This window comes from Xenopus tropicalis, chromosome 3 (genome assembly GCF_000004195.4).
Source record: "Xenopus tropicalis strain Nigerian chromosome 3, UCB_Xtro_10.0, whole genome shotgun sequence".
NCBI classification, from domain to species: domain Eukaryota; kingdom Metazoa; phylum Chordata; class Amphibia; order Anura; family Pipidae; genus Xenopus; species Xenopus tropicalis.
Window position 1 is genome coordinate 69,556,874 of NC_030679.2, and position 72,089 is coordinate 69,628,962.

Sequence of the window (72,089 nt, forward strand, 5' to 3'; positions counted from 1 at the left end):
TGTTGGATTACCCAGAGGTTGAAACATGTCGGAGAGCAGTGATTTTACCACTTTTGATTAAGCTTGAAGTAAGTGTACCACTGCAGGAAAAGACTGTGAAACCTCATCCTCCCAGTCACTGTCCGCTTACTGTAAGATACCCTCCTCAGAGGATGGGTCAGGGAGGTCCCCTTGTGCTGTCTGAGGTGGAGCAGAGATAGGAACTGCGTTTAGTATACTCACTCTGTCTTGAGAGTGGTGTGCTGTCTGGATGGCAGCCAGTTTTTCAAAAGAGGCCCTAATGCCTACAATAGTGGATTGAAAATCTGGCATCTGTGGGAGTGGGTTGCTTTGGAGTGAGTAAGGTACTGTGGTAGCGCAACAGCATACTCATATGTACCAGCTATCTGACCGTAGCTTATAAGGCAGTCTTGGAAGGGCTAAGGCACACACAAGTCGAGGGGTCCCCAACCTTTTTTTTTTACCAGGGAACCACATTCAAATTAAAAAAAGACTTGGGGAGCAACACAAGCATAAAACATGTTCCTGGGGGTGCCAAATAAGGACTGTTACTGGCTGTTATTTGGTAGCCTCTATACGGGCTGGCAGCCTACAGAAGGTTCTGCTTGGCAGTACATCTGGTTTTTATGTTCTGGATAGCCATCCTGCCTCCAAGAGGGAAGCAAACGTTAACTCTTCTGGCCCTGTGCTGCCTAGGAACTTCCTGAGAAATTGTGCTTTTTTTACACCATAATGTAGCAACAAGAAAAGATGTGTTCGTGCACTTAGACAACACACAGCCCCTAGTATATTTGTTATACTACCTTGAGGTTAATGGGTAGTATGGTCTATAGGCACAACATGTTACAATAGTGGCTGCTTTCAGTACAGGTGCATGCTGGACTGCTGGCCGCACAACCACTCTGGCATACAATCCTGCTAAATTACCTTAAGCAACCCCCCATCTTTTAAAACATAAGATACTAACAATTACATTTTGACCACAGAAGATCCACAGAGACACATAAAATACATTTAAATAGATTTATTCTTGGGTATCTAAACATTAAGAGTGGATGTATACTAAAGAAAGCGCTCAAGACAAAAAATAGACAAGTCAGTTACATTGTCATGTTCAGAAAAAGCAACTTGTGTATTTAAAAAACTTGTTCTCATGGAAAATACAATTTTATTTGCATTCCTGGTTACCTATACAAACATTTCCCATACCTGCAGAAACTGCAGTAAAGGCAGCATGCAGCTCTGCAACTAATTCTTGTGTCCTTACAGAAGGGTGGCCAGTATCATGTACAAAATTCAATTTGTGCAAAATAAATCAGAACCAATTTGCAAAATCCAATAAAAATGAATGATATTTTGATATTTTCTCTCACACTATATAAGTACTTCTTAGCTTATTTAAGAATTTTTTTTGCAAGAGCATTGTAAAATATGCACCATCCAGTTTCAGGTTTTTCTACAAAACTGTAGCTATCATTGCTGCTGCTGCAAAACAGATCACTGCAAAGTTCTTAGATTTTAAGTTTTTTATTTCAAAATGTAGGGTATATTAAAGAAAACTATCATACAAATTCTTTGTTATTTTTATTCCCACAAAGTTCTTTTTGTTTTTGACTAGCTTTATAGCTTATACAAATGTTTGCTTTGTTTTTTAATTTTATGCGCTTCCATCAACGTTATCATGTACATATCATGCAGTGTACAGCAGAATTTTAGAAGTGGTAAGTTACATTATGCATATAGTATATGGTTCAAAAAAAGGGCCGGTGGCTATCAGGGGTCAAAGTTCAAGCTAAAAACATTGATACTATTACTTAAAGGGCCAGTATGCACACTTTTTAACATGACCTTAATGAGTAGGACTTGTGCTGTAAATAATTCTTAATAAAAACAGGCAAAATATGTTTGTTATTTCTGGCACTAAACATAAAAATGAAACCAGTTTTAATTTCTACCAGTATTTCCTGGTCCTAGTCAGCACAGGTGAAGCAAGTAAAGCTAATTTCCAGTCCACTGAGAATCCCTCTGATAATGAGCTGCTCAAAGGATTAAGCTTTGGGAAGGGACAATTCATACTTTCATTTAAACATTACATTACAATTCATTTGCAAATGCAGGAAAGAACATGAGCATAGCTTCCTTTGTGTGCAAACAATTATATGCTGCATGTTTCCATATAATTATATAAACACACACACACACATATATATATATATTATACATACAAAATGCATATATGTGAGTGGCACCTGCCAGATCTCTCAGAAGAAAATGATTATTTCATTCTATGCAGATGGCCTATACAAACACAAGTATGTTTTCATACAAGTACTCATACATGTAGCATGTTAGGGCTCTGGCACACGGGGAGATTAGTCGCCCGCGATTTGCCGAAATCGCCTGCGCAGCGTGTGCCATCCCACCGGCGACTTACATTTTCGCCGGTGGGATGGTAGTTCGGGGAGATTAGTTGCCCGTGACAAGGGAGATTTTGTCGCGGGCGACTAATCTCCCCGTGTGCCAGAGCCCTTAAGGGAAAACCCCAGTACAATCAAAAGCATTCAAATGCTAATCATCACCAGATTATTTTGTCTGTCCATAACTGGGCCACATTACAATTGTAGGGAATATTTAAGATAAAGAACATTTCATTTGTGTACATTACATCAAAGATCCACTCTCCATATCTGCCCAACCCTCTAATTAACAGATAATCAATGCTTACAGTTAGGGGCATATTTATCATCCAATGTTAGCTTTAAGCAGTTCCTTGCTTTCATTTTTCCTGATCCAATTTTGCAAAACCCTTGAGTATTTTTTTTCCCATGAAGGTGTTTTTGCAAAAAAATAAAAAGTGTGTCACCTAGTACCCAACAAGCTTTAATTGCCAAAACCTGTCCATGGAAAACAAAATACTCTCTGCAGAGCTAGCATGTAAACATTGGCACAGCACAGATCTTTTCTTTTCTTATGTGGGTGCTGACGGTGTTAAAAGGGTTGAAAAAAATTATATGTTTTTCTGCTTGGCAGGTTTTTTGCATAAAAAATAAATTATTTTTACAAGTGAAGAGAAAAATGCTATATTAAGTGAAATTAATATATTTTATTTTTGGTGTTACTGGTCCTTTATTTAAATTAAATTTAATGCATTTTTCCATAATGGCAAATATTTACATCTAAGTATTCAATAGTATGTCACATTTAGAACTAAAGAATATTGTCTAAAGAGGAGATTTTTTATTAAAAAATCTTCCAAGCATAGTTAGAAATAGCAATCAATTCAGTCTTTATCACAAATAACCTAACCTAGGGATGATAACATGTGGGTCCCCCTGACTGGCACGGAGCTATAAGTCATATACAAGTTGCACATCTCGGACATAGAAAATAAGTGACATAACTGATTCGCTATAATACAGCTGCTAGCATATTACAACATTGCATTTTCATTATGAAATAAACATTATCAGTGCTAGTCCAAATGAAGCATTTCAGCAGCAAGTAAACTATATGCGGGGGGGGGGTGAAAGTTTTTGCTTGAAGTGGCTACTAATATAAGGCGTTGCACTTCTCTATATCTTCAGTATCCTCTGCCTAATACCAGATCCCATATAGTTAGGCCATCCGCTGGTGCAGTGTAGTAAAGAAGAGCCACAGGTTCACTTGGTAATATAAAACAGTCATGGAAATGTATATTATATATACAAACAATTCTGAAAAACATTACAATGGTGTACTGAAAATATTCCATATATTACAGGTATAAGACCGGTTATTCAGAATGTTCAGGAACTGGGGTTTTCCGGATAAGGGGTCTTTCTGTAATTTGGATACCTTAAGTCTGCTAAAAAAATGATTTAAACTTTGAATAAACCCAATAGGATTGTTTTGATTCCAATAAGGATTAATTATATCTTAGTTAGAATCAAGTACAATGTACTGTTTTATTATTACAGAGAAAAAGGAAATTTTTTTTAAATGTGATTTCCTTAAAATGGAGTCTATGGTAGATGGCCTTCCTGTAATTTGGAACTTTCTGGATGACGGGTTTCCGCATAACAGGTCCCATACCCAATAACACATACAAGAAGATTTTTGTGCAAGACTGCAAAAAAGCATAATTCGAAGTAATTGCCATTAAAAAGTACTCCTCGTCAAAAAAAAAAAAAAAAAAGGTTAAACCCAAAAAGGACACTTGAAATTCTAAATCTAGCTATCCACCAAGATAAAGTAATCAAGATCTCTTAACCTATGTCAATAATGCCACTGATTTATTTTTATATATTGCATATATTTTTTAAATCAAACAATCTACCCCTAAAATGGCAGATAGTCAAGACAAATGTTCCCACACTTACATATGTCATACAACTAGTTACCAAAGAAAACTACAAGGGATAATTAGTTTCTAAGTCTTTGGTGGAATTCAGTTCATTGCAAAGAATAAGCCCTAAAGTGGAGAGCATGTATTAACGGCGGAACAGACTATGTAACACCTTTGCAATAGCACAACTCCTTCTGCTATACAGTTTGTTAATGGATAAAGCCTATTATATTTTAAAAGCTTTAGTCCTGCAAAGGAAGATTCATTAGTTTCAAAGTCTTTATACAAAAATATTTTTATGTTAACAATAAATAAATCCCTTAATCATGCTCACAATGACAGATGATCCAGTTCAAAATATTTACACTTTTTTACAAAAACTAGACCAATGGTTTATATACTTTCCCTTATTCCGTCAGCAGTGCATTTGAGTGCATATTGAGCTGTCCATACTAAGACACAAAGTAGTAGCTCAATGATCAGTCATCTCTTAATTTATGTACGTTCTTGGGAGGACTGTAAGGGAATGTTAGATTTGAAAACAACTTGTGATAGATCTATTTTGACATCCTTTATTTTCAAGCTTTATGAAATGGTCACTCATTAATTTTCTGAGGAATACAGCCTTCCATTTCCACAACTTCTGGCCAGCCTTCATATTTGTTTGTGTCCTTATTATTCTTTATGTGCTAGAAATATGGAAATAGAAATATATTTTAACACATGAAAAATATAAATTTTTTAAAAAATATACATTTAAAAAAAAAAAAATTATACATATTAAAATATAAATTTTTATACATGAAAAATATACATTCATGGAATCTTTGATACTATCCTTCACAGATCTGAAGTAAATGTTTCAACACTTACAGAGGATTATTTAGTTGGGGGCTTGCATGCTATATGTGCCAAGGCTATAATGTGATTTTCCCATGACAGTATTCCTTTAATTCATATGCTTTACCCCAACAATTGCTGCAATTATCAGATGCAAAATATAGTCAGGTGGTTAGCCACACAAAGGGGAGGGAAGGTCCTGTGGGATGACAACTCATAGAGACTACCTAGCTCTGGAAATGTTTAAGTGAATTCAGAGGTATATTGCTATATATCTCACAGCAAAATCTAAACCCATATTAAAAAATAGCTGTTATGGAGGCACAGGTGTGATAAATACATGAATAAATAAAAACACACAGCACTTGATTTGGAAATTATTTTTATTAACACATTTCACTACAAAAAAAAAAAAAACCTTTAGGAGACTTGAGTTTTACAACTCTTACAAATGACACTTGGGTATCGTAGTTATTAAGTAAATACTTTTGTACGTACCTGTTCAAATGGACTTTTTGTTTTTATTCCCTTTCCACCAACAAAAACCCAGTTGTCTCTAAAAGCTAAGACACTGATTAATGAACTCCCAAGCTCAGCTATCCGTTTCCGTGCATCATCATTAAGCCTAGAATGTAAAAGAGGTTATTAAAGGACAATGAAAGGTTAATATAAATTAAAAGTAAGTCTAAAGGCATTCTTTTTAAGTACTTACTGCATATCTAAATTCCCAGATCCCTGCTTGCTTCTCTGAGATATGGTGCTGGCAGCCTACAGCAATGTGAAGACTACAGTGACATCACTGAAATCTCTGTCCTTCCTGTAGGCTGCCAGCGGCAGCCTTCCTATTCTCTGAGCATGTGTGTAACTTGATCCTGTCTCCTTTTCTGAGCTACACATACCCACCAGCCAATCAGAAGCGGATCTGCCAGAGGGGAGGGGGGAAGGGAATGAAACACATGTGCAGTATGAAGCAAGGAGGGAAAGGAAGGGAGAATACCTTTTTAGAGATGGCTGCCTGTTCTAGAAAATGTGAAGTAAGTGTGACTGAGTAAATATTTGATTAGGTGAGCCAAAAGTGTGGCATTTTTACTAAACAATAGGAGGACCATTGGGCAGTATGCTTTTTACATTTTGACTTGCATTCTCCTTTAAAATATTGTAATATTAGGGAAGAAATCAATAAAAAGTACATTTTATACTTACTTTGTTGCTCCATCATCATACGTTGCCATTAAAACTATAGTTCCATCTGGAATCTTCTTAAGAAATTCAATAAATGGGCCAACCTCTGGAAAATAAAGCCACTGATTTTGTTGATGTGTGAGAGAGTATCCTTTTGAGTGCTTCTGTCGTATAAAGCTAAAACATCTAGGTAGTTAGCCTGCTACATATACCATTAGGGAGCAGATGTAATGTTTATAGCTATTATATGTGATCCTAAACCTTTAATGAAAATTATTTTATATATTATGTGGCTAAATCTCAACTGACAACTGAACATGACAATTTTCTGCTTATAACTGATGCAATGTAAACATTTTTACGGTTTGCATTTGCTTCGGTATTTGGCCAAAATTAGTTTGACAGGAAGATTAGGAAAACACAATTTTCCAAAAGTAAACCAATATTTATTTACTCTACCTGTATATCCCTACTGATTTAAGAACATAAAAAGTGCATTCAGAGGAATTTAGTCAACTTAAACAACATTTTTGTTTTATTCACATTATACTTAATTAGGGGGATTTATTCACCATTCTCCGAGAGTCAGGAAGTAAAAAACAAATAAAAATAATAAATGTGACAATAAAACAAATTTAAATGCACTATGAACATGACTGTTATTTAGGAGAAATATTACAACAATTTCTCACTATAGCGGTACTACAGTACAAATATTCTTATAAAGGTCACCTTTGCAAAAAAAACAAAAAATATTTACAACTACTTAGGTCTGCAGTAACAATTATCAGTATGAGCTGCTTTTTTTTTTTTTCTTAATACTTTTACAGGTACAAAAAAAGCGCTGGAGTGTCAGTTTTTATATTCCTGGTCTATAAAGTTTACAGTGTACCAGCAAGGCCATTTATATACACATTATTACCTCTAAACTTTTGTTTATAAAACTATAATCCTTCACAATGGTAAAGTTCACTTCACTAAGTGCAGGATATCTGGTTCCAAAAAAATCATCCTTACACTTACCTCCACCCCAAAGGTCATGATATGTTGTCTCTATCAATGCACCTGTTTTTCCTGGAAGAAAAAAATATACTAGCAAATTCTACATATCGTATGTAATGATCTTGACTAATGTACCACAATGTTAACTGGCATTATATAGTAATGATGTAATGATATTACATGCCGATTAGGCAGTTCATTAGGCTATGTATGAAGCCAAATAGAAGACAACCAGAACTTTTTTTTTTTTTTTTGCACAAGGCTGGCGCAGAAAGCAGAGTTACGAAAAACACTGGATTACACTACCAGCAGCTGTTAGAAGAGGGATGCATCCATGGTCTGATCCTCTCTGTGCTCCCCCTCTGGAATTTTTTGGTTGCAAATACAGGTCAATACAATCCATATCAAGTAGTTAGGCAATTTTTTAAGAACTCAGAGGCAAAGACTGAAGCTACTGTCACATGCCACTTAAATGTGATGCACTGTGTGTGTGCTGTGACAGGACTGTAATCAGTGTGCAGATTTAAGACATAAAATTCACACAATATCTACTGTGTGTGAGGTGACAGGAAGATTACCTAATGCATGCATTTTAGTAGAGTGTGTACAAATCTGAGTTTTTACACCAGCAGAGAAATAGTAGCCTTAAACCAAGGGTTGGTAGTCAAGTAGGCAGCAAGCAAGGGTGTAACACTATATCCCTCTCACCGACTTGCACCTGACCATTTTAACTTACCATTTACCAGTGCAGTGTTGATCCCACGGCCAACATTATTCTTGACACCACTCATTAAACTGTGCAAAATAAAATAAAAAGTAAACACTAATGCACTGATGCTTGGATTTGAAGTACAATCCAAATTATTTACACACATTATGCCAACAAACTTCACATAGTTTTACAATATCCAAGATTTAAAGTTCAAGTTCTAATTTAATTTTTTTTAGTTTAATACTTAAAAGGGTTGTTCACCTATAAATTAACTTTTAGTATGATGTATTGATATTCTAAGACAATTTGCAATTGGTCTTCATTTGGTATGTTTCTTCAGTTATTTACCTTTTAGTTCAGCAGCTCTCTAGTATAGGTATTTTACCAGTTATCTAGTTAAAAGGGTCTTATCTACCCTAGCAATAAAATTGTAACCTCACAGAGCAAAAGGTAATGGCTGCTGGGGTCAATGACCCTCATTTGAAAACTGGAAAGAGTCAGAAGAGGAAGGCAACCAATTCAAAAACTATAAAAAATAAATAACAAATACTAATTGTAATGTTGCTTGATATAGGCCATTCTATAATATATAAAAATATATAAAAGTTACTTATAGGTGAACAACCTCTTTAAAGGACAAGGAAAGGTTAATTCACTGGGGGGTACCAATGTTAGGCACCACTCACTGAACAACTAAGTTTTTTTCCCAGGCAGGTGTATCCCTAGTGCAGTAGAGTAACATCTGAACCTTTTACTCTACTGGGCAAGTGTGAGCTAAATGGGTTACACTAGAAAGATGGTAGAGATTTAACTTACTAGTGGGGTGCTTAACAAATTGGCATTTTCCCAATGAATTTGCCTTTGCTTGTCTTTAAAATCTTTTAACCCTTTAAGTGCCAGCAGAATTTGACATTTTGGTTCCCCTCAGTGCCAGACGTTTTATAAACATTCTGTGCTCTCTCAATTTACTGGGAGATGGGTTAAGTTTAGGTAGGCAAACTATATATTGTTTTTTTCAGGAGAACCTGAGCTTTCCAAATCTGCCAGAGTTTTTGTGTATTTCCACTTTTGGAACAAGATTTAGAGCTCGAAATACAAAAAAAAAAAAAAAAAGAAAAATGTATATTTTTCATGATATAGGGATTTATACCAGAAACATATTTTGTTTTATGGACAAAAATTTAACTGATTTGGAAAGCCTCATGTCTCCCAAACGTGCCAATACCTGATATGTATAGTTTTATGGATATTTCTGACTTCTATAGATCAAAAACTCCCAGCAGTAAATTACCAAATTTTCAAAGCATTACAGCAGAATACAGCATACTTTAGATTTCAAAGCCAAAAATCCTGGAACATTAGGTTTACACCAGGAAACCATATATTTTTGAAAAGTACACATTCTGCCGAATCCGAAATGGATAACTATGTCTTCCAACTCCTAAGTGCCAAACGGCAATGCTTTCCTGAATTTAAAAGTTTCTATAAAAAAATTATGAAAATTCAAAAAAATCACCTCAAAGTTTCCATTTTCAAGCACCTTATCTCCCACATAACATTAGGTACCAAGAAAACACATGCTAAATATGAAAGCCAAGGGTCCACTGAACAGTTTGATGCCCATTGTGCATAGGATCACCAACGTATCTGGCATGTAGACACCCCAAAAGGAAGTTAGTACATACAAATTGTCCCTGAGATCTCTTTAGCTACTGAAAATTCAACATGTTTACTGCATTTTCTGTGGGATAAAAACACAAAACACACATTGACCCCCCCCAAAACCATATATTTTCGATAAGTACACATTTGGGTAAATTCAAAATGGGTATCCATGTCTTTCTAATTCAAACTACAGAGTCACAATGCTTTCCCAAAATTGCTGGTTTTGATGAAATACCTGAAAATCGCATCAAACCTTCCACTTTCAAGCACCTTACCACCCACATAACATTAGTAACCCAGAAAACACATTCTAAATATGAAAGCCAAGGGTCCACTGAACAGTTTGATACCCACTGTACATAGGATCACCAATGTATCTGGCATTTAGAGACCCCAAAAGGAAGTTAGTGCACAAAGTGAATACGCTGCAATATAAGCTACCGGCATGTGTATCATGTGCCATAAGACCCCCTAACAGTACGGAGACCCTAGAAAACCATAAAAATGCACCAAAATCACAGAAAATGTAATAAAAAAACAAAATAATACACAAAAGGTATTGCACAGTGCGGTTAGCGAATACGCTATCCGCAATGGCAATAAAACATTTTTTTCCAGGCATGAATAAAAACGATGCGATAAAAAAATACAAAATTACATAAGTGTGTATGTACACTAGGTAAAATGTGTTTTGTATGTGTGTGTGCAAGTAAGTGCTGTATGTGCCCGACTTTTCCTATGGGGCCCCTGGGCGATCGCGCCCCATGGGGCAGTCGTTCCCCGCCTCTGCTCGTTGTCTAGGGGCTGGGGAACGAACCGCTCCGCCGCTCCCAAACCCGGAAGTGCAGCAGGACATAGAATCTACGTCCTGTGGCGCTTAAAGGGTTAAGTGTACAGAAACTGTATCTATTTTTTAACAATGTTTTAAAAGAGTTAAGCACATAGTTTGAACATAAAGAATATGTGTAATTATATGAAATAAATTGTTATATAATATTACTCACAATATCTAAGAATATGTCTAATAAGTTATGAAACCTTAATAAGATTGTAATTAATTTTAGCAGACCTATGAGAAAGAGGAAGAATGTAGGCTCAATATAAACTTTAACAATGAAAGTTAAACAGAATTAAACAAAAATTACTTACATATTATCATCCACACAAATCTTCGGTCCAACAACATTTGCAGCACCACTTGCAATTTTAAAAGCAAAATGTTTCTCTGGGCACACTTTAGAAATACCACATCTGTATCTTGGGGCTTTAGTAGCTGTGTATATAAAAATGAATGTTTAGAAACTATTTACTGTACAGGTATTCAAATAAACGTCAATAAAAATGTGTAGATTATGGCACTAAACAGGGTTACGTAAGGGCTACTTACACCTGTACTAAATTCTGAACACTATCAGTCCATAGATTATGCCTGTATAGCACTGGAAAAAAATACTTTAAGGATCTATTGCAACAGAAAAACAAAATGAAACATTTTTACTGAGACATTAAGTGGCAGATTTACTAAAAAAAAAAAAAAAAAAAAGTGTCAAAAATCTGAAAACCTCTAAAGCTTTAAAAGCAAAGAAGCATCCTTCAGGGAAGGAAAGGATCTGCCATTGACTTTTAAATGATCTAGGCACATTTTAGCTGATAAATTGTTGGATTCAGATTTTTAGCTTTGTCACATAGAAAATCTTGAAAACTTCACAACTTTTTTCTGCAAATTTTAGTGCTTATAAATCAAAATCAGATAAAAGAAACAAATCTGACTGTTAGTAAATGCCCCCCTAAGGGCCTAGCTAAATGTAAGTCAACCCCTGTCCACCTGTCACTGCTTCCTATAAAAATAAATAAAAAATGCACTATTTAAAGGGATACAGTCATGATTTTTATGGTACACTTTTTATTTCTAAATTACACTGTTTATATAGCAAATAATTCACTCTACCATTTAAAATGTTATTTTTGAACCAACATTTTTTTTTTTATTTGTAACAGAGGCATGAATGCAGCTATTTAAGTGCATTGTAGGGATGCACCAAATCCCAGATTCGGTTCGGGATTTGGGCCGAATCCAGCCTTTTTTTTAAAGGATTCAGTTTCGGCCAAATTGAATCCAAATTAGCGTAAATTAGCATTCGGAAGGGTTAAATGGTAGGGAGAAAATTTTTTTGCCGTGCAGCAAATCCAGATCAGGATTCAACAGAATCCGTCAGGGTGAGTTCAGCCACACCCAAAAAAGTGGGTTTGGTGCATCCCTAGTGCATTGTCTGAGATTTCACCACTACACATTAGACTGTTTTCAGTTCTGGAGGAGTCCCAAGCCAGTCTGATATCTACTGGGAGCTGCTATCTTGCTACCTTCCCATTTTTCTGCTGATTGGCTGCTGGGGGGTGGTATGACTCCAACTTGGAGCTCAGCAGTAAAGTGCAACCGAAGATTATCAGAGCACAGGTCACATGGCTGTGGCATCCTGGGAAATGAAATTTCAGGATTAGATATAAAAAAAAAATCATTTTTTTAAAAAAATGGATTTCAATTCTGCTGGAGAAGCTCTATTAACTGATGTGTTTTGAAAAAAACATGTTTTCCCGTGACACTATTCCTTTAAGACAGCAGGAGGTATTTCTGAGCAGAAAGGGCCTTTTGACCACTGCTATTTTCTAGCTTTTTTATAACACCCAGGGTGGGGCAGACTGTGGAGACAAAGGCTAGACATCTTCATAGGATAGCAAGAAGCAAAGTTGCATGGTTAATAAATATAAACACAAATACAACAAAAAGCTAAAGGGTTATCACTTTATACTTTTTTTACTGATTATTTTAATCACAAATTACTGGCATCTCGGGTCATCCAAATAAAGTTATATTCCATAAATTGGAGCATAATGCCTAAAATGTAATACTAGAAACAAATAAAAATGGAACAAATACATATGCTCAAAAAACATGTAATGTTTGGGTTCTCTGTTTAAAGGAGAACTAAACCCTAAACATGAATATGGCTACAAATGTCATATTTGATATACCGCACCCGCCTAAAGTTTCAGCATCTCTTTAGTAGTAATAATCCAGACCTTTACATTTGCCACACTGGATTTTGTTTGACAGTGACACTTGCTCAGTGGGCTCTGGTCAGCTGATGAGAAGCTGAGCTTAGGGCTTGTCACAAATCATCAAGCAGAAAATGAGGTTTGCCTATAATATAAGCTGATGTTACAGGGCTGATTATAAATTATTATTAATTGTGATGCTAATTGCACTGGTTTCAGAGCTGCCATGTAATGTGAATCTGAATAAATTACTGATCAGCCTTATATTGTGACATTTATATTCTACAGTATATTGTGTGTTGGTCCAAGTAAGCGACAGCAGCACAGAGCATGTGCAAGGGAATCAGCAGAAAGAAAAGATGGGGGGCTACTGGGGCATCTTTGGAGGCACAGATCTTCCCTTGGGCTGGTACAAAAGCACAAAACAGAATGTACAATTCTAGCCTACTTCTGTACGTAAACTTTAGTTCTCCTTTAAAGGGCAAAGAGATCCTACATTATCAGGTACAAAACTTTAAAAGGATAACCACACTACACTGAGATGGAGGGGGGGAGTGGTACATCCTAACCGCCACAGTAACCAACATTTATCCCGTTTTACAGAAACTGATAACAGGCATACTTACTTGGATGTGCCACTGTGTCTGGGGCAGACCTTGCTGCAAACAAAAAACATTAGAAAAATATGATGTGCTGCATATTTACCTTAAAATAATATTCAGAGAAGGAAAGCACAAGGCAAGGCCATACATTAGGTGCCATAAAGTAATGATAGAATGTATGAATATATGAATAAAAAAAAAGTCAAGTCACACATTAAGCTTTAACATCACTAGTCTAGACTGGGTCACACTAGGTGACCTCTAAATTTGGACCACACACATGCGCTAGTAATTATGTGCCAATACAAAAGTAAGTGGTTGCTGTTTCAATCAATTACACATACACAGAGTTGGATACAATCAAACAGTAATACCTTAAACATTAAAAACAAAATGAAAAGAGATGGAATACTGAATTATGTGTAGCATATGGCAATCATCTTAAAATTAGTTTACAAAAGATAACATTAAAGAAAAATAATAAAGTGTGTGAATGGAACCCAGGAAGCAGCACTAGTTTTTCTATATATAATAATCGCTCTGCCCATATGCAGGGATATTTAAGCTGCTGATTTGGCCCCTTCAGACCTAGTCAGCAGCTTATCTGCCTATGCATTGGCCCTCTACAACAGATATGACCAGACTGGGACAAGGACTGCTTTGGCACGTTGATACGGTCATCTCCTGGCAACTGCATAAACGCCCATCATGACCTGATGGTTGGCCCTAGGCCAGATCACTGTACCAGCCCGATACAGTCACCTATGTGTTTCATATTTTTGTTTTAGATGGAATTTATCTAACCAACTAGCTGATGAAATTGTGCATATGTTACTGGGTAGAACCCAACTAATGTGTATTGGTTTAAAATGTGTTATGCAATGTAACCACCACTGGTTTAAAACATATTATGCAAAGTAACCACTACTTTGTTTAGTGACAATTGTTTACAATTACAATCATTATTATTAATATAATTTAGCAGTAAAAAACTTTTATTATTTGTAATTTAGGATGCACTGATTGCAGAATTTATTTTGGGATTCAGACAAAATCCAACCTTTTTTTGCAGGATTCAGATCTGGTTTGATTTTGAGTTCACGGAACCCATAAAAGCAGATTTATGGCCAACCAAATGTAGCACTTTTACTTACAGATGGTGCAACCTAGGGTTCAGATTTTGTTTTATTAATAATAATATAATCCTGGCTAGTACATGAGCATTACAAAGTAAAAAAAAAACCTTCAGATCCTAAACAAATATGCCCTTAGTCCCTCCCCAAATAATAATATCAATCACTTACCAAAAATATTACCCAGATTTGAATACATCTTTATTTCAAATACTTGCGATATGACATAAAACGTCAGTAAAAACAATGCAACAGCTATAACAAACTTTATGGCACCTAGAAACAGAAAACAAAAATAGATAATTATAGCATAGTTTAATTGCAGATTTTAATTTTTCTGATAAGAGTTTTTCAGGGCCTTCGCCCAGAGAACTTTAACCATATTTTCCAATGGTAAAGACTTTCCAGTTTAAAGAGTACTTTAATGGGTCAATGAATGGTTTTATGAATGCAGTTAAAGGACAAGGAAAGGCAAAGTCACTTGGGGGTGCCAAAATGTTAGGCACCCCCAATTGACTTTAATCGCTTACCTTGTACCCCGGGCTGGTGCCCCTGTTAGGAGAAAAACAGCACCAGCCTGGGGTACCTGTAGCAAGTGCTTCCTCCTATTTGCCAGCAAATTCCCAGGACCGGCGCATGCGCATTAGAGCGAAAAGCCGACTTTCTGTTAAAGGTCGGCTTCTCACTCTACTGCGCATGCGCGCGAGCGAGCAATACAGGAAGGAGGAAGCGCTGCAGCTACCCCGGGCTGGTGCTGTTCTCTCAGAACAGGAGCACCAGCCCGGGGTAAAAGTTAGGCGATTTAAGTCACTTGGGGGTGCCTAACATTTTGTAACCCCCAAGTGACTTTGCCTTTCCTTCTCCTTTAAGTATAATATAAGTTGAAATAAACAGCCAAGCCAGGGAAAATATTCAAAGTAACACAGAACCCAGATGATTAAGCAGAATAGAAAAGTCTCAGATGAAACCTACTATGGCACACACACAAAGAACAGGGTGGACAGGTATGTTTGTAGTGAGGAAGCAGTACTAAGTTAAAACATGGTAATCAATACTTCAATTTGCTTAGGATATTGCAGCAATTCTGTAAACCCATCATTTGTCATCTTTGTCAAGGTAACCTCTAGCCCCCAGGTGGATCAAATTCGTCCATAAAAATAGCATAATGATGAAACAATAAATTTCTTGTACTTTTTCACGTCAAATGCTGTGAGTGGTTTGTGTTTATTTGCTATACTAGGATCACCTGATGGGAAGGGCAGGAGCTACAACAAGGAGCTGGCCGCAACTGCAAAAAAGTTGTGCTCAATGCTAAAACTGAAGTTAGCAAGATCACTATAACTTTGGATACAGTGTTTGTCCAATAAGTCATCCAAGACACTTAAAGGGGAAGGAAAGGCTAAGTCACTTGGGGGTGCTAAAATGTTAAGCACCCCCAACTGACTTGAATTGCTTACCTCGTACCCCGGGCTGGTGCCCCTATTAGGAGAAAACCGCACCAGCCCGGGGCACCTGGGGCGATGTGCTTCCTCCTTCCGCCTTCGTTAAGCCTTGACTGTGAGTCAGGCGCATGCGCAGTAGAGTGAAAAAGCTGACTTCTCTGTTAAAGTTCGGCTTTTCACTCTACTGCGCATGCACGCGCGTCGAAAAAGGAATGAGGAAGCACTGCAGGTACCACGGGCTGGTGCTGTTCTCTCCATAAAGGGGCACCAGGCCGGGGTAAAAGGTAAGCAATTCAAGTCACTTGGGGGTGCCTAACATTTTGGCACCCCCAAGTGACTTAGCTTTTCCTTCTCCTTTAAAGGAGAAGGAAAGGTAAAAACTAAGTAAGCTTTACCAGAAAGGTCTATGTAAATACAGCCATAAGCACCTCTATCTAAAGAAACACAGGATTTCTTGTCTCATTTTTTGTAAACGTGTTCTTTGGTTTCTGACCCTTCATTCCCGGAGCCAGTGTCTGCGCTGCTCTGCTCTGCTCTCTCCCTCCCCCCCCCTTAAGAATTAATCAAACTCCCTTAGGAATGAGTAATCTCAGCTACCAATGGCTAGAGCTGCAAAAGGAAGCTATGAAGACCAAGCTAAAATGGCAGCTGCAATCTTAAACGAGGGAGCTTCTACGGTTCTTTACTCAGGTATGGTAATGCTTTCTGCAGAATAAATATAGCGTTTTAGGTGGCACTAATGTGGGGAACCTATTGGCATTAAAATGCCAAAATGACTTCTCCTTTAAAGGAGAAGGAAAGGCTAAGTCACTTGGGGGTGCCAAAATGTTAGGCACCCCCAAGTGACTTTAATCGCTTACCTTGTACCCCTAGCTGGTGCCCGTTAGGAGAAAACAGCTCCAGCCCGGGGTACCTGTAGCGAGCCCTTCCTCCTTCCGGCTTCGTTTTGCAAGGACTAAACAAAGGCGCATGCGCAGTAGAGTGAAAAGCCGACTTCTCTGTTAAAGTTCGGCTTTTTCACTCTACTGCGCATGCTCGTGCACTGAAGAAGGAAGCACTACAGGTACCCCGGGCTGGTGCTGTTCTCTCCGAACAGGGGCACCAGCCCGGGGTAAAAGGTAGGCGATTTAAGTCACTTCGGGTGCCTAACATTTTGGCACCCCCAAGTGACTGCCTTTTCTTCTCTTTTAAAGGCATACATAGAATCTACACACATCACCTGCCAAGGTATCCCACATCCTGACCGATCTCACTGTGAAGAACCACCTTCTCTGATTCAAAAGAAAAGTTTGTCAAGTCTAAAGGGGTGGTCTCTTGTTCATCATTCTTGAAAATAATTTTCTTGTACTTTGACCTTGTACTTTTTTTTATATTACATAATGTTCATCTGAGAATTAAGATATAATTATAGATAAAGCAATGAAAGCCTTTTTATGATGACAGAAACAGTAATACTCTGAGCCATAAAAAACAAACACTTTATGTAGAGACACCTAACTGTAAAACAAACATGTATACATTTAAATTTGGCGACACAGAAACACTGGATTCTCTGCAGCTCCCCCCAACATCCTCCCCCACATACTTCAGCTCCCCGCAGCGTCTGCCACCACCCCTCCCGCTTGCCTGCTGCTTCCTCCCGGCTGATTCCGGAGGAAGCTGCTTCCTCCCGGCTGATTCCGGAGGAAGCTGCTTCCTCCCGGCTGATTCCGGAGGAAGCTGCTTCCTCCCGGCTGATTCCGGAGGAAGCTGCTTCCTCCCGGCTGATTCCGGAGGAAGCTGCTTCCTCCCGGCTGATTCCGGAGGAAGCTGCTTCCTCCCGGCTGTGCCCCGTGCGTGCTGACGTCACGCGTACGCACGGGGCGCAACCAATAAAATTAACCGCTGACCACCACACCAATGAGCCTGTAACGCTTTAAAGGGGGCCCGGCCGTGATACAATTTTTAAGAACGCTCCTAAAGCCGGATGAAGCAGCCGGAGGAAACAGCCGGACGCAGCAGGCGAGCGGGAGGGGTGATGGAGGACGCTGGGGGGGCCATTCGATCATCTGGGCCCTGCAAGCATGTACCCGGCGTATAAGATGACCCCCGACTTTGGTTAAAAAGTCGTCTTATACGCCGGAAAATACGGTATATTCTTTTGGTATCCAAATCTCTCTTCTTTGTAATAGGAATTGTACTGTTAATATTAGCATGAGTTTTTTTTCTAATACAGGTATAGGACCCATTATCCAGAATGCTCGGGACCAAGGGTATTCCGGATAAGGGGTCTTTCCGTAATTTGGATCTCAATACCTTAAGTCTACTAAAAAATCAATAAAACATTAAACCCAATAGGATTGTTTTGCATCCAATAAGGATTAATTATATCTTAGTTGCAATCAATTACAAAGGTACTGTTTTATTTCTACATAGAAAAAGGAAATCAGTTTTAAAATTTAATTTAAAATTCTGAATTATTTAATTAAAATGGAGTCTATGGGAGACGGGCATTCCGTAATTCGGAGCTTTCTGGATAACGGGTTTCCGGATAAGGGGTCCGATACCTGTACTTCATTTTGCATGGCCACTGTCATCTTAGCCATCCATTCTTTCACTTAGCATCACATATAGGTCTCATTTTTATTTGTAACAAAAGAAAAAAAAACACCACTTGAGTGATCTTAAAAAGACTCCAATTATCTGCACCATTCCCCAAAATATAAATCAGGTAAGTCAGTACCCAATGACAAAATATAACTTTTATTTACAGAAATAAGAATTCACAAATTAACTCTATTTAAATGAAGAATGCATAGGGTAGAAAGGACTATTATAATAGGCAAAGTTCCCTTTACCCAACATCAAACCCCAAAGTTAACCCATCCTAGCATTTAAAAAAACCCATCAACACCCTTCAACCTCCCCCCTACATCAACTACTGCCCGTGCAAGTGCAATGCACATTACCCCCTCATCCTCATTAGGTAACCATATATTTTTGGACTTGATATTTTTGTGTGGAAGGTGCAACCATACTCTCCTTTGTGAGAGTGATTGTGATTCAAGATGGCGCCGGTGAGGATGGCAGCCGTTGCTCAGTGTCCTCCTCAACTTTGCTTTTTTCTTATGTTTGTCGTGTTATTTTTTAGTTTTTTTTCAACCTGCAATGCTCTCATCTCCTATGACAGACAAACTCTCCTGAACATTCAACAAAATTCACAATCCGGACCTTCACAGACTGAATTTTTTATGAACAGAGGTGACTTACCTTGGCTACCTTGGCAGAAGAAACACCGGAGGAAAAGAGGGAAAAGAGCTGGGATCCTGGTCAGGCTGAGGAACAGACAACACCACGCCCCACTTCCCAGCATTCTTCTAGCGAACGTCCAGTCTTTGGAAAACAAGCTGGATGAACTAAGAGCCAGGATAACTTTTCATAGGGACATTAAGAACTGCAACATCTTTGTTTTTACAGAGACATGGCTTGTCCCTTCCATCCCTGACTCTGCCATTGTTCCTGAGGGACTTTCCATTCACCGCCAGGACAGAACAATAGACTCAGGTAAATGCAGGGGGGGGTGGTGTGTGTGTACTGACCAACAAACGGTGGTGTACTGATGTACAGACAGTTTCATCTGGGTGCTCTCCTGATCTTGAATATCTTATGATCAGATGCAGACCTTTTTATCTGCCCAGGGAGTTTACAGCAATATTTTGTACCGCTGTTTATATTCCTCCCCACGCCGACACCACACGGGCACTGGATGAACTGTTTGATGCTATCGACCGGCAGGAAACATTACACCCGGAGGCTGCTTTTATCGTGGCTGGCGATTTTAATAAAGCCAACATGAAGAAAGTTCTGCCGAAGTTTTACCAGCATGTAAACTTTCCAACGCGTGGTGAGAACATCCTGGACCATGTTTACACTCCGTACGCACATGCCTATAAAGCCCGCCCTCGACCAGCCTTCGGCAAATCAGACCACTCCTCAGTCCTGCTGCTGTTAGCCTATAGGCAGAAGCTGAAACGCAAGCAGCCTATGATGCGTTCGGTTCAGCGCTGGACCGACCAGTCAGACAGCACCCTGCGTCACTGCTTCAACATCACGGACTGGGAAGTCTTTCGGACTGCCGCTGACAACAACATCAACAACTACGCTGAGTACGTAATGGACTTTATTCACAAATGCATCAATGACGTCGTACCGCGGGTTAATGTACGGACTTACCCCAACCAGAAGCCATGGGTTAACGGAGAGGACTGCAGCCTTTAAATCCGGAGACCCAAGTGAGTACAAATCATCCCAGTATGCACTCAGGAAAGCAATAAAAACAGCTAAGGGACAGTACAGAGAAAAGGTGGAGTCCTGCTATAGCAACTCTAACATCAGGAACATGTGGAGTGGACTGAAGACCATCACAGACTACAAAGGAAAGAGCTGCAGAGTGGAGGAGGTAACTGCTTCTCTACCTGATGAGTTGAACACCTTCTATGCACGCTTTGATAAACACCTATCTCAGGAGCTTTTGTTGGAAGAGGACGGTCGCCCTTATCAGATATCTCAGGCAGACGTGTGTAAACACTTCAGAAAAGTAAACACACAGAAAGCTCCTGGACCAGATAACATCCCAGGTCCTGTTTTCAAAGCCTGCGCCCATGAGCTAGCAGATGTCTTCATAGACATTTTTAACCTTTCCCTGCTCCAGTCTGCTGTTCCAACATGTTTTAAGAGGACCACAATCATCCCTGTCCCTAAGAAAATGAATGTGAGCTGCCTAAATGACTATCGCCCAGTAGCACTCACCTCCATTGCCATGAAGTGCTTTGAGCGTATAGTCAAGGCTCACATCACATCTTTACTCCCTGCTTCACTTGATCCACTTCAGTTTGCCTACAGGTCAAATAGATCTACAGACGATGCAACAGCAATTGCACTTCATACTGCCCTCTCCCACCTGGACCAGAGAAACACATACGTGCGGATGCTGCTCATTGACTACAGCTCCGCTTTCAACACCATTGTACCATCCAGACTTGTCATGAAACTCCGTGACCTGAACATCGGTTCCTCCCTGTGCAGCTGGATCCTGGACTTCCTGACAAACAGACCTCAGGTGGTTCGGATCGGCAACATCACCTCATCCACACTGACACTTAGCACCGGTGCCCCCCCAGGGATGTGTGCTCAGCCCCCTGCTGTACACCCTGTCCACCCACGACTGTACAACAACACACAGCTCCAATACTATCATCAAATTTGCAGACACCACCATCATCGGCTGCATTTCTGATGGAGAGGAGTCGGCTTACAGGGCAGAGGTGAGAGCCCTGACATCATGGTGCCGGGACAACAACCTGCTGCTCAACGTCAGCAAAACTAAGGAGCTCATTGTGGATTACAGGAGACTGCAGGGAGGAGGCCATACCCCCATTCACATTGAGGGAGCAGAGGTGGAGAGAGTCAGCGGCTTCAGATTCCTTGGCATCAATATCAGTGAGGATCTGAGTTGGTCTCACCATGTTGGTGTGATCACAAAAGCTGCAAGACAGCGGCTCTTCTTTCTGCGGCGCCTGCGAAGGTTCGGCATGGACTCCAGAATACTCACAAACTTCTATCGATGCACCATTGAGAGTATTCTGTCTGGCTGTATCACCACCTGGTATGGCAGTTGTAATGCTTTGGACCGCAAAGCTCTGCAGAGGGTGGTGAGATCAGCAGAGCGCATCACCAGGACTGAACTGCAGGCCATGCAGGACCTGTACAGACAGCGCTGTAGGAGGAAGATGCAGCGGATCCTCTCTGACCCCAGCCACAGACTTTTCACGCTCCTACCATCAGGCAGGCGGTACAGGAGCATCCTGACCCGCACCAGCAGATACAGAGACAGTTTCTACCCACAAGCCATCAGGCTTCTGAACTGCTGACATTCTACCCAAACCAACACACACACTCCCCATAACTACTGGATTGCATTTTATTATTGTAAATACTTGTACCTTTATTGCACACTTTTATTATATTTAATATGTGTATTTTTTTTTTTTGTTTTGTTTTTTTGTTTTGTTTGTCTATGTAAAGTTGGGAGGAACACGGGTCAAAAAAATGTCATTACAGTAATGATGCTTCATTGTTATTTGTATATGACAATAAACTTGAAACTTGAAACTCCTTTACTTTATACTCAATTTTATTTGTTGTTTGATAGAATACCACATATTGTGAGTTATGAGTTTAATGACTTCCACTATACATAATGCAGAATTGTTCCTTTAAAAATCCAGTGTTCCCATTCAAATGCAAGAGTATAATAACAATACAGGTATGGGACATTGGAATGCTTGAGACTACAGCACATTATCACAAGAACACCATACCCACAGTGAAGCAAGTTGGAGAAAAGCATCATGCTTCGGGGCTGTTTATTAATGCCTCTAGTAGTAGCTTGGATGATTTCTTGAACAAGCACAATATCCAAGGCTGGGAAACAGTTTTTTGTTGATTAAATATCTGTTGTAATAAGTCAAATCAACTGGACTTACTGTGTTTTCTTTTTTTTTTTTTCTTAAAGACATTTTCGGCAGTCATCCAACTGGCTTTCTCAATTCAGAATGACTTGTACAAAGTTCTTCCTGGAATAAATACCCTGGAATGTTGCTCCAATCAGCATAATCTGTTTATCATAACCAGTATGGGATCCGGGATCTCATGTCATGAAGGTGAGGTGTTGATTGTATTAGCATGATGGGAGCTTTGAGGTGATATTATATTTTCCAGGGAGAGGTGCCAAAACAGCATTGTATGTGGCAGACAACAGATGTCGATTTTACAAACAAAATCCAAGGGTTGGTACTGGGCACAGAAGAAACCATGGTATCCTATGATGTTACATTCCTTTTCACATGCATTCCTATCAGAGGCAGTTGAAACAATGAGGAAACGGTTGCAAAAGGACAACACCCTTGGCAACAGAGCAAAGCTTAACCCAGAGCAGGTATATTCATTACTGGGCCTATGCCCAAGTACCACCTATTTCAAGTACAAGGATCAGTTCTACAGGCATAAATATGGCTGCACCATGGGATTGCCAATTTTGCCCATTGTGGCAAACCTGTTCATGGAGGAAGTGGAAAGAAAGTCCCTGGATAGCTTAAAAGGAATCACTCCCAGTCATTGGTTTCGATATGTGGATGACACCAGAGTTAAAATACACACACAAGAGGTACAGACTTTAACTGAGCACATCAACAAAGTGGACCACAACATCAAGTTTACACAGGAAGATGTGCAAGATAACACAATGGCTTTTTTGGACTGCTTGGTCGAATTGCTTGAGTCAGAGAGGGTGGAAAGCTGGAAATTGAGGTCTACAGGTAACCAAACCACACAGAACAGTGCCTGCTGTTTGACTCCCACCATCTACTAGATCACAAACTGGAGGTTATCAGAACCTTAGATCACAGAGCAGAAAAGATTACCACCAGGACAGGTGAAAGAACTTGGTTCTACCATATGTAGCTAGGGTGTCTGAAAAACTTAGAAGGATTTTTAATAAACACAGCATCCCTGTCTGCTTTAAACCCAGCAACACACCGAGGCAGCAACTGGTTCACCCAAAAGAAAGAAAGAAAAAAAAAAAAACCACAGCAAGTCCAGTTGATTTGACTTGTTACTACAGATATACCATGACCTGGATAGTATGCAACATGACCTGGCCTTTTTTTATTAAAATGAAGTCTATTGAGGTTGCTGTAATTCTGAGCTTTCTGGATAGAGGATCCCAAATATATAACCTGCATTTATCAACACTGAACTGCATTTGCCATTTTTCTTCCCCATTTTTTAGTTTAGTCAAATTTCTATGCACAGTGACACTGTCTGCCTAAACAACTGAGGAACCAGCTAATGAAGTCTTCCATTTTAACAGACACAATTCTAATAATATAATTAGTGATGGAGGGCAACTCAGGAGAAATTCAAAAGAGTCTAGAACATGTAGAACACCTAGATGGTACATAAATGCTCTATTATTGCCAAACCTATTTACTTAATTTTTCAGATTTTTTGAGGTCTGGCATGTTACCAAGAGACTATCGAATTGCTAATGCGGTACAGTACAGAAAGGGATCCAATTATCAGTCTGAAAACCACAGGCCTGTTAGTTTTACGTCAGTGGTAGGAAAGCCATTGAAAAGGGTAATAAGATACTTCAATACATTGCAAATCAAAATACTATGAGTTAGTACCTTTATGGTTTTGTTCATAACAGATCTTGCCAGGCTGATTTAATGAGGTGGTGAGCAGGAATCTAGACTCTGGAGCGGCAATGGACATGATCTATTTAGACTTTGCTAAAGCATTTTAAAGTGGCAAATGAGGTTCAATGTTGATTACTGCAAGGTTATGCACTTAGGAAGAAATAACATAAATGTAAGTTATACACTACACTTGATATAAAAGGCTACACACTTTAGCAAAATGGAAGGCTTTTGTTTATTAAAAAACCAAGATAAATCCTGTACAAAGAAGCTGAAAACAAATCAGAAACATTTTAATGAAAGAAGGAAAAGCAAAAATCATTCAAAAACCCGGTTGCATTACTGTGCACACCCTTTAATAATCAAGCATGTGATTGCATTACGAATCAACTGATCACATTCAGTCTAATCAAATAGTAGTTGGTATACATCTTACATCAATTAAAGTGTCTCTGATTGAGCTCAAATAAAGTGTGGCTGTTTTTGCATACTCTAAAAACCATGATCCCCAAAGGACTGCTGAAACATGAAAGGATCTCACCATTAAAGTATCCAAATCATTAATGGAAATGTAAAAATATTTTTTTTAAGTAAAAAAGCTATTCTACCCTGCACCAATAACTGCCCTATCCTGCAAACCACTTAGTATTTTAAATGCCTACAGCAACACTATAGGAGCTGCAGGATTTCTTAGCAAGTAGTGGTTGTTCCCTATGTGTGACAACATAGGGAACATCAGTCGTATTCTTCATGTGTTTGGGTTGTGGGGTAGGACAAAAAGACAAATGCCTTTACTCACAAAGGAAAACATCCAATCCAGGCTAAACTTTTCAAAAAAGGTATACAGTCTCCCACAACCATGCGGAAAAATGTATTTTGATCTGATGAAACCATGGTTAGACTATTTGGCCATAATCTGAAAAGGTATGTTTGGTGCAAAAATAACACAGCACATCATCACAAGAACACCATACCCACAGTGAAGCAAGTTGGAGAAAAGCATCATGCCTCGGGCTGTTTATTAATGCCTTTAGTAGTAGCTTGGATGATTTCTTGAACAAGCAGAATATCCAAGGCTGGGAAACATTTTTTTTTATTTATTTTAAACACATCAGTTAACAGAGCTTCTCCAGCAGAATCCTGAACTGAAATCCATTTTTCAAAAGCACAGATTTTTTTCAATATATTTAATTTTGAATTTTCACATGGGGCTAGCCAAATTTATTTTCCAGGGTGCCACAGCCATGTGACATATGCTCTGATAAACTTCAGTCACACTTTACTTGTGCATTGCAAGTAGGAGTGCAATCACCCTCTCCCTTTCTCCCCCAGCAGCTGATCAGCAGAACAATGAGAAGGCAGCAAGATAGCAGCTCCCTGACACCTGTATTGCTAAAAGTGATAGGTATCAGAATAGTAATCAATAGTAAAAAATCCAAGTGCGGCTTATGACTCCTTCAGTTTACACTAAGTAGGAGAAACAATAGCTTGTTTGCATAGCAGGAAATCACATTGTATGATTTTTAAAGAATTTATCTGTATTGCACTGCTGCATATAAGTATTTGAACACCTGAGAAAATAAGTGTTAATATTTGGTACAGAAGCCTTTGTTTGCATTCATGCCCATTCATCCTCTCCTTAATACAGTGCAGTCGTCCTGTCCCTTTTACAAAAAAGCACCCCCAAAGCATGATGTTACCACCCCCAAACTTCACAGATGGTGTTCTTGGGATGCAACTCATCCTTATTTTTCCTCCAAGCACGGCAAGTGAAGTTTAGATCAAAAAGTTCTACTTTGGTCTCATCTGACCACATGACTTTCTCCCATGCCTCCTCTGGATCATCCAGATGGTCATTGGCAAACTTCAGATGGGCCTGGACATGTGATGACTTGAGCAGGGGAACCTTCCGTGCAATGCATGATTTGAAACCATGACGGCGTAGTGTTCTACAGACAGTGACCTTTGAAACTGTGGTCCCAGCTCTCTTCAGGTCATTGACCAGCTCCTCCCTTGTAGTCCTGGGCTGATTCCTCACCTTTCTTAATCATCAGTCATACCCCACAAGGTGAGATCTTGCATGGAGCCCCAAGTCCTAGGGAGACTAACAGTCGTCTTTAGCCTCTTCCATTTTCTAACAATTGCTCCGACGGGTGATCTATTTTCACCAAGCTGCTTGGCAATTGCCCCGTAGCCCTTTCCACCCTTGTGGTGGTCCACAATTTTGTCTCTGGTGTCTTTTGACAGCTCTTTGGTCTTGCCCATGGTAGTAGTTGGAGTCTGACTGACTGTGGGGTGGACAGGTGTCTTTAAAGAGCTCAGAAATGTGCTACTAATTTAGATTAATGAGTGGAGTAGAGGTGGACTATTTAAAGGCAGAGTAACAGGTCTTTGAAAGACAGAATTTTTGCTGATTGCCAGGTGTTCAAATACAGCAGTGCAATACAATTAAATTCTTTAAGAATAATACAATGTGATTTCCTGATTTTTTTTTTTTTTTTTTTTAATGCTGTCTCTCTTAGTGGGAATGCACCATGCACCATAATGTGAATTTCAGACTTATCCATGATTTCTAAGTGGGAAAACTTTGCAGGGTGTTCAAATACTTATGTTCCTCACTGTACAGTTAACATAGGTATATACACTTTATGTATGTCTGTGTGTAAAGACAGGTCTGTGTAAGTAGTAGGGATGCAACAAAACCACTATTTTGGGATTTGGCTGATCCCAAAATCCTTTGTAAAAGATTAGTTCAACACCGAACCAAATACTAGGCTGCGAAGGGTAAAGAATTTTCTACTTCAGTGTTTATAAGATAAAAAGTCATGCGATATTAAGGATTCAAAGTCAGTTCAGCCAGGCACATGGATCTGGCTAAAAAGGCCAAATTCCAAAATGAATCCTGGATTCCGGGCATTCTTAATAAGTAGGTGTATAAATGTACACTGGGACTCAATTAGACGGGTTGCACTTGCACTTGATGGGCTTTGTACTGTAGCCCTGGACATTATGCTTGTTCAGTAAGTCATCCAAGCCGGTCTTAGTATTAACCCTTTAAGTGCCAGCCGAATTCGTCATTTCGGTTCCCCCCAGTGCCAGACGTTTTTTAAAGGAACAGTAACACCAAAAAATGAAAGTGTATAAAAGTAACTAAAATATAATGTGCTGCTGCCCTGCACTGGTAAAAGTTGTGTGTTTACTTCAGAAAGTCTACTATAATTTATATAAATAAGCTGCTATGTAGCCATGGAGGCAGCCATTCAAAGGAGAAAAGGCACAGGCACATAGCAGATAACAGATAAAACACTATTGTATTCTACAGAACTTATCTGTTATCTGCTATGTAACCTGTGCCCTTTCTCCTTTTTTCCAGCTTGAATGGCTGCCCCCGTGGCTACACAGCAGCTTATTATATAAATTATAGTAGTGTTACTGTAGCAAACACACCAGTTTTACCAGTGCAGGGCAACAGTGCATTATATTTTTATTACTTTAAAGCTCTTTCATTTTTTAGTGTTACTGTTCCTTTAAGCATTTTGTACTCATTCACTTTAACAATGTTTTTTGGTAGGAAAACCTCCATGAAACTAGGGAAATTATATCTCGTTTTTTTCGTCACTAATTGTGCTTCGACATACATACCAAATTTTATAACTTTTCTGGAGATATGATGTGTATTTTGGGTGAAATATGTAAAAAAAAAATAATTATGAAAAATTTCTGTATATTTTGAGGTTTTTTTCCATAGAAAAGTTAATTTTACACACTTTTTTTTATTGTTTGTAAAAGCCCTGATACTCCCAAGTCCAACGATACCAAATATGTGGTGGTACCCCACAGTTCCTGTCCAGAAGTAACCCCCAAACTAAAGCAATACTTAGTACAATATCACACCAGAACAAAGCGGAAAAGCGCTTGTAACAGTTGATGCAGCATAACTTATATGTAAATCTAAAATATCCCCTCATGTTTGGTATCTTTAGAAACTACAGACCTTCAGGTTTCTAGGTGCAAAGCAGTTTTCACTCAAAAGCCAAATATCTTTTGTCAGTGCATTGTGAAATTTGGAACTTTTTATGACATTTTTTTTTTTTCTAAAACGTAAACTTGGACGCATGATCAAATGTGGATTTGACAAAAAAAAATCTCATAAAAATTTTCTAACAAAGGCAAATTTGAAAGACAAACTTCTCCTGAATAAAATGATGCCCCGTATGTATGGGTGCACATAAAGACATGGGCACCAAACACTCCAAAGCAGGGGCAATGCACAAGGGCAATTACAGCTAAAAATGTGGGGGCTGCGCTCTATGTGCACTTCCTGCAGTTTTTCAGTGTTAACCCCCCCTACCTGTGAAATAACCCCCACAAACTATATATTTCTGAAAAGTGCACACCTTCAGCTATTCAGAGACACCACTCTTCTCTTTCTACATGGAAAATTGTGGCTGCAGTCCCTTGCAGAAGTCAGCGCTTTGGTCAGAAATCAAGGAAAAAACCAGATACAAACCTAGATTTCTCCCCAAAATCTCCATGGCAACTACCAAAAACTTACTAAACATCAATCTGCAAGTTCCCCTGAATAAAACGATACCCCATATGTATGGGTGCACATAAAGACGTGGCCACCAAATGCCCCAAAACAGGGGCAATGCATAAGGGGGGGGCTGTGCTCTATGTGCTCTACCTGCAGTTATTTAGTCTAAACACACCCATAACCTGTGAAATAACCCCCGCAAACTATATATTTCTGAAAAGTGCACACCTTCAGCTATTCAGAGACGCCACTCGCCTCTTTCTACATGGAAAATTGTGGCCGTAGTCCCTTGCAGAAGTCAGCGCTTTGGTCAGAAATCAAGGAAAAACCAGATACAAACCTAGATTTTGGTCAGAAATCAAGAAAAAACCAGATAAAAAACCCTAGATTTCTCCCCAAAATCTCCATGGCAACTACCAAAAACTTACTAAACCTCAATTTGCAAGTTCCCCTGAATAAAACGATACCCCATATGTATGGGTGCACATAAAGACGTGGCCACCAAATGCCCCCAAACAGGGGCAATGCATAAGGGGGGGCTGTGCTCTATCTGCCGTTATTTAGTCTAAACACCCCCATACCTGTGAAATAACCCCCGCAAACTATATATTTCCAAAAAGTGCACACCTTCAGCTATTCAGAGACACCACTCTTCTCTTTCTACATGGAAAATTGTGGCCACAGTCCCTTGCAGAAGTCAGCACTTTGGTCAGAAATCAAGGAAAAACCAGGTACAAACCTAGATTTCTCCCCAAAATCTCCATGGCAACTACCAAAAACTTACTAACCATCAATCTGCAAGTTCCCCTGAATAAAACGATACCCCATATGTATGGGTGCACATAAGTACATGGCCGCCAAACCTGAAAATGCATAATATTGGGGCTGCACTCTATGCACCCCTTTTTTTTTGCCTGCACCCGAATGAATGGAATACGCTCGGGTGCAGGCACATGTAGCCGATATACGCATGAAAACGCGCGAGAATGCAAAGTCTCGCGTTTTCATGCGTATATCGGCTACATGTGCCTGCACCCAAGCGTATTCCATTCATTCGGGTGCAGGCACAAGTAGCAGGCGTAGGGCTGAATTTTCGGCAAGCGTTTTTCCACTTGCTGAAAAAATCAGCCCTACGCCATGTGTGGCATCAGCCTAACCCTTGGCAATAGAAACTACCAGAACAATCTTAGCACCTCTGGACCTTTCTAGAACAACTGAAATCAAATGAAGTTAAAATGGAATAAAACCACTAAAAGCAATCAAAGAACAATAATTGCAATGAAATCGGTGGTCAGAGCCCTGGATCCACCAATGTCACTGCAAAAGCAACCTTTTTGGGGCACTAAATACACAATAAAGAACAATGCAAAGATAAAACACCATAAAATCAGTAAATTCAAATAAAAACCACTCAAACCAACAGAAGAACAATTATTGCAATGAAATTGGTGGTCAGAGCCCTGGATCCACCAACGTCACTGCAAATTCAGCACCCAATAGCAATAAAAAAGTTACAGTGCAATAGAATAATTAAAAAACAGAAATCAATTATGAAAATGCAAAAAAAACACTAAAATGCAACCAAATAAATCAGATAATTATAGAGCAAGATCAGAAATAAAGTTTTAGTAAAAAAAAAAGACTGCCAAAGAAAGCAAAGAAAGAAAGAAAAGAAAAAAAAAAAAAGTGTAAGTGTAAGTGTGTGTGTAAGTGTCTGTGTGTGCTTGGGAAAGTTGTAAATAAGTGTGTATGTGTGTAAAAGTGTAATAATGACAAAGATAGAAGAAGAAATGGAAAAAAAAAAATTTTAGACAGTTGAGATAGAAATAAGCAAAATAAACAGTGGTTAGAGAGTTGTAGTTCAGCTTACACAATGCAGGCAGGCGATCAGGGCGACCAATCCAGCAGGAAGGCAGCAGGGGGGCTCCAGCAGTCTCACGTGGCAGCAGGAGTGAAGAGGCGACGGCGGGGGCGGCGACAATTAAAGGGACAGCAGTGGACACGTCATCAATGCGTGTCCACTGCTGTCATTGGCTGAGGGACCGGATCGGCGGCGCTGGGGGACCGGATCGGTGAGTATGACATTACTTGCTCGTTGCCTAGGGGGTTGTGCAGGCTTTACAAGCGCTGTGCTGCTTTAAAAGCGAGCGCAGCGCTTGTAAACCCGTTAGTGCTGTAGGACGTAGATTCTACGTTCTATGGCACTTTGGTCCCTTGGTACCTAGGACGTAGAATCTACGTCCTATGGCACTAAAAAGGTTAATGGAATGCCATCACACAGCAAGCGATCATCCAACCTCACTGCTTTCACCAAGTTCTTTAGGTCCACAAATCACGTCCATTACACTGGCTGCCAGCTTTTAGATCACTTTTTTTGACTGAAAACCATTTTGAAATATCCTTCTCTTCTTCATAATGATTGTGAAGATTCCAGAAGATCTGACATTTATTTTGATATTTTGGTACTCAATTATGACAGGTGCAACATATTTATAAACAACATAGTCTGGTGGAAAACAGAGGTAGTCAATAAGACCTTATTCACGTGTCATGGTTGTTAATGATATTAAAGGGGACCTGTCACCCTAAGAAATAATTCCAAGTTCTTTTTTTATTGTATTTGTCAAGCACTTTATACATTATAGAAATATTGGTTCCTTCAGTCTTGAAATTACATAATCACTGCAAGCAGGCAGGTGCCATTTTGTGAACACTGTTATTAAGAAAAGCTTTGTATCACCCTAAAATCTTCTGTATGTACCAGAATGGGGGACCTGATGCACACGCCCATGCCCTGGCTAAACAATTAGATGGTGAGAGGGAAAGCGAGTGCCGAATGTAACGTTAAAGTAAGGTATACCTAAGGCATAGAGGCGGGGCAGGCGATATATAATTGCTAGCTGGGCTTTTTAAATGCATTTATAATGGGTTTGGGTGCGTTAACTGTTTAATTCAAAAGGGACTTTTATCATACAGTTTTTTATGTCTGGGTGACAGGTCCACTTTAAACAGAAAGTATCCTGGCTGACATACATTTAACAATTAAAAAGGACATCCATGCAACAATGCACACTTGATGGTTTGCATGTCAACACCCTGTGTGCATCAACTAGGGTTTTTTTAATTTTATAACATTATGGGGCTGATTTACTAACCCACGAATCCGACCCAAATTGGAAAAGTTCCGACTTGAAAACGAATATTTTGCGACTTTTTCGTATGTTTTGCGATTTTTTCGGATTCTGTACGAATTTTTCGGATCCAATACGATTTTTGCGTAAAAACGCGAGTTTTTCGTATCCATTACGAAAGTTGCGTAAAAAGTTGCGCATTTTGCGTAGCGTTAAAACTTACGCGAAAAATGCGCAACTTTTCGCGTAAGTTTTAACGCTACGCAAAATGCGCAACTTACGCAAAACATACGAAAAAATCGCAAAGTACCGATCATTACGAAAAAAACGCAATCGGACTCCATTCGACCCGTTCGTGGGTAAGTAAATCAGCCCCTATGAGTTGTGACAGGCAAACAGTGACATTTTGTCTTTAGCTGTATGGCAGTGTTCAAAACTCCATTTGCCATCAGCCTAATAACTATAACGTGCATACACACACTGCATATAAAATAAAAGAAAATCCAACCTGCTATCCTCATGATGGTCTAGTGGCAAGCTGGTAAATCAGATCACCTAAAAAAAAAAAAAAAAAAAAAATGATGATTAAGATTTATATAAAATAAAACACAAATTAAAAACAAGCTTGCTCGTTATGCACATGCATAGGACATAAGGCCAGCTGGGGCTTCCCCCTGATTCTATGTCACACACAATAAGTGATCGGAGTCATTAACTCATTAGCTCACTAGCTCATGGCCTGAAGTTTACAAAATCATTAATTCTGGTGAACTACCAGAAAAAAATAAAAAAGTGACAAAAAAGGTTGGAAGGCCAACCACTACTTCAAGTTGAATTGCAACTGCAATTATGCCTAGAGCCAGATAAATTCCTATTTGTAGCTTGTAAAAAAGGCAAGAATGTAAACATGTCCAGAATTCCAAATACCATATTCTTTACAAAAACTTCAGAAAAATACTGAACCAAAAACGAATGTTACTTCATATATTATATAAGTAGATATATTGTGTAAAACACATGAATGTTCCATTACATAATACAGGTATAGGACCCATTATCCAGAAAGCTCAGGACCAAGGGTATTCTGGATAAGGGGTATTTCCGTAATTTGGATCTCCATACCTTAAGTCTACTAAAAAATCAATAAAACATTAATTAAACCCAATAGAATTGTTTTGCATCCAATAATGATTATTTATATCTTAGTTGGGATCAATTACATGGTACTGTTTTATTTCTACATAGAAGAAGGATGTAGAAATTATATGGCTAATGATATAGGCAGTTTTTCTGCCAGCAAATATAAAAGGCATGGTTTATCTTCAGGTTAACTCTTAATATGTTACAGAATAGCCTATTCCTATTAATGTTTTATTAAATCTTCATTTTTTATTTCATATAGTTTTTTAATTATGTGCCTTCTTCTTCTGAATCATTCCAGCTTTCAAATGGGGGTCACTGACCTCATCAGCCAAAAAACTGCTCTGTGAGGCCACAATGTAATTGTTATTCTTATTTTTTTAATTTCTTGTTTTCTTTTAAAGCCCTATTCTATTCATATTCTAGTCTCTCATTCAAACCACTGCTTGGTTGCTTGTGTAATTTAGACTGTAGCAACCATATTGGTGGTGAAATTCCAAACTGGAGAATTGCTGAGCAAAAAGCTAAATAACTTAAATAACGCAAATAAAAAATGAAGACCAATTGCATACTGTCTTAGAATATCACTCTCTACATCAAACTAAAAACATAATTTGAAGGTGAACAGCCACTTTAAGACGGGGGGGGGGGGGGGGGGGGGGGGGGGAGGACGAGGACGGACACACACACACCAGAAACTGCCTTTGCTCTGTGATGGAATTTTGTAGGACCCCATTCACCAACATATGAGCAGGCTGTGTCCCCGCAGGCATATGACCCTCCTCTTTGAATCAAACCCTGCTTTCTTCCTACCAGGTACTGGCAGTTTTTTCAAACACCGCCTGCATGTTTTTAATTTACCTAGAACAAAAAAGGCTCCGAGCTCAAGTTAATTAGCTTCTTCCCTTTTACTAGTTAAGGTATTTATCCCATTGTTCAGTTGATACAACATCTAGCAGGTTGTCATGACATACTCGCTCAGTATCAACCGAGACAGAAGGCTTTCATCTGTCAAATTATGTTTATAAGTTTATGCTGATTAAACACTTAAGTCAAGTAAGCTGTTTACATGGTGTTTTGTTCAAATTATAATAAAACTGCACACTTTGTGTTTTGGACTTTAATAATTATTTAAAGCATAACAGTACTCACTATAGCAGATACCTGAATCATGCCAAAAAAATAAGAGAAACATTTAATTATGTTTTTAACCCTGAGTCAACACAGATAATATCAGAGACCGTCAAATGTAAAATCTCCGGGTACTGCAGAGTCCGCATTGCCTGATACATATAGGGTAAAGTCACACGGCATTTAGGGCTCTGGCACATGGGGAGATTAGTCGCCCGCGAATTGCCATCCCACTGGCGAAATTTTCAAGTCGCCGGTGGGATGGCACACGCTGCGCAGGCGATTTCGGCAAATCGCCGAAGTTGCCTCGCGAGGCATTTTCGACGATTTGCCGAAATCGCCTGCGCAGCATGTGCCACCGGCGACTTAAAAATTTCGCCAGTGGGATGGTAGTTCGGGGAGATTAGTTGTCCGTGACAAGGGAGATTTGTTGTGGGCGACTAATCTCCCCCGTGTGACAGAGCCCTAAAGGAGAAGGAAAGTCACTGGGGGGTAGGAAAATGTTAGGTCCCAGTATTCAGGAAACAAAAGGAAGAGGAAAAACTCGCTGCAGCTACCCCGGGTTGGTGTGGTTGTCCCCTAACAGGAGCACCAGCCTGGGGTAAAAGATCACTCCGCCAATGATTTTTACCTTTCCTTCTACTTTAAAAGGTTCAAATTCTGTTCAGCTAATATTAAACCTGCTAGGATTTGGCATATCCCTATAAGAAAACCAACAGAAGTCAGAAAAAAATTCCCCTACAACAAGACCGAAGGTTCCTTAGACATCTTACCATGGATCCACTACAGCTTTCACAAACCCATGTAACTTTGCAATAAAAACTACACATGCAAGGTTAGTCCTTTTTTTTTTTTTTTAATGCATGTGTATTCAATTTTAATTGCTCAGACAAAGACCAGAATGTACATTCTAAAATGCACTGTAATTGCATTTTAAAAAATTAACATATTTATTAGATTCTTAAGTGCTTATGCATAGCTGAAGACAATGGAAAATGGTGTATTAGGGCTAAACTCCACGAGTGTTTTTCATCAGATTTGGTGGAACAGATTTAATCTGATCCTCCATGCAATAGCATGAGATTTAGTAGTATCTTTTATTTAGTAGATTTGTCATATGACTACATGTGATTTGTTGCGTGCGATTTGTTGGTCCGTGTAAAGCACTAGTGGAGTTTAGTCCTTAGTGTAATTTGCCTTTTGTTTCTGAAGAACAGATGTGCAATTTCCTTGTTTTCTAATTTATATCAGAAACAGCATTTTTGTCTTACATTATAGCAGTTACTCCATATTAACTGCCTTTTGAATCAAAAAGCTAACAGGTTGCGGACCCCTTATCTGGAAACCTATTACAGGTATCGGACCCCTTATCCGGAAACCCGTTATCCAGAAAGCTCCGAATTACGGAAAGCCTGTCTCCCATAGACTCCATTATAAGTAAATAATTCAGAATTTTAAAACTGATTTCCTTTTTTTATGTAGAAATAAAACAGAACCTTGTAATTGATCCCAACTAAGATAAAAATAATCCTTATTGGATGCAAAACAATCCTATTGGGTTTAATTAATGTTTTATTAATTTTTTAGTAGACTTAAGGTGTGGAGATCCAAATTATGGAAAGACCCCTTATCCGGAATACCCTTGGTCCCGAGCATTCTGGATAATGGGTCCTATACCTGTATCCAGAAAGTTCTGAATTACAGAAAGACCATCTCCCATAGACTCCATTTTAATCAAATAATTCACATTTTTAAAAATGATTTCCCTTTCTCTGTAATAATAAAACAGTAAATTGTACTTGACCCCAACTAAGCTATAATTATTATAGCTTATAGGAGGTTAAACAATCTTATTGGGTTTAATTACTGTACAAATAATTTTTTTAGTAAATTTAAGGCAGGAGACCCAAATTACGGAAAGATCCCTTATCTGGATTCTGGATAAGAGGTCCCATACCTGTAATTTGAAATTACAAGAGCTTAAGAAACAAGCTTTCTTATGTCTAATGGACACAAGCCCAATATGGTTATACTTATACACATATGACCACTGGTCTGTATGTAGTGTCAAAGGAAGAAATCAAGTGTTTTCCAGCTACTAGACAAATCTGGCTCTATTGAACCCCACACTTTAAAAGCTCAAAAAAGCAAGAAAGCATAAAAATATAGCGCAGCTCTCCTAAATAATTACAAAAAAAAAAAAACAACATGTACTACATGCTAATGTGATCAGTCAAAAACGTAAAGTGAACCCAAGATGACATACTAAGAATCCACACGTTTAAATGCAACCCACACAGTATATAATAAGGAGAAGGAAAGGTAAAAACTAAGTAAGCTTTATCAGAAAGGTCTATGTAAATACAGCCATAAGCACTTACAGAAACGCTGCACTGACTTCTCTGAAAAAAAATGTCTTGTGTCTGTAATTCCTGTGCCAGAGACACCCAGCTTTCTGCTCTCTCCTGCTCCCCCTCCCTCAAGAATGGTAAGAACTCACTCCCCCCCTTAGGAATGTGGATCTAAAACCAATCAGCAGGAAGCTGAGCATATTCACTTGGTCTGGGTGTCTGTGCAGGAGTGAGGCATTATGGGAAGTTTCTTTACACAGCTCAGCGTTTTTTCTTCCTGTTTGGCTTCTGATCTTCTGAACGGGAGAAATATGGGGAGACTTAAGGGCACTATTGAGACAACTGAAGGTATGCCTGCAGCTTGACATTAACTCTTTACTAGCCTTCCTTCTCCTTTAAGGGCACTATTGAGACAACTGAAGGTATGCCTGCAGGTTGAGATTAACTCTTTACTAGCCTTTCCTTCTCCTTTAAAGGAAGAGTAATACCAAAAAGTGTATAAGAAAGTGCATAACTGGAGTGTTTGCCTAAGAAACTTTATATAAACAAAGCTGCTGTGTAGCCACGGGGCAGTCATGCAAAGGAGAAAAGTCACAGGCACTTGGCAGATAATCCATTACTGTAGCAAACACACAAATTTTACCAGTGCAGGGCAACAGTACATAATATTTTTATTACTTTAAAAAAACTTTCATTTTTTTGGTGTTACTGTTCCTTTAATGTGGTTATTTTTATTAGGGTAAATAGTACAACAAATAGTATAAAAACTCATATTAAAGTACACTTATGAGCTCAGTATACATTTTTAAGAGCCTTAATGTGATTGGTAAGTTTTGCACCATCAACAGGTAATTAAGAACTAATAAAGTATATCAGGCAGTGAAGTTGACCTAGGCTACATATATTTGGCTATAATAGTGAGTTATGACTCTTTCACTCAAGTCACTCTGTATGGCTATATGTGGGCAATAACAGAGTATGATACAGGTCTGTAGATGTCTACACTTGTCTTACTTGTCTCCCAGTCAGACAATTTCACTCTACTGTGCAACGCTATATCTGACAGTGGGATAAGTTGGCTCTGTGGCACTGTGGTTCAAAGAACCCTATGCAGGGGAAGTTTTTTTCCTAAAAAGGAGCAATGGCCTGCAGAACAAATCTAGGCATTATATTCACCCCAACGAAAAGAGCTTTCCTTGTCTTTTAAACCTGCCAGCAGTAAGCCCTACCCTGTCCCAAATACAGGTATATTGTCTTGCTGAGTTAAGGTGGCCATACACGAGCAGATCCGCTCGCTTGGCGATGTCGCCAAGCGAGCGGATCTTCCCCCGATATCCCCACCTACGGGTGGGCGATATCGGGGAGCATTTAGGTAAAAAAAAAAAAAAATAATCCGATCGTTTGGCCCTGGGGCCAAACGATCGTATTATGTGGGCAGCAATGGGGCAGTCAGATCGGGGACCGCATCAACGATTTTCTAACCTGCCCGATCGAGATCTGGCCAATTTCAGGCCAGATATCGGTCGGCCAGGCCGCTCTGCTCTCCCCATACACGGGCTGATTAGCTGTCGAATCGGTCCAAGGGGCCGATATCGGCAGCTATAGTCGGCCCGTGTATGGGACCTTTAATCAGTTGTGCACAAAGGGCAAGCAGTAATTAGTTTGAACTGACTCACAGTGTTTTCCTAGATGCTTATAAAGATTAGCATCTAGGCAAACACTGAGTACACACTGTTAGGGCTCTGGCACACGGGGAGATTAGTTGCCCGCGACAAATCTCCCTGTTCGCGGGCGACTAATCTCCCTGGATTGCCATCCCACCAGCGAAAATTTAAATCGCCGGTAGGATGGCATACGTGGTGGCGCGATTTCAGTGAAATCGCGGAAACTGACTTGAGAGGAAACTTCCGCAATTTACATTTCCGCCGGTGGGATGGCAACCCGGGGAGATTAGTCTCCCGCGAACAGGGAGATTTGTCGTGGGCGACTAATCTCCCCGTGAGCCAGAGCCCTTAGGTACATCCAGGTATTTATACAGAGGTGTGAAGGAGGAAGTCAGTCTATATTGAATAACTCCCAACTGTAAGAAATTGCTCATCTTGGGTGCCATTATTAGTGTTATATACATACAGTGGCTTGCAAAAGTATTCGGCCCCTTTTGTGCACAATCAATTTTATTGGAATTCCACGTGAAAGACCAATACAAAGTGGTGTACACGTGAGACGTGGAACGAAAATCATACATGATTCCAAACATTTTTTTACAAATAAATAACTGCAAAGTGGGGTGTGCGTAATTATTCAGCCCCCATTGGTCTGAGTGCAGTCAGTTGCCCATAGACATTGCCTGATGAGTGCTAATGACTAAATAGAGTGCACCTGTGTGTAATCTAATGTCAGTACAAATACAGCTGCTCTGTGACGGCCTCAGAGGTTGTCTAAGAGAATATTGGGAGCAACAACACCATGAAGTCCAAAGAACACACCAGACACGTCAGGGATAAAGTTATTGAGAAATTTAAAGCAGGCTTAGGCTACAAGCGATCATTCAGAAATGGAAGGAGTATGGCACAACTGTAAACCTACCAAGATAAAGCCGTCCACCTAAACTCACAGGCCGAACAAGGAGAGCGCTGATCAGAAATGCAGCCAAGAGGCCCATGGTGACTCTGGACGAGCTGCAGAGATCTACAGCTCAGGTGGGGGAATCTGTCCATAGGACAACTATTAGTCGTGCACTGCACAAAGTTGGCCTTTATGGAAGAGTGGCAAGAAGAAAGCCATTGTTAACAGAAAACCATAAGAAGTCCCGTTTGCAGTTTGCCACAAGCCATGTGGTGGACACAGCAAACATGTGGAAGAAGGTGCTCTGGTCAGATGAGACCAAAATGGAACTTTTTGGCCAAAATGCAAAACGCTATGTGTGGCGGAAAACTAACACTGCACATCACTCTGAACACACCATCCCCACTGTCAAATATGGTGGTGGCAGCATCATGCTCTGGGGGTGCTTCTCTTCAGCAGGGACAGGGAAGCTGGTCAGAGTTGATGGGAAGATGGATGGAGCCAAATACAGGGCAATCTTGGAATAAAACCTCTTGGAGCCTGCAAAAGACTTGAGACTGGGGCGGCGGTTCAACTTCCAGCAGGACAACAACCCTAAACATAAAGCCAGGGCAACAATGGAATGGTTTAAAACAAAACATATAGGTTCTACAAATAGAGAATATTACGTTAAGCAGTATATTAATTGCTTTTCAAAAAATTTTATGTATTTGTTATCTTGTACGAAATGTGGGAAGCAATATGTGGGTCAAACTACCAGAATGCTTAGAAAAACGCATTCGGGAACATTTATTGGACATAAGGTGGCAAAAAGGGACAAATGTCTCTGAACATTTTTCTTCCTGTTCTGAAGGTAATTCCAACTTTCTTTTAGTAATAGGAATAGAACGTGTCACATTGGGTCCTAGAGGTAGAAACCTATCTATCCTTTTAAATAAGAGAGATGTAAAATGAATATTTATACTGGGGACTAAAGTTTGCTTTCGATGTCTCTTGGTATTATGAATAGCATGCCTGTAATGCTGTATAATTTTCATAACCCAGATGTACATATGTATTTACATTATATTTTTTGTTATTTGTTTTTTGTTTTTTAAAGTTCATCCCCTTTTATCTGATTGGATAATGAGCCTGTATTTGTGATTGGTGAATATGGGGTATATATTGTGTATTCTGCATACTGTTTTCTAGCCTATGATTAAGTGCCAAGTGCATGAAACACGAAAGGATATTATGCAGTCTAATTGTCTACCATAAAGCTTCTTTGTTTTTATCGACTACTGCCTTGCTCGTGGGATCCGGGAGGGCCTGCCTTATGTATTGAAGTATATCTTCTTCTCAAGCTGTAGGTCTGGGGCATTTGCACCCAAAACCCACGTATATACTGGTGAGCTATTCTATGTATAACTGTGAACATACACCAAAAATTTTTTTTTCCTTTTCTTGTTTGTATTCTATTGCAGGTGACTAAAAGTGGCCATACACGGGCAGATTTCAGCTGCCGATTCGGGTTCTTAAGACCGACTCAGCAGCTTATGTGCCCGATTATGCCCCCCCCCCGACAGGCCTCCCCTGCCTTGCCAACTGAACAAATCTTACTGTGAATGGCCAGCTTAATTAGCTCTGCCTAAAAATGTCTTATCACCCAGCTTGAGTGCAAGTTCTGTTAACCAGCAATTTTTATGTCATAGGTGGCCTTAAATTGCAATCAGAAAATATCTCTTGTGGTGCTTTCTTACTGTGTGTAGCACTTTGTGAGCTGTAGATAGAAGCTAAAAGTACCAATGTCCCAGCACTATTTTAAGGTTATATGTAACCCTAAGGGAGAAATGTGTTGCCTAGAAACATGTTTGTTGCTGAGGAAATCTGAGCATCCTGTCTATAGCTAGTACTGCATATAAGGCTCCCTGTGTGATATCTTCTGGTTCAAATCACAGTAATGGACATCAGCAGACTTCAGACTGCAGAGCCATCAAAGTCTGGTTAGTAAATTCAAGTTGAAAAACACCAGTTCCGAAGCTGCATTTCACAGTGAAATGAATGAGAAGCAGCAGTAGCAGAGTTCGACATGTTGTATCTTAATGTTGTATATTTATGTATACTAAAAATGCTATTTCTGTATTTATTCTTAAAGTGCTCCTCTGCTAATTTAGCTCATCTCACTCGCACTGCTACCAATTCCCTTGCTAGAACAGCTGCTGGCACTGCTGCTTGGAAAATAGGTTAATTGGTGTGTATGTTTACATTTCACATGCGATTCTATTGGTTTTGTGAATAAAACATACACCTACTCTATTTTTAACTGGCTACACCTCCAAGCCCTATTGAGCAACAATTCCTAGCAAGAGGATTGGCAGCAAGATGAAGAGAGGGAAATAAAAAATTCTGTGTCATTCTGTATTTATTAGTTGTGTTTTCTAACAGAACATTATTTCTTTAGATGTGAATATAACGTAGATTAACCCTTTTCACTGCCAGCCGATTTGGTCAATTATAAAACTTTTATTGCCAGACACATTTTGAACATTTTGTCCTCTTTCGCTTTAGGGGCCTTTCCTTGGGTTCTTTTAGTTTACGCAGAAAAACAATATGATTTTTTTTCATGACAACCTAAGCTTTCAAAATATGCTAGAAAATACGACTCATGTACCATTAGCCTTACAGGCATTAGGCTCCAACGCAACTTTTTCTTTGTATGCAGCACTGAGCTTGCAACATCATGTTTGGCTGGTAGCACTACAAGGACAAGCTAGAGGATGATATTAACCACATCTCCAGAGGATCTTTTTTGCCACCCCCTAGCAAAGGAATGCTTCCCTAGCAAATGGGTAAAATAAAAACAAGAAACAAAATAAAAAGAGTAATATAGTGTAGTGTTCCTTTAAAAATATATACTCATCAAGTGCCACTTAACACCTTTTGTCAGTGGTAAGAAAGTGAACCAACTAAAACTTCCAACAGAAAGATTCATATTAACGCATTTATTTCAGCAAACTATACACCCATCAATTAAAAGTGACTTTTGCGATAGGAAGGTAATGGGATAGGTGATCCACAAAATCTGCACCAACCGCAATGACATAAATATTTACAAATGTTTAAAAGTTGTATGCACTTATCACTTATATGCTGCTGATTCCCCCTAAGCAATAATCAATCTCTGATTAACCTGCTTAGTGATGACAAGCTAATTCCATGCCAGTCAATGCGCACACATACATGTGGTAGAAGGTGCGAATCAGTTCTATACACTGATGTAAATACGACGCATGTACCGTTAACCTTATATGCATTAGGCTCCAGCACAACTTATCCTTTGTCTGTAGCGCTGAGCTTGCAGCATCATGTTTGGCTGGCAGCATTACAAACATAAGCTAGAGGATGATATTAACTGCAGTGGGGATAGGTGATCCATTTAGAGAATTCACACCAAAAATATGTTTGCAATAGTTATTTTTTTTCATTATTACTGTTAAAATTGATAAATTATCAGATTTTCTTAGCTCCAACAGCCCCAGCTAGTCCTACCCACTAAGACTGATGCTACACTAGGCGGATTCTTGGCCTGCGGAAAAACAGAGGCTGAGAATTAGCCCCTAACCCATATTCAGCTTTCTTCTTTACCTGCACCTGGAAAGATTGCGTCAGATATACACTCTGAAATGCAGACGTTTCTCTCACATTTCAACACAGATAATCACAGCGTGTGCCTGCTCCGGCATTTTTCAGTCCCCAGTACCCATGGGGTATCAGCCTTGGGCAGCTGCTGCCCCTGCTGATCACTCAGTGCAGCTGGACTTTGTTGGAAAAGAGAACACACATTGTGTGGCGAGCATACTTGCTTCTGATTGCACACCGAGGACTGTGTAGTAAGAGACCAATCACTTTACGTTGGATTTCAAGCAGGGGCTGACTGAGGCTGTCTGTGGCAGTGGAGGAAACCAAATTATTTACATCAGTAATTGCTTTACAACAGTAAGAAAACAATAATGCATATACACTGGAAACTTAATTGTTTTTAGGGATTCAAACAGAAACCCTTAATTTAATAGGGTGACTATACATCCTCTTTAATATGTTAAAGAAAATCTATTCTAATAAACCTTTTACGCGATATTGTTTTAAGCTTTTTACTTGTCACTTGATGAGTCAAAATGTGAAGTTATATAATGATGGTTATACTTAAAGGAACAGTAACAATAAAAATGACAGCATTTTAAGTCATTCCAATATAATGTTATGTTACCCTGTACTGGTAAAACTGGTGTGGTTGATTCAGAAACACTACTGTATTGTATATAAACACGCAGTTGTGTAGCTATGGGGTAGTAATTCAATCTGAAAAAGGAGAAAGGGCACAGGATACATAGCAGATTAGCGCTATAGAATACAATGGGTTTAGTTTTTACACCTGAATGGCTACACAGCAAAATATTTATATAAACTATAGAAGTGTTTCTGAAACAAACACACTGGTTTTTCCAGTGTAGTACATTGTACTTTAACGCCGTAAAAATAATTTCATTTTTTGGTGTTACTGTTTCTTTAATGTTACTGTTAATCCAATAAACCTGTTTGTCAGACTTATAGACGATGAAATATAAATTATTTGTGGTATGGTAATTCACTAGAATCGCAGCATTATTTGCATTTTCAAGTCGTTTAAGGCATTGAAGCATTCAAGAAGAAAAAGACAATTATTTATACTGCAAATTTGAGAATAACTATTTCCCATTGATTTCTACAATATGCCAGAGCTGAAAAGATGATTGTTATATTTAAATCTCAAAAACTGCAGAATCTAGATCAAGAAACTCAAATTGCAACACAAAGACCAGCAAAGCTTTAATAAATAAAATGGAAACAGTCTGAAACCTGGGCTTGGCCGAACCAATTGCCCACTGCAACAGCTGCAAGTGGGCCAAACTCATCACTGGCCCAGCAACTATCCAACCCTCCTTGTACTGGTGCTGGTCTGGGACTTGACAAGAGACCCAACTGAGAACAGAGGTCTGGATAATTTAGGCCAGTGCGGTCTATCATTTTCCATGTATTAAACATTTGTAGGATAGCTTGTTATAAAACAATGTCTTACGCAGTATAGTGAGTAACAAAAGTTGAAAATAAGCAACACACCAAAATTTCATTATGTCCCAAACCTTTCTGCCATCTATAATAAATCCCCAAAAACAAGTGTTTCTTGTGTCACAAGAAATAATGTGAAAGTGGAGAGCATCACTATACCATGCAAAACATATCTTAAAAGGCATGCTTAGACTGTGCTGAGTTAAGAAGCCCTTTTTTCTAATATTCCATATCTTTCCATTCCTTAAACAAAAAAAAGAACACTTTCTATTCTGTAATTTTTGGTTAGACATATCAGCAGTTTCCTTTTACTTCCTGGTGCTGCCATCTTGAGGGGCAAAGCTGCCTACCTCTGGCCCAAGTAGTTTCCCTACCGATCAGGTAGATGTTGACATGCCCCATTATAGAGCATTGAGGGTGGGGGCAGATAACTGTGCAAAAGGCAACAAATGAACACACCTGGAGAAACACTGACTTCTGCCGCTAAACTGTTTCAAGACTCAAAAGCAAAGAACAGATATAAAAAAAAAAAACATTGCTTTTAGTTACAACTGCATTTACAAATAACTTTAAAACTTTAAATTATTTACTGTATGTTGCAAAAGTTTCTAAGGATTAAACTAACCTAAATGATGAAAAAAGCTAATTGTGGGGTAACCCCCTGTAACCCTAGGGGCAACATCATAGCAGCCCGAAATTAGTTCTGTCGTGTCAGCACCAGCTGGCGGCACAAAATTCGGTATTGTCAGAAAATGTTGAGGTTGTAGCACAGAAAGTTTAGCTTGGTTTAGTATAATGGTTTTTTTTTTACATACAGTGTCACGAAAACATTTAACTGAGCTTGAAAAAAAAAGAGATATTCTGGAGATTCGCATACCGCCCAACAGTCGCGATTGTCTTAACACAGCCAGCACACCCGGAACGCTGTTTAAAAGTCCCGCAGCGACGTTAATGTCGAGCACCTTGGCTCCTGCCGGACACTTTCAGCAACATCACAACGCTCCACTCGCGATACTATGACGTCAACGCCAATCAACATAAGCGCGGTGACGTTCACGTAGCCTTGGGGGCGTGGCGAGCAAGGATTGAAGTCTTATAGTGTCACACAAGCATTAGGCAGAAACAAGAGGGAGTCTGTGCTTTGTACGTTGGGCTTTTGAAAACTGCTTACACGTTGTAGTTTTTCTGCTCGCAGCTACTAGTTTTGTCGGAGAACAAAAAGCCCATTTATTCTTTGTTACGGTGTGTGGGCACGAACCGAATATCTGCTCGCAGTGGTTCATTAGAAGTCATTCGTTTTGCTATCCATGCAGTTTCTGCCGGTGCCAGAGGAGGAAGAACGTGTAACCCCTATTTGGCTGTAAGACATAAAAAGGTTTAGAGCATGGGGTACGTGGCACTCAATCCTTCAGTATGGTCCCTCGCTATATGGAAGTAACCAGGGATGTAGTGCAACTACAACTCAATGAGCTGTGCATTGTGGATTAGCAAAAATGATGGAAGCCATAAGGTTCTTGCAGTTAAACAATAGACCTGAGACAAATAAAGATGCAGGGTTGATAATACTCACAAAACAGATGTTATATGATAGTACTGCCGGAGGACAGCAAGAGAGGATGCACACCTGTTTATCCCACCTCTTTGGGAGACTGGGTGGGGTAAATGCACCAGGTCAGCTTGGCACCCCTATGGAAGCAGTCAGGATAGATGTCTTAGTCTTCAGGTTGAATACATTTACATTTAAGAGTCCTACAGCCGTCTGTGGATTAGGGTTTAGCTACTGCCTGTCTCCTATGTCTTAACTGTGTTAATTATGCCCTATTCTAAGGCAGCAGTGCCTGTATGGAAGGGTACTTCCAGCTGCTTTCCATGGTGGAGCCAAAACTGCTCTTGCTTCCTTCCCTCTCTATCTCACTTTCCTAGAAAGTATTCGACAAGAGTAACTAACTGGTCCTTGTTCACGGGGTCCCTGTCCCCGACTTCACGAGAGTAGGTGATGACTCTAGGGTAAATGATGGCTTTATTGGGGCCCTGTTGATCCCAGGTTCAGTGGACCTTCCACCGGAGACACAGAGGCAGCCAAAGAGGAAGACCCAAAAGTGCAAAGGATAAACTAGATACATGGGTCTTGGCCCAATAACAGCATAAACTAAGGAAGTTGTAGGGTTTAAAGCCATAGGGTAATATTAACCTTATGGGTCCCTACAAACAGTTGGAGGTATAACATGGCTAATTTAGGAGAGGACAGTGGGTAGATGATAGGATCTATAGGGAGCTCCAATAAAGGGGCCATTTGTACAGATAGGGTTAGCCCAAAGTGAAACCAACACCATATATTATTTATAATTGCCCACAAAATTATGGGTTTTTCATTTATCCAATATGTCTCCTTTAAGGCTCTTTTTATGTGGCATCAGAAGGTCCCTGTATATTTGTTCAAACAAGGGGCAAATTATTAGCAATTTAGGGCGAAAAAAGTGCAATACTACAATACAGTAACTGTATTAAATATTACTTTTGGTCTCTTTTGTTCCACAGCAGCATTGGAGGGTCCAATGTGTTTTATGTGAAAACTAGGGCCAGATTTCTCACAATTCAGTGACAATAGATAATTTAGAAAAAGATAATTGGTGATACTGACTAAAAATAATCTTAAAGGTTTTAGAGCCATGTCACATGGTTGCTGTGGGAAACCTCTCCCACAGGCAATTAAGCACCCAACAATATCTGTCCCTTCACATTCCTTTCAGCTGGCGCATGTAAAACACATCGTTCCACATGCTCATCCTCACCACATGTAACTTGTTTTACATGCTGTGGTTGAAGGGGCAGGTATTGTCCGCCGCTTCATCAGACCGCGAGATCGCTCGCTGGGTGAGAAGCACCACATGTGTTGGGGGCCTTAGGTTTTTTGGTTTTTTTTTTGCTCAGGCATAAGAGGATCCCAGGATTGTATGTGAAAACTAGGGCCAGATTTTTGGGTGATATATACCAATAGTAATCTGTTTTTTTTCCACGGTGTAGTCAAGGGCTACTTGCATGTTTTGTGCACAATTTAGGGACTAAACTATAAACCTGCATATCTTGCAAAGTAAATAGTGTTGGTACTGATTAAATCTGATTAAAATCACAGTGATTTTATTTTAAAATTGTTTTTTCATGCACATGGGACATAACTGTTCAGTTATTTTGTGAGCATGCAGGTCAGATTCAAATGCAAACTAACTAAACTTATGTCCCATGTGCCCCTCTAAAGTCACTGACTAACTAAGAGGTTAGAGAGCTGAAAGCAGGAAGTAGAGTTCTGGCTATTATTTTAGACATCTACCCACTCCAGCCTTTATAGATTACATTTTTGCCTAACAAACTATATTTAAAACATTTTTTATTTTGCACAGTCTATTTAACCCAGTTTCATTTTTACACTGAACTGTTCCTTTAATAACAGTGCCCACAAAATGCCACCTGCCTGCTTGCTGTGATTGTGCAATTCCTAGACTGAAGGAAACAAGATTTATATTATTTAAATAGTGGAAGTGAAGTTTGTTTAGTTTATTTTTCTTGACAAACAATAGAAAAGAATTCTGAATTATTTCTTAGTGCAACAGGTCCCCTTTCAGAATTTACAGTATTCCATAAGAAAACATTTGCAGGAATTACTTAGTTTTGACTACAAAGCTGTCTAACAAGAAGGACAAACAAAACATGATAGGTAAAATACCTGGCAAAAGAAACTACTTATAGATAGCAAAGGTTATACAGAGAAATACAATTGTAATATGGTGTATATAAAATATAATATTACCTGCATATAGAAGTGGATGAAAAGGAATGCCGCTACATATGATTATAAAGGCTTGATAAAGGGCTGGAGTGAAGCCCGAAACGTTGCCTTTGGCACTTAGTAAAGATTCACATTTTTCAAAACAACCGGAGTGCTGCTGTTTTCTTCATTCTTGAATTTATCTGCCCGGGCAGTGGGTACAGCGTGCACCTGGGGCTGCAAGAAGCTATTTTCACTGTGTAAGCACATGTTAACCGATTCTATTTGCTACATATGATTAAGGCATATTGAGAAACAGGAAGCATAGGACAAAAATCAACCACTCTAAGGGCACACAAGCATCAACAGCAGAGCTGCTGTCAAGTGAAGCCACAGGTGGGTGGGTGGCTGGCAGGTAGTAGCTTATATGCCGTGTAATATGGATAAACTTTGCTTGTTGATAAGCAGGAAACAAGTTGTGATGCTGAAACATGATTTATTATGAGGATTGAAATGAGCAATAAGAAATACAAAAGTCTTTACGACAGGCCAGTGGTCAGAGGCAGGCAGCAAACAATATAAGTCTGTAAAGCAGGCAGAGGACTGGCAGCAAGGAGGGTCAGAAATAACAGGCAGTGGTCAGGGGCAGGCTGAAGACAGGGAGAAGTTGAATAAACAGGCCGAGGTCGATACCAGGAGATCCAACAGAGGTCAGGAGCAGAGGAACAGGGTATGGCGAACGGAACCAGGCAGGAACACGGGCAGGAGTCGCAAAGGAACAGGGGCAGGAATCAGGCAGGTAGGGGCACTGGATCATGGAATAGGCTTAATGATCAACCAACCAGGGGTTGCTTGTAACAGGCATATAAAACCCGTTAATTATCCGATTGCAACCACCTGGGCTTACTAAGGGAGGAGGAGGTGAGCATGAACAAAGAAGTGAAGAGGGGTTAACAAAATGTTTAGGGCTGGATACCCAAGGTCTCCAGTGGCTGAGCAAGGTAATGTGGAACCTGCCTAACTTACAGTTCAGAGTTTGAGCACAGGCAGGTCCTGACAGCTGCTTCTAAAAACATTTATACAAAGTCTTATGTTTCATCTACTGAGAACTCCCTATAAACAAACAGCACTGGTTGGGTTGCTTGTGTGAACTCAAGCAAACTCATTTCTTTTAGATTTGTTTTTGTGTGACCTTTGTGAGACCACAGAAGTGCAATATAAGGGCTTATTTACTATCAAAGCTGCAAGTGCACAAAACTAGACACATACAGTGGAGGAAATAATTATTTGACCCCTCACTGATTTTGTAAGTTTGTCCAATGACAAAGAAATGTAAAGTCTCAGAACAGTATCATTTCAATGGTAGGTTTATTTTAACAGTGGCAGATAGCACATCAAAAGGAAAATCGAAAAAATAACTTTAAATAAAAGATAGCAACTGATTTGCATTTCATTGAGTGAAATAAGTTTTTGAACCCTCTAACAAAAAAAGACTTAATACTTAGTGGAAAAACCCTTGTTTGCAAGCACAGAGGTCAAACGTTTCTTGTAATTGATGACCAAGTTTGCGCACATTTTTGGAGGAATGTTGGTCCACTCCTCTTTGCAGATCATCTCTAAATCCCTAAGGTTTCGAGGCTGTCTCTGTGCAACTCTGAGCTTGAGCTCCCTCCATAGGTTTTCTATTGGATTAAGGTCCGGAGACTGACTAGGCCAGTCCATGACCTTAATGTGCTTCTTCTTGAACCACTCCTTTGTTGCCTTTGCTGTATGTTTTGGGTCATTGTCGTGCTGGAACACCCATCCACGACCCATTTTCAGTTTCCTGGCAGAGGGAAGGAGGTTGTCGTTCAGGATTTCACGATACATGGCTCCGTCCATTTTCCCGTTAATGCGAATAAGTTGTCCTGTGCCCTTAGCAGAAAAACACCCCCAAAGCAAAATGTTTCCACCCCCATGCTTGACGGTGGGGACGGTGTTTTGGGGGTCATAGGCAGCATTTTTCTTCCTCCAAACACAGCGAGTTGAGTTAATGCCAAAGAGCTCTATTTTGGTCTCATCAGACCACAGCACCTTCTCCCAGTCACTCACAGAATCATTCAGGTGTTCATTGGCAAACTTCAGACGGGCCTGCACATGTGCCTTCTTGAGCAGGGGGACCTTGCGAGCCCTGCAGGATTTTAATCCATTGCGGTGTAATGTGTTTCCAATGGTTTTCTTGGTGACTGTGGTCTCTGCTAATTTGAGGTCATTAACTAACTCCTCCCGTGTAGTTCTAGGATGCTTTTTCACCTTTCTCCGAATCATTGACACCCCACGAGGTGAGATCTTGCGTGGAGCCCCAGAGCGAGGTCGATTGATGGTCATTTTGTGCTTCTTCCATTTTCGAACAATCGCACCAACAGTTGTCACCTTCTCTCCCAGCTTCTTGCTAATGGTTTTGTAGCCCATTCCAGCCTTGTGCAGGTCTACAATTTTGTCTCTGACATCCTTGGACAGCTCTTTGGTCTTTCCCATGTTGGAGAGTTTGGAGTCTGCTTGATTGATTGATTCTGTGGACAGGTGTCTTTTATACAGGTGACTAGTTAAGACAGGTGTCCTTAATGAGGTTGACTAATTGAGTAGAAGTGTCTAACCACTCTGTGGGAGCCAGAACTCTTAATGGTTGGTAGGGGTTCAAAAACTTATTTCACTCAATGAAATGCAAATCAGTTGCTATCTTTTATTTAAAGTTATTTTTTCGATTTTCCTTTTGATGTGCTATCTGCCACTGTTAAAATAAACCTACCATTGAAATGATACTGTTCTGAGACTTTTCATTTCTTTGTCATTGGACAAACTTACAAAATCAGTGAGGGGTCAAATAATTATTTCCTCCACTGTACATATTTGCGCCGGGTGCACTTCGGTTCTTGCAGTCTGTCTGATGAATTACGCGGAAGTGTGCCTACTGATGCAGGGGAACCTTGGTGCTACCACCACCCTGAAGGCAGGAGACTTGCACCTATTGAACAGCGTGCTGATATTTGCCTGATGTGCCTGATGATGAATAAAAAAATATAGTTGTTTGAGCACAGATATGCACATATTTGCAATTACACTTGAATTGTGATTTAAAAATGCTGCATTATGGGTAAAAACAAAAACATGGTGCATTGCATCCAAAATTGCACACTGCGGCTGCATCCACCTATTTCTATATATGTCTATTTATCAGTAATCCTTACCCTACTGTTATTCTCATTTAAATTTCAGTATCTGTTTCTTTCTCCTTTGCTTTTATTCATTCACTTCTCATTAGCTACTTCAGTATCATCCTTCCATTGTTTCACCATTGTATTGCATGACAGCAGTTTTAATATGGCTTTTTAGTGACTATTTTGGTTCCAAAATAGTATAGTTTTATATAAGTAAATGTATTACTTCACCTTTGAAGAGATTATGATAACAGATTTGATTCCAAATCATAAAAATTAAGCCAACATACAAACTCAAGTATAACCCATAAAAACCTACTCTGTGACTAGTCACTTTTACAAATACCTTTAAGAATGAAATCCATCTCTGTATTTATATACACAATGTAACAATATTTACAGAGGAAGAGAAGAGAAAGTTCACTGTCTGATATAACTCGTTGTGTGTTTGTGGTAGAAAATATACACTAAAATAAAGTTGAGCAAAATGCCAAATGGCCAGCACCGTAATCTTTAATGAAGCAATCTTGACAATACAGACACAAAAGTAAAATTAAAAGCATTTTGTTTGATACATAGTGGTCAACTGGTGCATGACTGGATCCAAGCTGCAGTCAAATGCTTCATTGTCAGTGAAGATACTCAGTGTAAACTGTGCAGGTTGGCATAACCTCTCATTTGCTATGACTGAAACTTTAAGTTACAATGTTCAATGGAAAATGTTTTAAGAAGCTGGACCTGTTTAGTCATTCTGAAAATGTTTTATCATTAATCCAAGCAATATCTTCAGTTGCTTTATGTTTATCAGTCTTAGATTATGATATTCTCTGACAGTACCCCTTTACTTTTCTTTCTTTAACTGTTTTATGACTTTATCCTCTCATACTCTCTTCTCCTACTCTTTCTCTTTGCTCAGTTTTTAGTTTAAAATATTTTTTCTTTTATTTTAAGTTACAATATCCTCAATTTAGTTTTTATATAAACAAATATATAAATACTAAATTCCCCAGGATTCCCTTTCCCTAGAATTGTGTGAGCATTACTTTGCCTTAGGCCTGAAAACAAGAAGAGGTATGCTCAAACTAATACATATATATCGATAAAGATATAGATATGTGTAATGAGATGTCTAATATAATTTAATCAACATAGTATATATCCTACATCACTTGAAATTATTGTGTGGAACTATTTTGTATACATAAATTTAAAGGGTCAGGTCATGTTAAATTTAACTTCTGGTATGGGAGATTTATATTTAAAGATAAATTGCAGTCTTTATTTACATTTTATTTTATGTCATTTTTTGCCTCCTCTGGCACAAAGCTTAAAATGCTTTATGGTTGGTGAGATTAGTTACCCAGGGAACCACTAACTACTGAGTCTGAATTACCACTTAGCTGTAAAATTAGATGTCTCCAAAACCAGGAAAATATGAAGACCAATTATAATTTGTCATAATTACATCATGCTACAATTTAATTTCATGGCAAACTGCTCCTTTAAAGCATCTTTATATAGTGAAAAATGTACCACCATTGTAAATTATAAGGATATTATAGGTCACCAAGGAGTTCCATGACCATAAAAAGGCACAAGGCTGAAGACCTCAGAGGTGACTTAGGGCTCTGGCACACAGGGAGATTAGTTGCCCACGACTAATCTCCCCGAACTACCATCCCACCGGCGATTTCGGCAGATACCCGAAGTTGCCTCACGAGGCAATTTCCACGATTTGCCGAAATCGCCTGCGCAGCGTGTGCCATCCCACCGGCGACTTACATTTTCGCCGGTGGGATAGTAGTTCGGGGAGATTAGCCCGTGACAAGGGAGATTTGTCGCGGGCGACTAATCTCCCCATGTGCCAGAGTCCTTACACTGTCATATTTTACAGCAGGGGGTACATTATTTATTATAATACACAAGTATAGTGAGTCATGTAAAGGAAATTACATCACTAAGCACCAATTATAACCAATAACATCACTAAGCACTGTTTATAAGAATATAATTTACAGGATATTTATGGCTCTTGTGTAGTAAATGCCTATAATAAACATGAGCTGTGAATATCCTCTAAATTATATCTTTATAAACGATGCTTAGTGATGTCATCAGTTCCATCATGTACCCTCTGTTGTAAAATATAAGGGTATTAGAAGACCTGCATAAAAGCACTCAGCCACGTGACTTACAAAATCCTAATATTTTATAGGGATTTTAATAGGGATTACATTATTCACTATATCGTTGACAGGCTTCCCATTCATAAAAGAAAATGCCCACAGCAATGACAATGTTTAAGTGTGACAGTTTTAGCAACACATTTTGCCTATTAAATATCATATGTGTTTTGGTGTGAATTGGATGCAAGTGCACAATTCTGGATGTCATTTTCTGTAATGTGCAGCCATGCAGACAAGGACAGGAAGTCTCAGCTGTGCCAGACTTGCATTCATAGCCCTGCAACAGACAGTAGGAGATTTTTTACAGAAGGGAAAGCTTTCAGAACAGTTACCAGGGGTCCTGTGGGGGTACCTTACATAAAAATATCCAAATTTATCTGAAGCGTTACTTTTCCTTTAATATTTGTCTCATAATTGCAAAATTGTGCAATTTAGCAAATGCTACGAAAATGTTGTCAAGGAAATTGGCAGCTCAGGTATGATGTTGCAATGCTGTTTCATTCTTTCCGGTTTAATTGTTAACATTTCACCAGCTACTTAATCATTACCACAAGCCTGTAGCAGTTAAGTTCTGGCTAGATATACTTAATACTGTGGGCACACAGCTAACACTAGACCAGAAACTTTTTTTCATCTCTAAATTGTTTTACAAATTACTGTACACATACAAAACAAGTAGCCCTCCAGTTATGATGTACCATAGCTCCAAGAAGACTCTGCCAGTCTGTAGATAGATTATCTAGTTTATATTTTTTAAAGAAATTACACAATATTTTCTAGTTTTCTCATTGGGTAGCACAGCAGTCAAAATTCTCTTCCCAACTGGCAGTTGTTATCAGGGTTGGAACTAGGAATAAGAAAAAGAGGCAAGTGCCTTTGGCACTGGTGATGATGGGGTGCACAATAGTGGAATCGATCAACGGGCAAGTAACAGACTGAGGAGATGGTTTTGTTTGCATTTCATAGTTGGGGTGTGGATATAGTTTCTATCATTTGTGTGGACAGGTCGTGGGGGGAAGGAAGCAATGTCTTGGACAGCAATACTTTATGGCCTGGCTCTGGTTGTTTACCACTTGGAATGGGAAATGCCTGTGACGCACAGGGATGGCAGAGTGAGTATTACTCAAGAACATAAAAGTCAGACTCCTAACACCTGAGTGATACAACTGTGCCTTGTGAGGGGAAATTATGTGCCACAAGTGAAGACAGTTATCAATATGCCCTTTGCCACCAGCATGTGCCATTTACCTTACAGGCATCTTCACCCACCTATATTACAATATATAATCAATGTTTTACATTAAGAATTACGTGCAAGCAGTTAAAAATATATATTATTATTTGTAATTTCTTTATTTAAAGGAGAAGGAAAGGTAAAAACTAAGGAATCTTTATCAGAAAGGTCTAAGTAAATACAGCCATAAGCACTCACAAAAAACTGCACTCCTCTATCAAAAGAAACACAGGATTTCTTATCTCCTTTTTTTGTAAACATGTTAATAGGGTATGTGACTTCCTCTCTCAGAAAAATCCTCAATTCCTGGGGCCAGAGTCTGCACAGTTCTCTCCCCTCTCCTGCTCCCCCCTCCCCCCAAAAAAACTCACTCCCCCCACCCTTAGGAATGTGTGATCTGAGCTATAATGGCTAGTGCTGTAGCAGGAAGCTACTTAAAATGGCAGCTCCTGTCTTAAACAAACAGAGAAAGCTTCTAGGACTCTTTACTCAGTTATGGCAATGCTTTCTGCAGAATAAATATAGTGATCTAGGTGGCACAAATGTGGCAAATCTATTGGCAGTAAAATACCAAAATTACTTTCCTTCTCCTTCAAATTACTTTTTTAGACACTTACTGCTTATAGTAGATCTAAAAGGCAGTATATGTTCAATCTAATAGTTGGTAGATGGCAATTATCTCTAAAGTGCACCAAATCTGTAACAAGTAAAAGAGCTGAATATTCTACCATCAGTTATAACAAAAACATATGAAATATGTGAAAATACAGCAACCAATTTGTAATAATGAAAGCACAAAATGATAGAGATCATTTCTTTTGTCTCCCATTACAATTAACAGAGGCATAAGGTAATAGGGCAGGGATGGGGCAGAGCCTGGGTGTAGACAGGCTGTCAAGAAAGCAAAAATTGGGGCAGATCAGAGGCATAACTGGCCTAATAAGAGGTGGAACTTGGTGAGCCATACAGTAGGTGTATATTGGGAAACAACAAATTTAACAAGTGCATTGCGGTTACATTTGTAAAAACATCTGCAGCCTATGTTGGTGTTTTACTGGAAAAGTGGCATCTCTACTCAGAAACGTGAGGTCTAAACACTCATTCCACTGACCTATGCACTGCCTCTGGAACATTCTGTGAGGGATATATTTTTTCATTACCCATGCCACAATAGCCCTTTACTTACTTTCTGCTTATGGTAGATGCTAACTAACAGGCTCCAGAGATATCCAGAGTTTACCATTTTATAAATACACTTTTATTGAATAGGATTGACCAGAGAGTGGGTGAATTTTACTGTAGTGAACTAATTTCACACTTCAATAAATCTGTGTAAATGTGCTCTAACATAAAAAGGATAACAGTCATTTTGCAAGTTGAACTGAAAATGCTGCTTGCTCATCCAAAGTGGATGAGTGAACAAAATAGACAAAACTATGCACACAACCAGTTAGGTTGACAGTAGGCACAAAAAAGTACAACAAAGTGATTCGGTAAAGAACCTTGGGCTATATACAAGACCCTTGTGAACAAGCTAACTAGACCTTTACTTGAAAAATAAAAGTAGTCATTCCACAGAGAATAAGCAGCATACTGAAATGTCAGAGGTGACCTCCAAGAAACAACATTTCAGGATCTTTTGCAATACTCACTCAGAAAAGGAACTATATTTATTTGGTGCATCAAGCATAGAATAACAGTACAGCATTCATCAGCTTCTAACAACTTTGTCCCACACCCTCTCTGTGACATATTTTTTATACCTTTGAATAAACATCATTAGCATAAGTAATAACATATTACTACCTTTGTAATTTCATTGGTTAACACATAATTATACAGAATAAAACCATTTTATTGGATTAAGTAATTAAACGTCACCTGTGGTAAGGCAATATGCCCAGAGAAGCATCTTTACCATTTTCATTTCACTATCCTCTGTACCTAAAGCTGTTGGACCACATCCTGACCATCAGACATGAAATCCTGTTGAGCAGAACATTTGCAGAAACTTTCCAAAAGGTTATCTGAGCCAATCTTCTAAGCAATACAAGCTGAGGTCTAAAAAGCAAAGCAAAAATCAACTCTAACAATACTTACAAACATTACAGTTTGAAAATTAGGGCATAATTGGGCTATTTAGTGATCCACATAGAAACAAACACTGGTCAAGACAAGGCTGTATGTCACACTGCTTAACACTGTTGGCATTACTTTTTCTGCTTATATCTGTCTTCAGGTAGTCCCTGCCTCTAGCCTATGGTGTATAGGCTAGTTGCCTGAAGTCATGGAGATCACTTGGAAAATCACATGACAGTAACATTATAAGTGTTCTTTTCCCCATTAGGAACTAGCATCTACTCTTGAATTTTGCCTTAATTCATTTGATTTCACCATTTTGAATCTAGGAGAAAATAAAGCCCAATTTTAAAGGAGCATTCTTAAGAAGCATTCTTTGGGTATTCCCATTTCTCTGCTAACATCATTGTAGCTACCCCCACCCCTTCAGAGACACACAAATAAAAACACTGCATACTTCATTTTCACCACCATTAAGAAGGCCAGGTGCCAACATTTTAGCAGAAATTCTTCCATGTAACTAGAAGATAGTGTGCTACGTTGCTAACCTCTGTATAGTTTTACATGAGGGTTTGGGTGTGTACTGGAATTTTTGTCCTACATATTTCATGTAGGTGTTATAACTTCTGTTAAGAGAAAAGATAACCAAACTTTTCTTGGCCTGGAACATAAGCTATTTTCATTGTACATTCAATCTAAAAGGACAAAGAGATAGGAAATGTCAGTTAACATATAATGAACATATAAAATACACCCTTGGTATTAAAAAATGTGTTCTCAATCTCAGATCTCCCCAAAAGACAAACCATATAAGTGCTTGGAATTCTAGAGGTTGCACAGCGTGGTACTGAGTTCCTTCAGTTTGTGTTTACACTTTAGGTCTGAAGGGACTGAGAAATCAGACCACCAGTCAAAACCTTGGTTGCCAGCATAGACTAAAGCCTTTGGATATTCTCAGAACCATTACAGGATTGTTAGGATGAACAAGCTTAAATTAGTGTCCATAGTAATTAATGGATTATCAGTGATGTGTAGGATTTTCAGGTGGCCTTCATATAATCAGCTCTCAAAGACTTATTCCTTATGGACATGATGACATAATTATTTGTTGTGTGTAAGTAGTAGGTTACTGATTGTAATTTTACAATGACACCGTTTTTAATCAAATATTTTTTTTACCATTGATTAAAAAAAAAATGATCTAGTAATAAAGATTTACTGTTTTGCTTTATTGAAAAAAATGTAGTATGGTATGCCATTATCAACATAGAGCTTGAAATGTACCAGTTAGTGAAATGGAGACTTTTAGTCACATGAAATTGGTTGGAGACTTGCTTCTACCCTGGTAGTGTTCTTTGATATGTATGATTCTACCAAGCATTTGTAATTTTATATTATCTTCTCAAAGAAACACTATTACACTATAGGGCAAATGTATGTTTACAAGTGCAGTAAGCAAAGTGCAATTTTGAGCAAAAGTGCCATTTTATTTCAAGGCAGGGCATTGAAGGAAGCCAAAAGCTACTACCTGGTATGGAGGTGGCAGTAGCTTCAGCAGTGGCCATTTTAGAACAGAAGGCAGGAAAGACTGAGCAGTATTGAGCGCAGCTATATGGTAGTGCAAGAAGCTTGTTTTGACACAAATACCTTTAACCATTTAAGTGCCAGCCGAATTTGGCATTTCAGTTCCCCCCCAGTGCCAGACATTTTTTAAGCATTTTGTACTCATTCACTTTAACAATGTTTTTTGGTAGGAAAACCTCCATGAAACTAGGGAAATTATATATCGTTTTTTTTATCACTAATTGGGCTTCGACATACGCACTGAATTTTATAACTTTTCTGGAGATATGATGTGTATTTTGGGTGAAATATGTAAAAAAAAAAAAAAAATTATGAAAAATTTCTGTATATTTTGAGTTTTTTTTCCATAGAAAAGTTGATTTTACACACATTTTTTTGTTGTTTGTAAAAGCCCTGATACTCCCAAGTCCAACGATACCAAATATGTGGTGGTAACCCACTGTTCCTGTCCAGAAGTAACCCCCAAACTAAAGCAGTACTTTGTACAATATCACACCAGAACAAAGTGGAAAAGCGCTTGTAACAGTTGATGCAACATAACTTATATGTAAATATAAATATCTCCTCATGTTTGGTATTTTTAGAAACTGCAGACCTTCAGGTTTCTAGGTGCAATCTAGTTTTCACTCAAAAGCCAAATACTTTTTGTCAGTGCATTGTGAAATTTGGAGCTTTTTTTTGCATTTTTGTTTTTTTTCTAAAACGTAAACTTGGACGCAAGATCAAATGTGGATTTGGCAAAAAAAAATCTCAGAAAGATTTTCAAACCAAGGCAAACTTCTCCTGAATAAAATGATGCCCCATATGTATGGGTGCACATAAAGAGGTGGCCACCAAACACCCCAAAGCAGGGGCAATGCATAAGAGCAATTGCAAAAAAAAAATTGGGGGGCTGCGCTCTATTTGCACTACCTGCAGTTTTTCAGTGTTAACCCCACTACCTGTGAAATAACCTCCACAAACTATATATTTCCAAAAAGTGCACACCTTCAGCTATTCAGAGACACCACTCTTCTCTTTCTACATGGAAAATTGTGGCCGCAGTCCCTTGCAGAAATCAGCGGTTGGGTCAGAAATCAAGGAAAAACCAGATACAAACCTAGATTTTTCCCACAAAATCTCCATGGCAACTACCAAAAACTTACTAAACATCAATCTGCAAGTTCCCCTGAATAAAACGATACCCCATGTATGGGTGCACATAAAGACGTGGCCACCAAATGCCTCCAAACAGGGGCAATGCATAAGGGCAATTTCAGTTGAAAATTTGGGGGCTGCGCTCTATGTGCACTACCTGCAGTTTTTTAGTCTAAACACCCCCATACCTGTGAAATAACCCCCACAAACTATATATTTCCAAAATGTGCACACCATCAGCTATTCAGAGACACCACTCTTCTCTTTTTTTAAATAGAAAATTGTGGCCGCAGTCCCTTGCAGAAGTCAGCGCTTTGGTCAGAAATCAAGGAAAAACCAGATACAAACCTAGATTTCTCCCCAAAATCTCCATGGCAACTACCAAAATCTTAGTAAACATCAATCTATAAGTTCCCCTGAATAAAACAATACCCCATATGTATGGGTGCACATAAAGACGTGGCCAAATCAAATCACGAAAATGCAATAAAACCACTAAAAGCAATGAAAGAACAATAATTGCAATGAAATCGGTGGTCAGAGCCCTGGATCCACCAATATCACTGCAATTGCAACCTTTTTTGGGGCACTAAACATGCAATAAAGAACAATGCAAAGAAAATACAATAAAATACCGTAAGTAAAATCCAATAAAATCACCTAAACCAACAGAAGATTTACCAAAGACACTGCAGAAGCAACCTTTTTTGGGGCACTAAACACGCAATAAAGAACAATGCAAATGTAACAAAATCACGAAAATGCAATAAAACCACTAAAAGCATTGAAAGAACAATAATTGCAATGAAATCGGTGGCCAGAGCCCTGGATCCACCAACATCACCACAAATTCAGCACCCAATAGCAATAGAAAAGTTAAAATGCAATAAAATAACTAAAAAACAGAAATCAATTATGAAAACACCAAAAAAACACAAAAATGCAACCAAATAAATCAAATAATTATAGAACAAGATCAGAAATAAAGTGTGTGTATGTGTGCAAAAGTGTGATAATGAGAAAAACAGAAGAAGAAATAGAAAAAAAAATTAGACAGTTTATATAGAAATAAGCAAAATAAACAGTGGTGTAGAGTTGTAGTTCAGCTCACCCAGGAAGGCAGCAGGTGGGTCCAGCAGTCACACATGGCAGGCAGGAGTGGCACTTAAAGGGTTAAAGAAATGTTTTTTCATGCAATCGACTGTGAGGAAAGTATGGGGAACACAACTGCATTTACAGACGTACATGAGCCCTTATATATAAAATGCTCATCATTCCACTCACATACTGCCTAAGAGGATGGACAGGATCCAGTGATCTAAACAGGTATGGGATCTGTTATCCAGAAACCTATTATCCAGAAAGCTCTGAATAACAGCATGGCCATTTCCCATAGTCTCCATTTTAATCAAATATCTTTATTTTTAAAAATTGATTTCCTTTTTCTCTGTAATAATAAAACAGTACATTGTACTTGATCCCAACTAAGATATAATTTATCCTTATTGGAGGCAAAACAATCCTTTTAGGTTTATTGAATGTTTAAATAATTTTTTAGTGCACTTAAAGTATTTAGATCCAAATTGAAGAAAGGCCTGTTCCAAAAGACTTCAGGTCCCAAGCATTTGGGATAACAGGTTCCATACCTGTACCATGAAGCTTATGGAGTACATGCTTGTTGACCCTTACAGCATCTTGGAAGCAAGCATCTTATCCAAACAGGGGTGTTCTTTTTACTTTTGACACAAATAATGAATTCTGTTACTTCTGTTGCTCTGTCAATCCTGGTATTCTGTTCTTCTGTTACAAGCCCTGCTATTTGTATTCTGAAAGCCGCATGATCAGATTGTATGACTGTACCAGTGTTGGTGTTTCTTTCTTTAGCTTCACCCACTATCTGGGACACGTAGATATCACTAGGACCTGAGAACTAGGCCCTCTCTGTCCAGGGCCTTAGTAAATGACCCTTGTAGTGTATTGCTAAATAAGATAACTTAACATTGCAAAAGTTCTGGTGGGCCTCATTACTATCCCCATTCTGTACAGGTACATATAAAAATTAGGCGTTTTGGATCATTCCATTAAAGGTCTTCCAAAATGATTACAGAAACTAGAAAATGCTTGATTAAATTGCTGCTGTTCTTTTTACCAGTATATTTATTTTAAAAAAGGGGGGAGATTTACCCAATGTTACATAGGCCTTCAATATTTATGTCAACAGGGATTGATACACCTGCCTTCTCAGACTTTAGCCCTCATCACATTTATAATTACTGAGCCTTCTGATACAAAATATGCTACACCTTAAAAGCAGTGGAATTGTTCTTTAAAGAAAAACTATACAGCCAGAATAAATATTTTATGGAAAAGGAAAGGTTTAATTACGGGGGGGGGCATCCTCCAGTGATTGTAATTACTTACCTGATACCCCAAGCGGTGCAGCTGTTAGTAGAAAACCGCACCAGCCTAAATAAGAAAGTCGTCTTTTTCACTCTACCGCACAGGCACCGGCCCCAGGATTCCGAACATAGACTGCCGGTGAAGTTTTATGTTAACAGGAGCACTGGCATGGGGTATCAGGTAAGAGCGAATATAAATTTGCAATTTGCAAAAAATGTTTAGCAACTTAGCAAATTTTTTTGTCCTGCCACCACATTTGTGGCATAACTTGAACGCAGAGTGTGCACGTAAATATTTAAAAAGCTCTTAAGATCAATCGCAGCATGAATAGAAAATTGCAATAATGTATACCTTTCTAAATATAAAGACGGGCAGGGGAAATATGTTTACTGTGTGAATCATTCTGTGGTGCAAAAAGTTTGTAAATAACCCTGCATGACTTGAATAGATCTTGCTCTACTCTCAGGATACCTACCTATAAGGTTTGATCAGTGCAATACCTTCCAAGAGATTTTTTTTCGCTTTTCAATGATGGTCTTGGAAGCAGACAATAGGTCACTTAAAGAATACTGAGAACTCAATGATGGGAAGGTCCCCCCACCCCCCTCAACATTCTGGGAGGCCATTAAGGAGTCATTAGTGCTATTGCATGAGCAAGGGTGTCTGTGGCAGATGCAATTTAACAAGCACCGGCAGAATTCTCTTTATAATGAAGATGAATTCCCTTATATTGCATACCTCTTCCACAGAGATTTTTGCAATCTATACAAACAGCTCTAAAACAGGCTAGAATCACTTTAGACAAAAAGAAAATGTTATATGCCACTCAATGCACATTTGATAAAGGGGAAAAGAATGGGAAAATCCTGGCCTGCTTGGCTACATCCTTGTCTACGTGATCCATAGAATCTACAAAACCTCTACTTACATAACCTCTGACCCATGGAATGTTGCAAAAGTTTTCCCCACATACAATCACCACCTCAATTTCTCTTGTACTAATCATAATACACAACTTACAACATGAACAATATTACTATTCCTTGCCTCCCAGTAGAGGCAAGGAAACAACCCCATATCAGTAAAAAAAAGTTCTAGAAGCCATTATTTCAATGCCCAACACCTGGCCCAGATGGATACCAAAAAGGTCTGCTGATGTTAACAGCAAAAGGCTGAACACCAACCATTTGCAAAACACTAGAATGTTGGATCAAGAGATCTAGAGGCACATTTACTAATCCACGAATCCGAATCATGAATGGGAAAAAATCGTATTGGAAACGAAAATTTTGTAAGATCGCAAATATCACGAAAATGCTTACGAAAAAATCGTATTAGTCTCGATAATATCGTATTGGCGATCCGAAAGTCGCGAAATTTTCGTACCGAACAATTGTAAACAGTGGTAAAACCTTTCCGATTATTTCGTGCAAACGTCCGAAAAAGTTGTGCGCCGTACGAAAAAGTCGTGCGGAAGCCCGAAAAAATCGGCGAAAATACACTCGGAACGTTCGCATGACCGATCGAGCGTTTGTGCTTTTATAAATGTGCCCCCTAGTGTCACCCCGTTGAGTGGCATTACGTGTGGTCTTGGGGATAAACTTGAATGGTTCACTTCCTGTCCAGAGAAATATCACATTCTTCAAACTTGAATTTTCTAAGCAGAGCAACATCACATCTCAGACTGTAGCTAGTCAGCCAAAATGAACAGCAGGTGGCGAAATTGTTAAAGATTCTTTATATTAGGTGTTCAAAAACAGCAATTATCTTGAAAACAAAACATGAAAAAATAAATTAATATGAATTGCAGAAGTGCTTAGAAAATCACTCCTTACATTTATTTTTAGCAAGTTACTGCTTGCTACAAATACTAGTATGATACTTGTGGCTGATTTACAAAATTTGGAGATAAATTGTACAAGTGCAACCAAACAGATATTTGCTTTAATTTTCTTAAAGTGGCAAAGAACAACAGACAAAATATGCCAGCAGTCTGAGTACAGTAATGGGGTCCCTGAACTTTCTGCTGTGAAATCGACTGAACAGGCAGAAGGTCAAACCAGGACGTTTCTCAGGAAACTTTCTATGAAAAGATTTAACCAGAGGGGGAGCATAAGTATCCCTAGCTAAAACCCAGGACCTCTCTTTAGGACCAAACCCCTTCCATCCCAATACATCATCTTTGAGTTGTGTATTTTTGGTAGAATACCTGTCTATAATTGTAAGGTACTATAAAGATGTACAAATGTAGACCATACATGTGTACATTATACCTATAGACTGTTTTCCTCTATGATTTTTTAGTAGAATGCACAAGGCAGCTGTTCTTCTTTGCACATTCCTTCACTTGCTACTTTCAAAGTGGGAGATTTCTCTGCAGATCTGCATTACATATCTAGACGCTTTTTTCTAAGTCTACCAGCAGATGTCACTGTTGGATTTCCATGAGATCTGCACTTATGTCACCAACAATAAAAGCAGAAGCAGAGAGCAAATCCTTAAGCAAGGGCTTATTATTGTTACCTTCAACACTAACAAATCAGTAATTGATAGTTTTATCATTGTGAATTTGAGATTCCAGTGTATTGTATTGTACTGGTTGTGTACGGTAATGCAGTGCTGAAAATAACCATAGGCATTTTGTTAAATACTGCAGATTAAAAAACAATGACTCTGCTGTATGGCACCTTTTTCTTTACTTAAAAATAGTCAGCCGATTGAGATTTGCTGAGTTTCTTCAACCTTTTTTTCTGAGATAAAGTAGTATAGTTATTAAACTGCTCTGTGTGCTATTTACCTATCAATACATATATACATATATAAGTTTTCAAACTGTGATTGGTATATGTTTACAAGACTATTAAAACTCTAATGAATACCCTTAGCAGAGGGATATATGTACAGGTAGTGGATTTTTATCCAGAAACCCATTATCCAGAAAGCTAAATTACAGAAAGCCATCTCCCATAGACTTGATTTTAGTCAAATAATTTAGATTGTTAAAAATGATTTCCTTTTGCCTGTAATAATAAAACAGTAGCTTGTACTTGATCCTAAGATATAATTAACCCCTGTTGGAGACAAAACAAACACACCAGGTCCCAAGCATTGGGGATAACAGGCCCTATGCCTGTATTCTTTTTTGTGTTACCTTTCATCCACAGTATCAAATAAATGCATTTATAGAACAGTAAAAAGTTGTGAATATTTTTATACTAGAGAAAACAGCAACATCCTGAAATAGTTCAGTGCAGTTACTTTTTTCTAATCAGAAACAAGCTTAGATAGATAAAGGTTAAGCTAAAATACTTTTGTTGCTAATATGTGCCCAACATAAAATGAGTTTTGTCCCTAAGAAACCCTGAAAGCTTCAGTTCAACTGAAGAGGATGAGGATAAATTGGCCAACTAAAATACTGGGAACCCCTTTCTGCTGGATTTCTCAGCATTTAAGCTTTTCTGTAACATGAAAAGAGAGTGCCAAAGCCTTGCCACTAATGAACTTTATAGAAACTTCTCTGCTGCTCCCCACAGCTTGAAGCTTTCTGACTATATTATGCATTTTGTTCTAAAGCTAAGAAAACCCTTGATGTTTCTGCAGTGCAATATTTCTTAAAGATACAGTGCTGTGCTAAATAAGAACCTAGAAAATATCAGTATCAGCGATTTGACTGCATTCATTGGACAGGCAAACACAATGCTAATCAAGTGTTTTGCTGCTGTTTCAATCTTATTAGTTGCTCATCTAATTGTGCCTATAAATACAAAGAATGTTGTACATGTATAATATCTGTTATCTGGAAACCTATTATCCAGAAAGCTCTAAATTAAGTGAAGGCCATCTCCCATAGAGTTCATTATAAGCAAATAATTGGTATGGTGTTCCAAATTACAGACCCCTTATCCAGAAAACCCCGGGTACTAAGCATTCTGCATAATAGAGCCTATACCTGTATATAGGATGCCAATTGGAGGCAAAGCAGTTCTATTGGGTTTAATAAATGTTTAAAATATTTTATAGGAGACTTTAGGTATAGATATGTAATTAACAGAAATACTTCTTATCCAGAAAACCCCAGATCCCTAGCATTCTGGATAACAGGTCCTATACCAAATTATAGTAATTATTTTGTTATACCTTTGGATGACTAAGGTACGAGTAAAAGGAAAACTAAACCCCTGAACAATTTAGGTCTATATAAAAATAAGTTGCATAAAACAACTTACAGTATATGTCAAACCCTGTTTCATCTAAATAAAACATTTTCATAAAAATATATTTTTTTAGTAGTATGTCCATTGGTTAATACTAAATAGAAAATTGCCATTTCAAGTACTAAAGGCCACCCTCTGGGATCATACAATTCACGGTGCACGCATAAACCAAGGGCACACATACCTGTACATGTTAGATCATATCAGCCAATTAATGGACAGGGTTTTGTCTTATTCCCACACTTCTTCATGTTACAGTAAGAGCTGCATTATTATTTTCTGTTAGGTGATCTCTAAGGAGGAGCACACACAATCACAAAATGGTGGCTTAAAGGAGAAGGAAAGGTAAAAACTAAGTAAGCTTTATCAGAAAGGTCTATGTAAATACAGCCATAAGCACTCACAGAAACGCTGCACTGAGTTCCCTGTCAAAAGATTAGTTGTGTCTGTTTTCCTCTGCCAGAGACACGCAGCTCTCTGATTTCTACTCTCTCCTGCTCCCACCTCCCTCAAGAACTCACTCCCCCCCCTTAGGAATGTGGATCTGAGCCAATCAGCAGGAAGCTGACTCATAGTCTTACTAACTGAGCATGTACACCAGTCTTTTGGTGCAGGAGTGAGGCATTATAGGAACTTTCTTTACACATCTCAGAATTTTTTCTTCCTGTTAGGCTTCTGATCATCTGAACGGGAGAAATATAGGGAGACTTAAGGGCACTGTTGAGACAACTGAAGGTATGCCTGCAGCTTGAGATTAAAGGTGGCCATACACGAGCAGATCCGCTCGCTTGGCGATGTCGCCAAGCGAGCGGATCTTCCCCCGATATCCCCACCTACGGTGGGCGATATCGGGGACCATTTAGGTAAAAAAAATAATAATCCGATTGTTTGGCCCTGGGGCCAGACGATCGGATTATGTGGGCGGCAATGGGGCAGTCGGATCGGGGACCGCATCAACGAGCCAATGCGGTCCCCGATCCGACCAGATTTTCTAACCTGGCCGATCGAGATCTGGCCAATTTCAGGCCAGATATCGGTCGGCCAGGCCGATCTGCTCTCCCCATACACAGGCCGATTAGCTGCCGAATCGGTCCAAGGGACCGATATCGGCAGCTATAGTCGGCCCGTGTATGGCCACCTTTACTCTTTATTAGCCCTTTCTTCTCCTTAAAAAATATTGTAACCCTTTTCTTACCACACTCCTGTAAAATCAGAAAATGTAACTGGCACAGTTCTGTGGTAGAAATCCAGTAGACCTGACCCCTCTTTGCTATGAAAGATACTGGGAACTGGGATTGTTAACAGTTCATTGCCCCCACCTAGTGGGCACTGTGGAGTACACCTCATGAAAATAAAACATACACAGTTGCAGTGACCAAAACAACTTTATATAAAGATGAATAAAGCAAGGACAGATATTATGATAAATGGGAATTCTGCCCTGAGGAATCTGTGTGGTCTATCAACCCCTGGCAGTCTGTCAAGGTGCCACAGTCCCACACTCTGCTCCGGATGGATAAATGCCCTTGCTAAGTTCAGTCCATGCCAATATGTCCCTGCACACTCACTCTCTCTGCTGCTCTCTCTGCTGGAACATATGCAAATACACAAACCCTAAGAAATCACATAGGGGATCTGATACACAGTTGCATTGTTAATTTGGGTTAAAAAAGCACCCCTACTTCCCTGTAATAATCACTTATCAATTCATTTCATTTGTCTTCATAATCTCACAGACATTCATAGCACTTATATATAATACTGGCATTTAGCTATGGTGGCCAAAGAATGGAGCAATGGGTGTTTTATGTTGGGACATATGAAGTGGTGCATTTACTGTAATGGGGTAACATGCAAACTTCTTTTGTCAGCTGTGAAAATTCATATGCATATTTTCATTTCAGATTTTATCTGTTATCTGCTATGTAACCCAAAGGGGCACATTTACTAATCCACGAACGTCCGAAAAGTGTCCGAATGCGTTTTTTTCGTAATGATCGGTACTTTGCGCCTTTTCCAGCTCTCAATACGAAAGTTGCGACAATTCGCGAAAGTCGTAATGGCTATGAAAAAGTCGCAACAATTCACGAAAGTTATAATGGCAATGAAAAAGTCGCGACAATTCTCCAAAGGCATAATGGCAATGAAAAAGTCGCAACAATTCTCCAAAGGCATAATGGCAATGAAAAAGTCACGACAATTCACAAAATTTGTTATGGCTATGAAAAAGTCGCGACAATTCGCGTAAGTCGTACCGGTTACGAAAAAGTCGCGACAATTTACGGGAAAGTCGTAACGGCGACGAAAAAATCGCAAGAAATACGAAAAAGTCGCAAAATGTTCGTTTTCCAATCCGAATTTTTCTCATTCGGATTCGTGGATTAGTAAATCAGCCCCAAATAGTCCTACATTTCCACTTGAAGGCTGCCCCTATGGCTACACAACAGCTTTATATAAACTATAGTAGTCTTTCTAAAGCAAACACATACTTTTTACCAGTGCAGGGCAACAGTACTTTTTATTCTAATTACATTTATACACTTTCATTTTATGGTGTTGCAGTGCCTTTAAGAGTACTGTATGAAACCGACCTATCTGGTGATACAATGATTATGCACATGTAATCATTTAATTATACAATGCTTAATCCACTACAGGAGTCTGGATTCACAGTAAGTCATTTTATAATTATATTTCTTGCACACCCAGGGACAGACTAATGTTACTTTGACAGTACTATTTTTCTTCAGGTGAAGGCTTAACCTTTACTTAGGGTGCAGCCTGGAATTGTGGAACTAAATTTAGGTCTCAGCTAATTAAGTACCAAGTTTTTAGCCAACTGCTGGGGTTGGCAATTTTAAACAACCTGTTTCGCAATGTGTTGAGAATATTTCTCTTATGATGTGCCATATAATTTACCAGTTACATACATATAATCAATTTCTTTTTATTGATAGTAATTTACCCAATTTTATTTTATTAAACATTTATTAGACTGTGGTTATTGTTAGTCCTGTTTAACTAATATTCTAATTCTTTCTTTTTAGCATAACTGTTTATGGCATTCTGGCATTTGGGTGTCACCCAGTCTATAAAGATCTTGGTAGGTCAAAGATGGTACAGAATGGCTACACATTTAAGTGTGGTAGGGATAGATTTTTTTATTAAAAAAAATAAAAGGAAAACTAAACAATGTAGGTCTCCATAAAAATATATTGCATAAACAAACTCATATGTAAAACCCTGCTTCATGTAAATAAACCATTTTTATAAAAATATACTTTTTTAGTAGTATGTGCTATTGGGTACTCCTAAATAAAAAATTATTTTAAGACTTAAGGGCCACCTTCTGGGATCATAGCAATTACAGTGCACACAAACAAGCCAAGGCACACATACATGCTAGGCCACATCAGCCAATGAATGGACAGAGTTCTGCCTTTTGCTTCCACGCTACTTCCTGTTACAGTTAGAGCTGTATTATTTCTGGTCATGTGATCTCTGAGGGGGCACACAGCCCATCACTAAATGATGGATCAAGGGAAAGGATGTTAAAGGGCAATATTTGATGATATATATATTTCAGTTTGGCGAAAATTCTTTAAAGGAGAAGGAAAGGCTAAGTCACTTGGGGGTGCCAAAATGTTAATCGCTTTAATCGCTTACTTTTTACACCAGGCTGGTGCTCCTGTTAGGAGAAAAAGACACCAGCATGTTCAGTAGAGTGAAAAGCCGACTTCTTTGTTAAAGTTTGGCTTTTCACTCTACTGCGCAAGAGCGAAGCAGGAAGAGGAAGCGCTCGCTGGTGTGGTTTTCTCTGAACAGGGGCACCAGCCTGGGGTAAAAGGTAAACGATTAAAGTCACTTGGGGTGCCTAACATTTTGGCACCCCCAAGTGACTTAGCCTTTCCTTCTCCTTTAATAAGTCACTTAACATAATATAAACTGTTGGTTAAGTATTCATTCTGGGGGTATAGTTTTCCTTTAATATGTCCAAAATGTTTGTAGGTACATATAATGGTGTCAGATATGATATTGGACAATGTTTAATTGTAAAACAAAATTTAACATAATGTACTTGGCCACTTGTGAACTGGCCAGATATGTTGGTAAAACCACACACACCATCAGTCCATAGGTTTTAAGAACATCGATCAGCTATAGACTGGAAGAATGTGAAGTCTGCAATACCTAAACATGATATTAAAGTGCATAATGGAGTTTCAGAGTTCATTTTTTAATTATAAATAAACCAAGTAATCAGGTCAAAAAAGGGAACTTTGAGAAAAAATTGACTAGATGTTGAGGTGTTTGTATCTATCAGTTCAGATCGATCAGATCAGTTGGATCTATCTGCCCTGCATTGTCTTATGTCATTGAATCACTTGTTACACAAGTCTGCATAGGGATCTGTATAAGGTGATGGATGAATGCCCCCCTGAATTTTAAGTACTGATATTTTTCTCTATTCAACAGAACTGTTTATTGAAACTCCTTATTTTTCTGTTCTAAAGGATCATTTATCTCTCTATAAACTATGCAAGAGCATTGCTCATAAAGATCTGGAAACTTAAATCATGGCAGGACTTGTATCATTTTGTGACAAGTCCAATTAATGCATCTTATTATGTAATCATTCTTAAAGTGAACCTAAACCCAACAAAACAAATTGGTATAATGGGTATTATTCAGGGTGATCCTTTGAGCACCTGTGCAATTTCTATACATTTTTCAACACCCCTTTTCATTCCATACCAATCATATAGATGTTTTCAAATAGCTGACCAGTAAATGCTAACAGGTTGCTATAAGATACAAATACAAATAGCAAACCTTAAGGAACAGTCCAGTGTAAAAATGACGCTGGGTAAATAGATAGGCTGTGCAAAATAAAAAAAAGTTTTGAATGCAGTTAGTAAGCCAAAAATGTAATCTGCTTTACTTGAGAAAGTATCAACAGAGCCCAGGGTTTGTGGGGTGGGTGGGTTAATAGAATGGTGCCACACAAAAGTTTTGTGCATCATGCAGAATAAACTGATAGACAATTGCTACATATATACAGTGGCTTGCAAAAGTATTCGGCCCCCTTGAACTTTTCCACATTTTGTCACATTACAGCCACAAACATGAATCAATTTTATTGGAATTCCACGTGAAAGACCAATACAAAATTGGTGTACACGTGAGAAGTGGAACGAAAATCATACATGATTCCAAACATTTTTTACAAATAAATAACTGCAAAGTGGGGTGTGCGTAATTATTCAGCCCCCTTTGGTCTGAGTGCAGTCAGTTGCCCATAGACATTGCCTGATGAGTGCTAATGACTAAATAGAGTGCACCTGTGTGTAATCTAATGTCAGTACAAATACAGCTGCTCTGTGACAGCCTCAGAGGTTGTCTAAGAGAATATTGGGAGCAACAACACCATGAAGTCCAAAGAACACACCAGACAGGTCAGGGATAAAGTTATTGAGAAATTAAAGCAGGCTTAGGCTACAAAAACATTTCCAAAGCCTTGAACATCCCACGGAGCACTGTTCAAGCGATCATTCAGAAATGGAAGGAGTATGGCACAACTGTAAACCTACCAAGACAAGGCCGTCCACCTAAACTCACAGGCCGAACAAGGAGAGCGCTGATCAGAAATGCAGCCAAGAGGCCCATGGTGACTCTGGACGAGCTGCAGAGATCTACAGCTCAGGTGGGGGAATCTGTCCATAGGACAACTATTAGTCGTGCACTGCACAAAGTTGGCCTTTATGGAAGAGTGGCAAGAAGAAAGCCATTGTTAACAGAAAACCATAAGAAGTCCCATTTGCAGTTTGCCACAAGCCATGTGGGGGGCACAGCAAACATGTGGAAGAAGGTGCTCTGGTCAGATGAGACCAAAATGGAACTTTTTGGCCAAAATGCAAAACGCTATGTGTGGCGGAAAACTAACACTGCACATCACTCTGAACACACCATCCCCACTGTCAAATATGGTGGTGGCAGCATCATGCTCTGGGGGTGCTTCTCTTCAGCAGAGACAGGGAAGCTGGTCAGAGTTGATGGGAAGATGGATGGAGCCAAATACAGGGCAATCTTGGAAGAAAACCTCTTGGAGTCTGCAAAAGACTTGAGACTGGGGCGGAGGTTCACCTTCCAGCAGGACAA

At 39.0% G+C, this 72,089-nt stretch overlaps 1 protein-coding gene across 2 annotated transcripts; it reads right to left on the minus strand.

The window, feature by feature from the left end:
* Positions 1-1,009: 1,009 nt before the first annotated feature.
* fam3c (FAM3 metabolism regulating signaling molecule C) lies at positions 1,010-45,190 on the minus strand. Of its 2 annotated transcripts, NM_001017106.3 has the most exon segments (10): positions 4,721-5,013; positions 5,663-5,789; positions 6,368-6,452; positions 7,370-7,420; positions 8,085-8,143; positions 10,875-10,998; positions 13,406-13,438; positions 14,686-14,790; positions 32,373-32,419; positions 45,014-45,157. In NM_001017106.3, coding segments are annotated over 9 exon segments (690 nt in total). In that variant the 5' UTR covers positions 32,386-32,419; positions 45,014-45,157; the 3' UTR covers positions 4,721-4,920.
* Between the last annotated feature and the right edge of the window lie 26,899 nt (positions 45,191-72,089).

Excerpts from the sequence above, each read along its gene's own strand:
- fam3c (XM_012959082.3), bottom strand. Across the intron at positions 7,421-8,084 it reads CAACACTGCACTGGTAAATG|GAAAAACAGGTGCATTGATA; the intron begins GTAAGTTAAAAT and ends TTTTTCTTCCAG. Across the intron at positions 6,453-7,369 it reads TCATGACCTTTGGGGTGGAG|AGGTTGGCCCATTTATTGAA; the intron begins GTAAGTGTAAGG and ends TTTATTTTCCAG.